Below are 68,403 nucleotides of genomic sequence, written 5' to 3' on the forward strand. Positions count from 1 at the left end.
TGTATTGACCTTTTGACTTTCTTGTTAACGCTTGAAAAAAAAAAACACTTTATGTAGACAATATTTAAGACTTGCCATAAGCTTTTTCACATTAATTGAAGGGCGTAAACAAAAAAGAGAAGGTTTCTTTTTATCTTTGTTTATTTTTAATGATTATGACCGGTTCGTGCTTTTTTTTATATTGTGCGCGCACTTAAGGGGTTATAAATACCCTTATACTGATTAAACACAGTGCGAGCAATTAGGAAAGTAGGATATGATTGGAAAGGAGAAACCGATGTACATTGGTTTCAATGTCTGCAAATTGTAATGAGTGAGAAATATTGAGTCAGGTAATGCATTCCACATTCTTGTAGTACGGCTAAAGAAAGAATCTCTGTAAGTACGTCCGAAATTTGCCTCGATGGTAAATTGATGGGCATTCCTAGCAATACGGGTATTACGGTTGAATTGTTTAATGGCATGAATGCAACTAGCTATTTCGCTAGAGCATTGTTTATAAAAATAACCATAAAACAATGACAGGCATGAGACCTTGTGGCGGTGTTCAAGAGAAGCAAATGTCTCGGTAAGAGAACGAACATTTTTAGGGCTCTTTTTTTCAATTCTATCCAGAAGACTCAGTTTAGGATAAATAAAAGCTTTGTAAATTATAGCCAGATCAGAAGGAGTAAAAACTTCTTGCATCGTCGGAGAAAACCTAAACACTTAATAGCATTTTTGGCTATGTCAACAAGTGGTTTGTGATGCACATACCTAGGACTGATAGTTTTTTAATCTCCTCGATGCAAGTATCACCCACAGATAATGGCATTGGGGGAGGGTTAAGCTTTTGTGACAGTAGATAGTATTGAGTTTTCGAAGCATTCAGCCCAATTCTTAATATTCCCGGGGAAAACAATTCCCCGGGAGACTTGTTCTCCCGAGAGTAAAATTCTCCTATTTCGAATTCCCCGGGAAGACATTTTTCCCTTCGAAATCGGGAATGGAGAATTTTGATTTTCGAATCAGCTGTTTCGTATTGTTTGACAGGAAAAATAACTCGCGAACAAAATTTTCATCATTCAAATTAAAAAAAATTTAAAATGTTTTCAATCGCGGCAAGGATTTTACGTGAAGAATATGAAGAAAGTGAACATGTAAAACCAAGGACTATTAGAAGATCTTTAAGAGATAATGCGAATCCCTTCGAGTTGCCTCAATGGTTGTAAGTATTCATTCATTCAAATATTGTCTATCATAATTTTTAAAAAATCATGTTTTTCTTAGGTTTCAAAAGCATTATAGAGTAAACAAGGTTTCCTTTAAATACTTGTTGGATGTCCTCATAATGTACAGAGTAAACCAACAAGAAAGCGTTTTGGAATCCCACCATTCATTAAATTGAGCGCATGTTTACGTTTTTTTGCTGAGGGAGGGTATCAAACCGGGTTTTTGCTGTTACACCTTCTATTGACTCTTTCATCCCAATTAAGTCGTAGACAGCCTGTTCATAGTCGGAAAGTTTTTGTTCTTTGTTTGGCCCACCGCCAGTACCATTTCTGGCCTTAAGGTTTGTAGCAGCCTTAGCTCTAACATATTTTTTCTGGTCACACCACACCTAAAATAATAACACGCACTTCTTAATAATAAATTATCGAATTTTCGTTTAAAAAAATTACCTTTTTCCATTCCGATATGTTTTTGCTTGGTGGCCCAGATGCATTTAAAGCATTTTCAGCCGCATGCCAAAACAGTAACACCTCCTCCTTGCTTCCTTTCTGGAAGCCACAAGCAATATCGCGTTGGGCTTCCATCAAACTCAACAGAATTTGAAGCTGGCACTTGTTTGTTGTTTTAGACCTAAAAAAACTCAAATTTTAACATTTATTGTTTTAAAAAATAAATAAAATCTTACAATCTCAAACTCCCCACCAAATTTATCGGGAAGAAACTCGCGCCAAATACATTTTTTAATTCCCTTCTTTTGACATTTAGAATGCCTACTTTTTTCTCGGAGTATTTGTTCCCACATTCGAAGTTAGTTTATAATAAGGGAAAAGAGAAAAGGGAACAAAATCCCCGGGAATTTTTCGTTTAGAATATGAGAGAAGGGAAAAGGGAAATATTTCCCTGGGAATTTTCATTTAGAATTGGGCTGAATCAGCCCATACATATACACGGTTTTTGATTCCCCATTGGACAATGCTGTCAAGATCAGAATTTAATGAGCTTATGAGATGAGAATCTAAAAACGAATATGAAAAGCAGAGGGTACTGTCATCAATGTAGTGGGTTAGAAGTTTCAGACAAATGATCGTTTATGAATATAAGGAAGCGAGTCGGTGACGAAACGGAGCCCTGGGGCACACCAGCGTTTATTTTGTGCATATCAGATTTGAACCAATACTACTTGAATTGAACGGTCCGAAAGGTAATTTCTAATCCAACAAAGAATTGATTTATCAATACCAAAAGCATGCATTTTCTATAAGAGAGCTTGATGCCAAACTATATCAAATGCCTTTGAAATTTTAAGGGCAATAATCTTACTTTCTCCAAAAAGATAATAAAAACAATAAAGATTTGTTCCACTGTACGGTGAGATAAACCATAAGATCAGCAGTGGACTTATTGCAACGAAAGCCGTACTGCCGGTCATTGAAAAGCTTCCGTTCTTCAAGATAATTCTTAAGCTGAAAATTGCCAACATCGAATTAACAGCTAAATGTGCTGCAAGCTAATTGGCTTTATCAATCGAGCTGACGAGGAACTGACCATGACGTAGTGTTGCGCACATTTTTTACAACTTACCAGAAATTTGTACTACATTTGGGACTGTAGTATTTTTTGCCGTAATTTCTGTCCGTTACAAGTCTTTCTAACTTGTTTGAACTTATTCCGGTTTTCCTCAGTTCGGTTGGCCTTATAGTTCCGGAAACTTACATCTTTTATCCTAATAACCTCTTTACAGCACGAATCAAACCATGAGTTTTCTTTAGGATTGATAGATTTTACCCTATTCGGGACAATATTTCTCATTCCTAAAAGAATTAAAATTGTAACCATATCTGCGCTGGAATCCACGTCACTATCAAGGAAGCATAGTGACGAGTTAAAGTTCCTGAAGAAGTCGTTGACACCGTTCCAGTTGGCTTTCTCATATTGCCAAACGGTTCTCGTAGGGTTTTTCTCTTTACCTGGTGTTTTTCGGAATGAGAAATTACCAGATATGACACAATGGTCTGATGTGCCTAGAGGTGATAATACACTAACCGCATATTTATTAGGATCAGAGGTATGAAACAAGTCTAGAGTGTTGGCGGACTGACCTGCAACGTCAGGAATCCGAGTTGGCTCGTCAACTAACTGAATCAGATGTTTTAACTCAACAAAAATCTCGACATACCTTCCTTCGGATATTCTCTGACCAGAATGTCCATTTTAAACAAAAGTAAAAATAAAATAAAGATAAGTGCTCTTTCACGAGTAAAGCTTTCTTTCAATCATTTACAAATAAAAACAATAATTTGTTTACTCTAATACATTTATTGCACATAATAAAATTTGATCCAGCGCAGTTAAGTTATTGAGCTTGTACATTTTAAAGCATAATAACAGCATATTTAAACAACATATTTATGTAATTTGGCTTTACAGCATAACAGCAAATAAAAATATATATATTTTAGTTAAAACAAAAATAAAATAAAAACAAAAACTGCTTAAAAAACGAACAAATTAAAAAAGAGGCATATTTGTATGTAGACAAAGTAAAGTAGCATTAAAATGCATATATTTGGTTATCTTATTCAACTAATCATTCAAAATGATAGATTGAAAGCCGGTATGCACTTTTTTCTTTGGTTTTCGAAATTAAGGGTGAATGGAAACATCAATTCGATGCTACTCCACTTGCTTGACCTTGATTGGGACACAGCATAAGGTTAATATTCTTGCGCGTGAGTAATCTACGAAGTGCTTGGAGCGTTTTCATGCATATTACAACGCAACAGCCATTGGCGACTCCTTCGGCTGGGGATTTGCATGTGCATGATGAATTCTTGGGAGCCTCTGCCACCTTAGTGTTAGCAGTAGCCTTGGGAACCTCTTTGGAGCAACAGTTTGAAGTAGGTTTTACAGCCGTTGGCGGAGGCATTGGAGTGCAAGTTGAAGCTCCTCCACCGCATTGCTGTTGCTGCTGTGGCGGAGTTGGTTTTGAAGAACAACAACCACCACCACCTCCACCAGTTCCCATTGAAGCGAGGTTTTGAATCAACATAGCAACATCTTCAATGTTTTGATTGACTTGGGATTTCTTATCGCCGCAGCAACCAGCAGTAACAGGCGGTGGTGTATGTGTTTCAGTGTTTTTCTCATTGCAACAGGATTTTGTCGGAGGTGGCTGTGGTTGTTTCTTTTGGCAGCAATTTGAAGGAGAAGACCGTATTTTATCTGATTGGCATTTTGTAGACTTCTTCCGATGACAAGCCTTCTCATTAGAACAACCACCCTGGCATCCTAGAGTTTGATCGCATTTGCAATTTGTGCAACTACAAATCCCCGCATCGGCTGTTATTTGTTTGAGAGTTGGTTTTTCAGGAGGACTTAACTCTTCTTCGGGTGGAAATACTTTTTGGTTACCTTCGATTGCCATCAAAATGTCATTGAGGAGTGATTCTGTTTCCAGATCTGGACCTGGGTACGATGTTTCGGTTGGTGCAGTTTCCTTCAAGAGAGACTCAAGATTGTCCGTCGAGTTTGTATATATATTTGCCTCGGCGGTGAGCGTTGCATTTGTATTATTGTTGGAATGATCAAACTGAACAAAGTAAGAGTCAATGTCCATATTGGTAGATTGGTTATCTTGGTTGTTGTTAATGGCAACATAATTTGTAGGGGAATCCATAAATGAAGACTGTCCTACTTGGGACTGCATGTTCATTTCAAAATTGGCCATTGCATTCGTTTCCATTTTAATATCTTCCATTGCATTGGACGATGATTGACATGGTAATTGTGATTCCATTCGCATGATATCTAATTTCTCCGGAGGAAGGACTTGAGAAGAACCTGTGTTCGAATTCGATATCGGTAGATCAACAAAACTGGGCAGTGCTGTTGGAAGGGCAACACATGCCGGAGTAACTCTGGCCATTGGAACTATTGGCTTGGAAGCAAGTACTCCTGTGTCAAACCATGGCATTGGAATCTCCTCCTCGGATGCATAAGCCAATTGAAGTGCTTGTGAGGTTTTCTTTGAAGCAAACATTGATTCTATTGGTTGAAGTTTAGTTAGCTTTTCTTCCTTTGAATGAGGCTGTTGAAAAATAGTCGAATCAGTTTCTAAGCTATTAAAAAATCCTTCCCTAGACTCGTTTGTGAGGCTGGGATTATCATCCACGAAGCCACTGCTCTCGTTCTCACTTTGTGAGCACGAATGAGTTAGGCTATTCGGGCTATTGCAACGCTTTGACTTGCGTTTCCTCATCTTACGTGGTTCGGACTGCCTTTGATGGGTTTTCTTGTGTGACTTCAAACTATGCGAGGTACTGAATGATTTTTGGCAACTGTTTTCCTGACAAGGATATGGTCTTTCTCCGGTGTGAGTTCGAATGTGAGTTTTCAAATGGTGCGAAGCTGTAAAGGCCTTTCCGCAGCTGTCTTCGGGACACCGATATGGACGTTCTTGAGTGTGGGTTCGCATGTGCTTCTTCAAATCACTCAGAGTAGTGAAGCACTTCTGACACTGTTCACAATTAAACGTCTTTCCATTATGAAGACGCAAGTGAGCGTGTAATCTAGAATATTAAATAAAAGCTCAATACTACGAACAGATACTTCTATTTCATAAAAATAACTTACCTGTATCTTGTATTGAATGCTTTATCACATCCTACCACTTCGCATTCGTATGGCTTGATTTTAGTATGCACACGGATGTGAATCTTTAAGCTATACGAAGTGAGAAAAGCTTTTCCACACCCTTCCTCGTTACATTTAAAACGATAGTCTCCTAAATTTATAAAAATAAAATATAAATATAAACTGAGAATTCTATTGAAAATATTTGTCAATCCACCTCGATGTGTCTTCAGATGTGTACGTAAGTTCCCGATGGTACTATAGCTCCTGGTACAATTTTCATAATTACATCTATAGCGCCCTAGAAGCTCCGATGGCTCACTATTACTCTACAAAATTAAATTATTTGTTAATATTTGTTTAAATGAGCTAATAAAAGAGTATCTAGTGTATTATTTGTTGCAAAAACTAAATTACATAACTTAAGTAATAAAAGTGTTTTAATGTTTTTAATAAAAATAGAAACTATAATTATTTTGTAAAAATTCATGCAAGACCAAACCAATTACTTTCCATGCCAAAAATTAAATTCAAAATCGTTGCGTATTAAGTATGAAGGAATTTCTTCAAACAATTATTATTTTTGAGGAATAGGTATTTAAAGTTAAAAGTGCTGATTAATTGAGTTTTAAGTTTTGTTTTTAAAGTTCCTTTGTCGAGTGTGGGTGATATTTTCAAAAAGTATTGCCTAATTTCAATGCATTGTTTATTTTGCATTAAAGGTGAATTCTACAAATTCTTTAACGTGTTAAGCAAGATCGATAGAAATCAAAATTGAAAAACGAGTAAATTTGTTTTTAGTGTGCCACAATTAGCTTAAGTTATTCAATTCAAAACAATAAGAGTTTAGAATTGTTTTGTGTTATTTGTCCAATATTTTTCAAATTCAATCCTGCTCCCATAGAAAGTATTAGTATTAATCCTCAAGATCCCAGTAATTGTATCTCCTTCAATTAAAGGTGTACCACTAATTTCTATCAATGAAGCCACATGTCTTGGTCTGATATTGGACGAAAAATTAAGTTGGAAATCTAATGTTCAGGAAAGAGTTAAAAAAGCTACAGCAACTCTTTTCCTTTGCAAGAAAGCCATAGGAAGCAAATAGGGTTTTCAACCTCGCATTACCTACTGCCTATACACATCGGTCATCCGACCAATACTTATGTACGGGGTTGTAGTATGGTGGACTGCACTGGAGAAAGTCACATACTACAACAACCTCAGCAGAGTCCAACGGACTACATGTCTCTGCATCTGTCACTCCTCGACATCTTCAGCAAACAAGTGGCAGCGAGTACAGCTAAAAGACTCAACGCCTCATCTCAATGAACCAAAAACAATGTGGGGCACTCTATCATTTTGAACCTCTTCGGTTCTATACCAACCAAAGTACATAGACTACAATATTCCAAAACCCCAATTTGGAAAAAACTTCCAGGTATACATTCCATCCAGAGATGAATTGGAAAACAAAAAACTCCTGGATGACAAACGAGGGAGTTGGTAGTGGTGTGTACTTAGAAAAGCTTAATCTAAGCATCTCATTCCGCCTCCATAATCATTGTAGCGTCATCCAAGCGGAAATTTAAGCGATCAAAGAGGCTCTCTCCTGGCTAAGAGAAAACGTGATATCAACTTCTGATATCCGCATCTTCTCTGACAGTCAGGCTGCTATTAAATCTCTTGACGGTGTCTCAACCAAATCTCAAGCGGCCCTCGATTGTCGATCGTTTCTTGTGGAGATGGCGCAACAATTTAACATTCACCTCTGTTGGGTGCCAGGCCACAGAGACATCACAGGAAATTGTTGAGCCGATGAACTCGCTATAGTAGAAAGTAATTCTAAGTGTGTGGATTCTGAATCCGCAGCCACTTTAACCTAAACTAACCTAACCATAGAAAGTTTTTCAAAAAATTCGAAGTAAATGTAAATAATTTGATTGATTGCATTAAAATTGGTTACTGAACCATTAACTTCACCATTGTTTATGAATAAGCAATTAACAAAAATATTAAATTCCAAGCCATCAAAACTAAGGGGCATTTAAAAAGCCCAGAATCGAGACAAACATCTCACAAAATTTGGAAAACTTTATTCCAAAACCTTAACGTAGAGGACATGAAAAGATGAATGAAAGTAGAATATTTAAGGTAATCATAATTAAAGGTGAGTATTAGAACAAGAGTTGAGATTAGAAAGGTACAAATATTGTACCAAAATAAATATATCAGTTTAATGAATTCGCGTTTTATTTCGCTTAGAACTTTTTAAATTTATTTTGAGACCTTGAGTCAGTTCTAAAAAAAATAACCATACTATTTGTGTGAAATTTAGTAAATGTATCTCTTGAAAGAACACTCAGAAATTAAAAGAGGCGTAAATCGAAATTTTTTAAATTTTGTAAAAATGCTTGAGATCTACTGTGGGTAAGAGCTTATATGATTCAGTGCAATTTAAAAAATTTAGAGACCAGTACCTTCGAATCTAAATAAGATATCCACTCTGTTAAAACTACATAATCATAACCGTTTTCAAAACAATTTCCCATTTTGTTTTTGAGATAAGTTTTATTGTTAGTTAAAGGAAGATTTAACCTTGCTCGAAGGAAAGCTAAGATACTCCTCGTCCTTCTTATTCTCGAGCTTTATTTGATCGTGTAGCTCGAAAAAATAAAAACAAAATTCGTCTTAGCTTCGTTATAGAAATTTTTGAACTCTGTAAATTTCCCAGACGATTCCAGTTAAATATTTTTTGGTCTTACACATGTCGTTAGCCTAATATCGAGCTCAAAATAGAAAACATCAAGCCTTACAGCAAAGTATGCTGGTGCTGGTGGTTTTTCGCCTAAATGTCAGCTACAGAAGTTGGTAATATAGATATGGCCAAACACCAAATTTCCAATAGAAATGACCTAGTACTCACATGAAATACCTATCACAGCATTAAAAAAGCCTAGATATAAGACGTAATATAGAAATATCGACTAAATTAATTGTAGATAAATCAAATTTAAAGGTAAATAAAAACTTAATTTATGAAGATAACAGTGGGCAATTTCAGACAACATAAGGGACTTCATTTTTAGTCAACTGCATTTCTTCAACGTACATTTTGACCAAGTCAACTAGTTAGTTTTTCAAGTGTCTTAAACTTTAAACTCAAAACTTTACTTCCCTAACTTCTACCTTAAGTTTAAAGAAATATTACTTATTTCTTTTCCAATTTTGAAGATAAAACCCCTTTTCACAAAATATTAAATGAAATTGGGCAAAAAATAAATAAATCGTAGAGGAATAAATTTCAACTTTCAGTTAATTAAAAAAACATGATCGATTGATCTGACATAAGTTGACTTGACTTGATAGTTAAGAAGATTTTTCTTGACTAACTTTCCAGTCAAGTTTCCAATAAAGTTGCTTTAATTGGAAGGCAATTTTTTGGCAGCTAGCCAATCAGATGCTAGAAACTTGCCTTACTTCCAAGTCCCTTATGTCGACTGAACCTGTCCAGTAGCACTTCAATGAAGGTTATCGGAAACAAAATGTCTCAGTATTTTTCTTATCGACAAATGTTGGAAATACACATAGTTTTTAAACCTTTCTTTTTTGATGCTCAATTGTAAAACATTCAAATGAGAGCTCAGATACCCCAGAAATATTTGATATAAACAATTCAACTTTCCAATTTCCGACGATAGGAAAAACTCTATGTTAAATTTTAATGATCATAGACCTACCATCACCCCCCCCCCCCCCCAATAATTAATAATAATATTTAAAAAGCTAATTAAATAATATTTACAGCATTTAACAAAATTAATGAATTTTAAAGTAAAGTTTAATTAAAATTTTAAAATATTTATTCATAATTATCGCTAGTGAAATATTAAGGATCTTTTAGTAGATTTTAATTGAAAAATATTTTAAACCTTAAACAAAATGCACACAACACCATCTACGAGTGGTTAGAAAAAGTAAAAGAGAGAGATAGAGAGAGAGAAACTCTTTTTGTGTTTTGTACCTCAATTGTAAGAGTTGCGTGAGTTGGTGGTTCCGCATTAAACTTGTGAAGTGCACCAGGGTGTATGCATAATGAAATTTCATCAGGCTGAATATCAAGTTCGATGCAACTAAAAATCATCGAAGTTTTATAAATTTCACTCATAAATAAAATAATACATTTTTAATTTTTAAACAAAATAGATACAGACGAGGCAACAACAACAAAAAAAAACAACAACAGCAGCAGCAGCAGCAAGAGCATCAAAAGCTTAAATAGCTTAAAGGGGGTTCGAATGCATCATGTACGAGTACCCCTTGAAAGCAAACTATAAAAATGTAACAGATCGCAAAACATGTTTTATTTAATTTGGCAACACACTTATTTGTTTAGAAAAAATTAATTAAAATCATTTAAGGGAAGAATTAGCAATAAAAACAAAATAAAAACCGTGAATAGGGTTAAAAATAGGATGCATTTCTTTCAATCCGCTTAAAATAGATGTATCGGATCGACCGCTTTCAAAGTATTATTAGTTTGCCTCACGAGCGGCTTGAGCAACGAAGCGAATAAATTATAATAAAAATTATATATCTTCCGATCAATTTGGACAAAAATGATAGTCGTCGATTGCCCCCTGTGTGTCTATGCTTAGGCTGAAGCGTAAGCTAGAAATTCGCTTATTAAAATTATGATGAAGCAAAAGCTAAAAAAAATGCTCTTCATTCGTTAGTAGCAAGTGGCAAGCAAACATGTTGCGTAGGCGGGACTGCGGGTTGGGTGCGGCAGCAGCAGCAGCGGCAGCGATTCCCACCTGATGGATACACATTAAACATGGCAAGCTTCTTCATCATCAAGATTATTATTAGGTGTACAATAATTTCTAAGGACAAAACGACACAATCTCTTTCGCATCATCCACTACAAAGACTTTTTAATTATAGAATCTTGTTGTTTGTGTTATTTTCTAGATATACGGTCAGCTGTAGGAGCAGGAGCAGGAGGCGGGGGAGCTTGCGCAAGCAATGCAACAAAGACAAAACTCTGGGAACAGGGAGATATTTATGCGAAATGCAAGCGCACACGGTGTGTGGTACCTGTAGTCCCAACTATCGATTCTATTATGCCTATTGACACTATCAAATCTTGCCGTCGTCGTCGACTGTGGGTCACCGCCGGTGGCGGCAGTGGAGTGGCTGTCAAGGGGGGATAAGGCGTTCGAAATCCCAGGTATTTGGCCACTGTTCGTGATGGTAGTGTTGTTGTCGTTATCGATGGTGTTGATGTTAATATTGGATGATGCTACAATAGGAGGTTGAACTTGTACCAGTTGGTGATCTTGGAACTCGTATTCGAAATTCAGGCAAATGCCACTATCGGTGTTAGTCATATATGACGATGGGGATGCTACGAATTGATAGAGGGGCTCCGTGGTTTTTCTATGATAGGTGTCTGTTGAGGAACCTAAATCATCTAAGCTAAAAATATGTGGCACCTGTGACAGTTGCTGTTGATCGTGATCGAGATCGGCAACGTTCAATACCATCAGGCTGTTGTCTGCACCGCTAAGCTGGAAACTCTCAAATGCTGAATCGCTTGAATGTACATCACTGGTGTTACTGCTGCTGATCACATCCGAATTTTCAAAATTCTCGATATTCTCCAAATTAACTTCATCGTCATTTAGAAGAAATGATAGTGAGTCTTGGGCGGAGGAGGGAGGAAGAGCTGAATCAGCGGTCGATAGGGGGACTTCTTCAGCCTTTATTCTTTCCACGAGATATGAACACGAAGTGAGTGAAGGAACCGATTCCATTACTAACTCACACTTTTCAATTTCCGTCATATTTTTGTAAATTATGGATCCGTCAGATCGAAAACACTTCAAGGAAAATTCCAAAATCCGAAATATATTTTTACTTTTCTTTTTTTTTGTGTGTGAAGAAAAACTACGATAAAAAATGACAAATAAAATCGATCAAGTACTGAGATCGTTTTACTCGCGATCGCGATGTATGATGTTGATGGAATTTTATTTTTTCTGTTTTAAGAGAGTACAGTCATAATATACTCCCACACATTTCGCTCTTAACAAATTATTTGCACTCATTGTGAATAGAATTTTGACATTAAATTTGTATTGAACATTCACAGTGAATTTTTTTTTGCATTTTAGAATAAATTAAGTCGGAGGTTACACGAGTAGATTTTTTGGATCTCAATTAGAATCCTTAAATTTTTGCAACCCTCAAAAAACTCTGGAACTTAAAGAAATAAGACCATTTTTGGGAGGTATTGGACCTCTAGGCTACCCTTTTGGTTTTTTTTGTCAAATAATAAACTTAGTTACAACTAAAAAATTTAATAATTGATGTTTTTAGCAGTGATCAAAATCCATATTTGCAGAATGCATAAAACCTTTTGTCCCGGAATTTTGATTCTAGTGGATAAGTAAACAGTTCCAGTGAATAAAAGATTACCAATGAACCATCGTATGGAATATAGGGTAGTCACTATCCAAGTTAGTAAAAACATAATTCAGTGTACACATCAAATTTTGTGAATCTTAAAAGAAAACGTCTTCGTGGAATTCGATCACAATCCGAAGTTAAAACAATTTGTGAAACTGAGCACTATCCAACATAAAACATTTACTATTGTGAACTTGTTATTATTTGACAAGTTGACATTTCTTGTGCATTTTGTAAACTGAAGAGAAAAGGGCCAAATGCCAAACGAAAACGAAATCCCACCCAAATAAAAGAAAACAGAAACGACGTTGGAAACACGTCACAGAAAAATTAAATAAAAATTCTTAAACTGCAGTCTTTTAGTTCATTCCGTGAATTCTTTATTTTTAGTATTGAAAAAAAGTTAAAAACGAAAATATAATGGAAGCTCTCTATCACCAGACGAATAGAGTTCTCCAGGAAATCGAACGAAGTTTCCAAACCCTTGCCAGCGCTCCGCCAAATGATTTTTCAACTATTGAAAATGATATTCACATGAAAATAACAACGGTTAATTCGTAAGTTTTTTGATCAGAATGTTTTGATTCCTAATTCATTGCAAAACTATTCATTTCTTAGAAATTGTGATCGATTGGATGTGCTGTTGTACAAAGTTCCAGTTACCCAAAGACCAAGTGCAAAAATGAGGATAGATCAGTTAAAATACGATATAAGGCATTTACAGGTTGATAGAATTGATCCATTGTAAGCAGAACTTGATTTATTTACAATAATTGATCTTATTTCTCCAAACAAACAGAATGCCTTGGAAGTCTACAGACAAAAGAAACAACGACGGCAAGTGGAAATAGATGAAAGGGAACAGCTCTTGAACCATAGATTCACCTCAAATCAAGAAACTTGCCTCGACATCGACTTCGCCCTTCAACAAAACACCTCACTGAATAACGCCCACACCGGAGTGGATGAAATGATTTCAACCGGAGCGAACATTCTGGGTAGTCTTATAAATCAACGCGAAACTCTGAAAGGCGCCCACCGAAGAATTCTAGCCATAGGCAGTACCCTAGGCCTTTCAAATCACACGATGAAGCTGATCGAGCGGCGATTTGTCGAGGACAAATATGTCATGATCGGAGGCATGATAATAACCTTGCTTGTAATCATGTTAGTGATATACTTTATTGTTTTTTAAAATGTTTTCTCTTAAAAATTGACACAAGTCGAAAAATGTGGCTTATTCCAACGCTAATATAATTATTTTTCCATAAATTTGAGTTTGATCTTTTGTCTTAACGATGTCTCGCCTTTTTGATGATCCTGGCAACTTTGGAAGCGGAATTTGAGTTGCTAGAGTTGAGTTTGTGTTTAGCACTCCCGCTGGGTGTGGCAGGGTCCTTGTTGTTTCCATCTCTTATCGGTGTTGTTGTCCCTCCTTCAGCTATTGAAATCACAAGAGAGTATTTGAAGAAAAAAATTGACAACTCACAGAGGTTATTGAACTTACCATCATTTTCATCTTTTCCTGCACTTTTAATGGACGTCGCACCATCGTGAGCAGTTGTGGTGTTGTGGTTTGTAATCTGATTGTCACTTGAATCTTCGTTTGTTATTGAATCTGATTCGCTTTGTCGTTGTTCAGCTGAAAGATTATTTGTGTTTTTTAAATGAGTGATTCTTCCTTCGATGTATCATCTCTACTTACGGTTGCATATGGCCAACGATGTGATGCTCGATTTTGAGAATAAGCGTTCAGCTTCCTTGAACTTTCTGTTGCGCTTATCAGCTTTTGAATTTGTTGCCTTATTTGTGACCAAATAGCGCTCCCATCCGCGAATGATGTTTCCATACAACTGAGTATCTTCAAGGTATGAACCTTCAAAAGCATAAATTTGTCTTTCCAGGTTAGCTAATTGTTCCTATTGAGTTTGATAATATTATTAGTAATTTGTTCGAATTTGTTATAATAAATAATATTTTACTGATGTTTCAGCTTTCTTTTTTATTAAATCTGCTAACTCGGCGCGGGTATCGAGATTCGATGATTTAGCAGTCATGCTGGCTTTTGATGACTTTCGCTGCTTCGTAGCACTAACATCGGCGCTGTTGTTTTTTGTTGTTGGCGAACTCATTTGAACAATAATTTAAGTATTGATAAAAAATTGTTTAATTATTTCTTTTTTGGAATTCTTTTTAGTGCTCTCTGTTTGTTTTTGCATAAACAATTCTTTTGCTTTTCCTTCGAACTCAGCGAATTTCCGTCAAAGTGACATTTGGTGATTGATGTTTTGTCAGAAAAAGTGCTGCCAGGATGAAATTTTTAGAGCGCCCCGATTTATTATTTTGTGTTTGACTTCATGTTTGCTTCGTGTGACTAAAACTATTGATAGTTAATTTTTCGGTGTTATAAATAAATCGGAGAGTTGTAATGAAGATGAAGAAGAAAATGATGATCGATCGAGACGCAAAGTAAAAGATAAATACTATACAGAAGAAGTTGTAACGAGATTTTCCGGCAGCACATTTAAAAGCAAATTCAGATGTGTTTGATATGTTGAGTCATGATATTCACGCTGTCGAGAGACATACCTAATTTCGGAGTTTAAATTTTCAATGAAAACTATTTGGCGCGTATATATAGAGAATTACTAAAGTCGTGATTTCTTGATCTATAGTTTAAGGCTTGTTGATTAAATAAACACAGCTCTTATTCATAGTAAATTTTCCTGGTGTGTTTGGTTCAACCCCAGTTTAAGGTTGTATTTTACTACAACTATACTTCAAATGACAGATTAAAGCAAAAAAATACTGTTATATTTTCAAACTCGTTAAAATATAAAACGCGAACGACAGGAACACTTATCGCAGTCAGACAAAGAACTTTGTAGCGAAAATTGCCAAAAAAAAGCTACACCAGAAGTTTAAGTGCAATTTATTTGATATGATTTACTTTTTCAATTCACAAACAAAAACCAAATATGACATTTGGCTGTGATAATAACTACTTAAAAACACAGCATTAGTTTAGCTCTAAACTCTGGACTTGCTTATTAACAACTTAGCAAGAGTTTAGCAAACATCTATGAATATGCCCCATTGTCTCTTGTTTGCATAATTAAAATCAAATAATTCCAGGAAGTTAAAGCTATTGAAGGTTCTCATATAAGGTTAAGTTCACCTACCTCCTAACTCTAACGTAAATCATAAGGGCTACCATTCAGTTCTCCTGAAAGGAGTTGGTAATCATAATCTGGAATTTTTGTATTGCTATACTGGTGAAGCAGGCTCAATAGATGTTGGTCTGTTATTGAGAAGATCGGGAATCATAAATAAAATGAACTCAATTAAGGTTTACTTAAAGTACGTGCCTATTGTTCCCAAATCTTATTTAATAACATTCAATTTTGTTAAAGGTGCCCTGCTACTAATTTTAAATTTCTAATAAGCATGCACTGAAATGTATAAATTTGGGATGAAAAGTAAAAGCTACAACGAATTCAAATGAGGAAGAAAAATATGTTTCCAATTGAAAACTTTGCAAATTTTAATCAATTAATTTTCGTATTCTCTTTTAAAAAAAGGACTATTGACCAGTTCGTTGATATTTTCAAGAGTTTTCGTAATAGTCTCAGTCAGATCAAAGCTTTTTTAGATAGTTTGGCATAACTATGTGCCCAATGACAGCATTAGGATTTTTGTTTATGTTTTCATTCAATAAATAATTTTTTATTATTTCTTTGGTTTTGTGTTATCCAAAAACATGGCTGATTCTAATAAAAAATACTTTCTTCCAAGAGTGAATCAGGTATATTTGCAAAATTGATATTATTTTCGTTTTTGGAGAACTTTATTTGTTTCCTAGTTGGATGCAATTTACCTAAACAAAGACATCAATCGCCTAATTCAAGAGAATCTCTTGGGAAATCTTCAGGCAATATCGGTAAGACGGTCTTAATAATACCGAATAAAAACCCAAAGCTTACGAATTCCCAATATTATTTATATAGCCTATATTGTTTTCTAAAATTCAACCAGAGCTAGACTTACTAGTTCAGTCAGCAATATGGCTTGGATCTGTAGGCAAACATTGCTCTTCGTTTGGTCAACAGCTTCTTGCTCTTTCATATGAGCCTGAATGTTTGACTATGACTCGCTTGGGATTGCACTTTGCATTGACTGTTCTGCCGAAGTATGCGAAGAATAATGCTGAATACCGACTCGCCAGCAGAGACTGGGTGCGCAAAGCAATCGAATGGGGAGAGAACATAGCCTTGGTACTTTCGGTTGTGAATTTCTTTCGATTTTTAAAAACTGGAAGAAAACCATCATTGATTGATTTTATGCTTGGTCTGGATTTCATCAGCATCCGAGCCAATCACAGGAGAGAAATAGGGTATAAGTACCTGACGCGTGAATTAGTTTGGGGTGGATTTATGGTAAGTCCTTATACCCTTTCTATTACCCCTTCCAGCATGATGATTTTTGTATTCGCCTAAAGGAACTTCTTGGACTTGTTTTGCCTATTATCAATTTTCAAAAACTTCAACGAATGATTCGCAAAACCTTGCATGGATCTTCGGTTCATTCTACTAAGGGCGTCCTCAAGGCACCAAAACTGGATGTAAATACAATGTGTGCCTATTGTAGCGAACGGCCAACTTTGCCGCATCATATCGGATGTGGACACATCTACTGTTTCTATTGCATTCAAGCGAATACTCTGACTGACTCGAGGTTTTGCTGTACAATCTGTGATAGAGAGTGCTCTGATGGTGTTTTTCCAGTTAGCATACCGCTTGAGGTGGTCAATGTAATAAAAGTAGACATGGTATAATATGTATAAAAATGTAGAGTTATTGGTTAATGATTGTTAATTGAAATTAAGGGTGATATTTTATATTAAAGTGGCAATATAGCTGAATACCTTTGTAGCTTAAATTTAGTAGAACGACGACCATCTAAAACTTGTATATAATTAGTTTAGTGTAGACTTTTGCAGTCCAGATTTGAAAATATAATGGCCAACTATCAAATCGTTTGAAGAAGTAAAACATATTGTTAAACAGAGTTCTAATATCGTCGAAATCCAAATTTTTAAGGTCTACTGAATTGAAGTTCTATCTCAAAAAATGAGTTAAAATCAGAGTTGTAAAAACAAGAACTTTGTCAACACATTCTCGGTAAGGCCTTTACATAGACAAGGGTAGCATACGTTTGGGATGGTGATACTACAAGATCAACGGGTTTCAAACAAGGTTGTATATTGAGTGCACTTCTATTTACCATGTACATAAACGACATTACAGATGAAACAAAAGGTGGAATTATAATGGGAGGAGTAACTATACCTCCTATCATGTATGCTGACGACATAATCTTCTTATCTGATACGGTTGATAAAATACAAATTATGGTTAATAGACTTGAGCAATATTGCGAAAGATGGAACCTGGTAATGAATCTCGAAAAATCTAAAATGATGTTTAGAGGTGGAGGTGGCAGACATGCGCAGAACGAAAAGTGGACACACAAAGGTAAGCTTATTGAAATAGTATGGGAGTAAAAATACCTAGCAGTTTTAATACCATCAAATCTGAAGATGAACAAGCATCTAGAGGGTAAATTAACAGAGGCAAAAAGAGCAATCTCTTCAATATAGGAACGATGTTTTAAAAGTAAATTTATCCAGCACAGTGCAAAAAATAAGATATTCCGCTCTACAGCAATGTCAACTTTACTGTATGGACCTCAAGCCTGGGGATACTCCTCCTTCGAAGAAATAGACAAATTTCTTCGATTTTTCATTAAAAGAATTTTCAGATTACAACGAAACTCTCCGAAGTATATGCTGTATCTAGAAACAGGAACTCCTCCTCTGATAATGGATACACTACAGATGCATTTTAACTACGTAGTCAAAGTAATGGATATGGCAGACAGCAGAATTCCAAAAATCATTCTTGAAACAGTTATCCAAGCAAAAGGATCTATGCTAGAAGAGTGGGAGAGCTTTGCTTCACTATGCGGTATTGATCTTGAAATAGTAATGAATGTACAACCCGCCCTATTAAAGTTTGAAGCTAGATCATTGATATTCAGGAACTTCTACAGTCGTTTAAATTTTAATTTGCAGAATAGATCGTATCTGATAAATAACAACACAATCGATAAAATTACCATTATTCTTAAAGCAAGGGGAGAATTACTAAACCCTAATTATGTATGTAGCCTTTGTAATATGAAAGCACGGGAAGATACCTTTCCCTTTATTGCGGTGTGCCCAGTCCTAAAAGAATTTCGGATTATCTACTTCAATAAAAGCAACATCGATGAAACTGAATTCTTCAGGTTATTAAATAGAGAAGAAAGCTGGGACTCGATGTATAATTATTCTATTGCTGCTCTTAAATGTAGAAAACTTATAATCGAAGAAGATTTTTAAAATAAAAAAATTAAGAAAAATATTTATCAATGTAACTTATTACTCCTATTTTGTTAAATAAAATGTATTTGTTTTCGAAAACGTCAGTCTGGTAGACGGCCATAAGCCATACCGATACGACTTATAAGATAATTATATTATATTATAATTTTTATATATTATATGAAAATGTTATACATACATATTATATTGAAATAAAATGAGTCAAACAACTAACTAACTAAATAGACAAGGGTAAGGTTTTTTTATTCTTTATTTTATTTAAAATACCTATGAACCCAATTTTTAAGTGCAGTTCCTTTCTAAATTTAGAGGTTTCATGGCTATAAATAGTTCAATAATTTTCTGTAAGTGCAAGAAAGAGAGAAATTTAATCAAGGTGGTTTATTTCGTTGATTACTTTTGGAGTTGCTTATGTGCGCGATGTTTGGGCAACTAACGATGGAACTATTTGCTTTCGAAAAAGTTGCATGTGCGCGCCTAGCCTTAGGGGCCGGTTATGGCCATCAGCAATTTTTTTGTTTTTAGTTTTTGAACATGTAACAGATTTATTTCTAGCAAAATATTTTTGCAATAAAATGAATCCTATATTCAAGTTGTTTTTTTTGTCAGAATTTAACAATGCATTTTAAGTTTTATTTAATTTATAAACATATTTTAATTTGTTTAATGATGAAATTCCATTTTACTGAACAGCTGACTGCCAAAAGCCAAACAAAATTCCATTTCGATTTACTGTTGGTGTTCCAATTTTGTACTGTTCCGATCACGTCATTAAAACTTTTACTGATGAAAGCAATAGTAAACAAATTGTCTGAGGTGCGAAGCTCGAAGTTAAAATCGGAAGAAAACAACATTTAATGACGTAAATTTACTGTTTGCTATAAACGCTCATCAGTAAAACATTTCATATTCCTGTTTCAAATTTTACTGGTGGATTTTATTGATAGCTATAACCGAACCCATAGCTATAACCGGCCCCTAATACTTTTATGTTCAAAAGCGAAACGAATCGTTCCACTGATTTCTTTGTATATATATTTGAAAAGTACTATCATGAAACACAACATTGTTTTACGGAAGGCGGACCATGGGGGCGCTGCCTGTACGAAAATTAGGTGAGCGACTGGGCCCTTATTATGAATTACGAAACGAACGGCAGAAAAAACGAAACTCGAAGAAACGAAAGTCATGGTGAAGAGCGATTATAAGATACGAAAATAGAAAACAAAAAAAGTTGCCAGGCAAAAACGAAAAATGATAATTTTTTAAAGGAGCGACTAACTTCACTCCTATTAACAAATGTCAAAATATAAATAAAGTCGAGGAAGTTTCAAAAATAAATGTAATTTGCATAAATTCTATAAAATGTTTTTTCACTGCGATTATTTTCTTGAAAGCGAAGATGAATCCCAAACTAACGAAGAAGAAGAAATGCGTATAAAAAGAAGAGTTTTAAGAGATTCATCGAACCCAATGAGCCTTCCAAGTTCAACGTAAGTAAAGTGAAATCGATTCAATCTAGTATTTTTTGGATTTGGCTTTGGCTTGGCTCGTCGGCAAGTAATTTTTTGCTATATTTGGATTGGTTTCCATAAAAGCTACCAGCAAATCCAACTGCTTAGCATTAGTTGTAGGCCTAGAAGGTTAGAAATAACTTATTTTTATGTTTTTCACAATTTTATTCATTATTTACTTACATTTTTTTGCTCACCAAAACAAAAACCAACCATCAACCAAACAAAAATAAAAAAATAAATGACAACGAAAGCTGAACGAGAGCTGAAGGCACTCGTAAATAAAAATACGAGTATCGTCATTTTTACGATTCTCGTTTTTCTTAATCGCAATTTGACGATTTAGTGCTACTACAATCGTTTTTCCTAATCGCAATTTAACGAATACGCGTTATTTTGAACGAGTTTCGTTTTTCATAATAACCCCCCTGGAAACAGAGAGAAAAAAAACTAAAAAAAAGAATCAACTTCGACGGTTGCCCTCTTTTTGCCTACAAGCTGTGATTTGCACACCAACTTGTGGGGAACAAATACTTATGCAAGAAGATGTGCATACTCCCAATATTTGAAAAATGGCGGATGTAATCAGCCAGAGGTGTTCAAAGAAAATTCAAAATTGTCGATAAACAACTTTTTGATACTTTCATTGTGTTCGCCATCTATCTGTAACTCAGAGAAAGAGAAGAGAAAAACAAATTCACCACGATCTACCGTTATAACGTTTACCGTAATTTATTGAAAAACGAACAATTTTTGCTAGAATTAATTTGTGAAAACCAGAGAGAAAAAGAAATGTCAAATGTCTCAATCTATGTATATGTTTTAGATTTGTTAGCAGAAGATTGTAAATTTTAGATATTCTAGGCAAAAATCCACTCACCCAATCGAAATATCAATTTTTGAATGAATCAAACTTGAGTAATACAAACGGCAAAACTTTTAGCCCTTTAGCAGACTAGAGCGATACGCTGTGAAGATCGTGATTAAAAATGGATGGGTTTTTTATTGCTCATAGATTTTTTTGAAACTCCAAAAACAATCAGTAAATCAATGTTTTTAAAAATTCAAAATGGTATTTGGCAACCCTGACCAAGCAAATAATTTCAAAATTCCAATACTCATTTCCTTTTCCTTTTTAACAGCAAAAAAAAGTATATAAGTACCTTGCCACATTATGTATGAATAAATATTTTGAACATCTCTAGTGCAATTCTCAGCAGGCGTTGCATTTTCTGTCTGAAAAAAGTCCACTTTTCACTGCTTTCTTTTTCATAGATTTAGTTTATTTCCCTTTTGGAAACGTAAATACATTCCCACATACCTATTTATTTTTTCCTTAAAGCACGTTCTTAAATTTTATAAGATTATGAATGATATAAAAGATCAACCCCGTCGTAAGTTTTATTTAAAACAAATTCCTACTCTATCATTAAAAAAAACTACTTTGTATTTCTCATAGATTGTAGTAGCACTTGTTTTTAAAACAAACAACAAAAACATTCATGATATTTTAAAATTTTCCTTTTTTGTTTTGTTTTTTGTTAAAAGCTCGCAAAATCCTTGGAATGAACAGTAAACTCTCCGCAGCAGCCAGTTCTCCTTCTAAATCTGATTTAAATTATTCCGAAAATCGTGATAAAATTCTTCAGGTTACTTCTATGGATCGTATGCGTTTTCCAAGCACAAATAGTCAGGGTAGGTTTTTGAAAAAAGTTATGTAAAAAGAAGAACCAACATTCAACTAAATGTACTGCAACTTCCTTTAGAATTGCCTTCGATTTGGCCATATGCAGCTTTTCTATCGCCAATATTGCCAGCGCCAAATATGGCTCTGCAATATGCACTCGCTCCAAACGTTCAATATGCGGCTTTACCATTTATTACTCAAGCCATTGCCAATGGACCAACTGTTGGGGCAAATGGTGGTAACCATCCTCAACAACAACAACAACAGAATATAGGCACTAGAGACCCTGAAAAGATGACTATTCAAATTGGAGTGCAATGCGTCAATCAGAATAATCCGATTAACATCAATGCAATGAATGACATGACGGCCTCTATAGGGAAGATAAATCTTCAAGTTGATCCATCGGAGTCTGGAATAAAGGGTGAGCAATTAATTCATAAGGAACCATAATTGAGTCTGGCAAACACATTTATTTAATTTTTAGAAGAATTCAATTTGCGAGGTTCGCCTTCAGTTCCAATGCGAAATCCTAACAAAGACTCGAGGTTTGTTGCTATCACAACTGATAAGAAATTAAAAAAATCATTTACTATCACTTAATTTAGAATCATCAAAGAACATTCATCGATTCTTGGCGGCGGAGGAGGAGACCCAAACGATGTAGTTATAAACACATTTGAAATATTGAAGTCACTTGCTCTCTCGGGCAGCGAAACCGCAGAGAAACTCGCCTACACCCACCGCAATCGTCCGTGTTTTAAAAAGATCGACAGTCTGTGTGCCCGTTTGAAACAAGATCTAGTCCGTCCCGATGGTGTTCTGCCGAATATCAATTCCCAAGGAATCGCTTGGGCTGTGAAGGATTTTATATTTGTATTCACTCGAGTTATGAATGCATGGATCATAATCAAGGGCTACGTGTACAATACCCCCGAGGGTTTGAATAAAGTCCGTTCGGCGTTAAGTCCAGAATTTGTTCGCAGTTTTACAGCATGGCAGGAGACAACTGTTAGTTTTATGGATAATCTTATTCAGTCTTTCATTAACTTGGATAATTTGGTGCAATCTCAAAAGAATGTCTACCAAAAAGCAAACAACTCAACTCCGATGAAGGCGAGTAATGATGATTCATTTGAATACTCCAGCTCCCCTGTGGATGAGTTTGTGGGATTGAATAAGGAACCAACCGCAACACAAAACACAAATTACACGTACACCATGGTTGAGGATTCTGATCTAACTCAACGGGAAAACGCTGTAAATGGGACGTACTTTAAGACTGGGACTTACAACTTCATCAAACGAGAGTCATTGGGCTCAACTGAAAGTCTTACCCCGACGACAACGGGTATAGAACAACTTTTCGATGAAACCTTAGCCAAGACCTTGTCCAATATTTCGTCTGTATATGATTTGTTGCCTTCGTTGAAAGCTCAAAGTGATAAGAAACTAAATTTTGATATTCGAGTGTTGGAGAATAAATTGTCTATGTTCTCGAATGACTTTGATCCGAATGTGGAGAAACCCTTGGGCAAGGATCTGGTGAACAAGTTGAACGTTCTCATTGAGCGTTTAATGAAAATGAAGAATGGAGATATCTTTTTTAAGATACAATTCTGTCAGAATTATGTAAAGTGGTGCTTATTGTTTTTATCTCATTCTAATTCGTCTTTTTTAAGTTCCCAGATTTCATAGCACAAACTCCGGAGTTCATGGACATTCGTGAGATCATTTTAAAATGCCAAACAGGCGCTTATGGACATATCTTTGAGGTTGTTCATGATATACGACTTATTATTTATCAGACCAAAGAATATTTGAAGGTAAAACAAATTTTGTTTTTAGTGTAAGGGAACTTAACTAAATTTTGATGAAATCTTTGTAGAAAAATCTCAATGGCAAACTGGTTGAAGCCGTAAATATGTTCGAAGAGGAAGTTGAAATGATCTTTGCCCAAGAACCATTTGAAAATTATAATTTTGATCACATCAAGGGAACCCCCAATGAAATTTTATACAACAGTGGAAAGTATTGAAAAAGTTAAAAATCCTATAAATGTTTATTTACTCCTACAAAATGATCTCTCAGTGGATATAAATAATAAGTTTTATTATATTGTTTATTTGTGCAATCAGCCTAATATCAATAATTTTTATATACATATGTACATAATTTTTCAATGATAGTTTTTTTTAAGGTTTGCTTTAAAAATTCCAAAAAACAAAATCTTAAATATTTAAATTAATTGTTCTTCTGTATTTTATACAAAACAAAAATATCTTACCCCAAAATGTGCCTTGAAAATTAATTTTATATCTCTAATATAAAAATAATCATATATCTATTTATTATTGAGTGTTAAAAAAAAAGAAGAAAACGAATGTAATTTGTGTATTTTTGTTTGATATCTTTGGAAAATAAAAGAAATACATTTAATGAGAAGTGTAAAATATAATTTATTGGAATTAAAACTAGAAATAAGAAACGACATGCTTCTACTTTGTTCTTGTTGGTTTGTAAAATGTAAAATAGAAAAAGGAATCGAGATGATTTTTGAATTTTGATAAAAAAACGAATTCTCGGAATTTTAAAACTGTAGACGATTAGGTTAGTTCGATTTGAAATTTCCCATTTTGCATATTAAGGTCCGTTTTGTTCACTTTGATTGTCAATGATGTCAATCTCTTGTAAAGAAAGAGCAATTGTTTGTTTGATTTAGAATTGAAATCGCTACATTTACTTTGATGGAATTCACATTGGATAATTTAGAGGTGGCTCACTTTGATTTGATAATTAAATTGAGATACATGTGTACCTATTTGCAAACATATTTTCCTATATTTATCCTTTTGGAAGCAGATAGGTCCAGAGTTTATTAACATGAACAATTACAATAGTATTTGTTTAGGCTGGCAGGTTGTTCCGTAGATAAAAATGTAAGGCAGTTTTTAGGGAATAATTTTGTTAAATTAATGTATCAAACCAAAAAAGTACTTACAATCCTCTTCCTCCTTATTTTGGTTGTTTCAAAAAAACGGACAAGTGGCTAAAGATAGTGTACTAGCTTTTTGCATTCTTAGGAAAAAGGGCATTATACAAAAAATGTATATATATTAATATTGATTTATTTTTATGGTGCAAAACATCACATCAACTTAAAAGTTTTTAAATAAGTCACCATAAAAGCTTGTTTTTTGAACACGAACACATTTTCAATATATATTTAAAAAAAAAGATGCTGGGATGCGACCCACACTGATAACTTCCCATCCCGATTAATTATTCTAAAAAATTTAAACATTAAAACAAATATTTTGCATATGATTAAACACTTTGATTTCAAAATCTGTTTTTTAAGAGAGAATTTAGTCAAAAAACAATTTTTACCAATTTCATTACTATTTGCGTACTATTTTTTGTAGATTTTAATTTTGTATGAAAAAAAACTGGCTGTTGGATTTTTATAAAAATTAGCTGAATGTCGAAAATAATATTTTCAGTGAGATTAAATTAGTTTGAAGCCAATATCTTTAATTTTAAAAAAGATATTTCGGTTTAAAGTAATTTTTACCGAGTTTTAGTGTTTTTTTTTTAGGTTTTTATATATTTTTTGTACAAAAACTGTCAATTCGTTTTCTCATAATTGTACCAGATGTCAAAAACGTTATTTTTTGTTACAATTATTTTAGAGATATAATCATTTTTTGTTCGTAAGATATTCGAGGGGACAAATATTTGTTTAAGTTTTTTTTTGTAATTTACAAAAAAACGTTTTTTTTCCACAATATATAACATAAAATTTAACTCAAGTCGTCAGCGTCATTTATTCACCTTTTTTTAATTGCTATGATAAAAAAAACCACCCACTCAATTTGTTTGAGAGTCCTTTCTGCATTATTATATGTATAACAAAATTTATTTGAAGTCAATATCTCCATTGGTTCTTGAGCTATGAACAACGAAAAAAGACCCAGACACACACACGCACAGCATATCTTATTTAGACTCTAGGGACCTTAAAACGTCGAGAAACTTCAAAATTTTTAAATCGATAAATCGGACGAATTACAATAACTTCCAATGGGAAGTTAATAACACTTACCTTAAGTCATTCTTTTTATATTATTATCCCTGAAAGAAAACTAAACAAAAAATGTTCCCGCTGTTTTTAGCATGGCTTAAAAATATTTGTCTCATTTGAAAATGATTCCAAAAAAAATAGGGAAAACTTTAATTTTTCTAATTGGCAACCACAAAAAGTTTATAGGTATTCTAATTCTTATTTTGTCTTGTGTTGTTTTTATTTTTCTTCATTGCCAATCAACCAATCAAAAAACTAAATCATACAAAAAATAAATAATTAATTATAACAAAACTGTCTTTTTATTGCCGAGCTCGAACTTTCGCTAAATTTGTATGCATTCTTCTCTATCTCCTGTTTTCTTAATAATCTGGAATTTTATTATTTCATAGTGGAATTTACGCTCATTTTTACCCCCACCCCAATACATTTTGAATGCAAAACATGTGGAACGAACTGTTTAGGAAATCGTAAAAAGATGCCAGGTCGAGCGTTCCTCTTCATGATAGTACTATTCAAATATATATACAAAGAATTAATGTTATTAATTATATTTTATTCTGTTTGTAGCTTAATGCATTTCAAATACCCATCTTAAAGACTGAACCGTAGATGGTGATAGTATAGGCAAAGAGAACCTCACATCCCACAATCTCAAATGTCAAGCAGTATTTCTAAAGCGCGGGCTTTCTACACCGTCTTAAATATAAAAACTAACTATTTAAAAGCCTAAATTAATACAACTGATCATCCATAACAATAATACAAGAATTCCTAGAAATAAGGTAAATCAAATATATCATTTAGTCTTTTATAACGCCACCACTTGCATAGGAAAAGAGCATTCATGTTAAACTTAGTCATGCATGTTATTTACTCTATTTAACTTATCAATATGAACTATTAGCAAAATAACAATTATTCTGATATTTAAGTTAAGTTAGAATCAGTTAAAAATATAAGAAATACAAAAGAAATAACTTGAAGGTGACAAAATCCAAACAAATAAAAAGGTTAAGGCAAAAATTATTAAACAACAACAAAACAAAAAACTTTTGTTTGTGGATTGCATCTGTGCAGTGGATCACATCTTGTGGAATCTGTACCGTCACCTGGCTGTCATTTGGCTCTCAAATATTCATTTCTACAGAGAAGACAAAGAAAAACAAGAAAAAGTGCAAATAATTAATATTTTTTTTGTAAACTCCAAAAATTCGCCTCCACAAATATTCCCAAAAGAAAACTTCATAAAATTCTGATTTTCCAATTAAATCAATCCAAACACAAAGTGCTATCAGAATTTAGCCAAAAACGAATAAATTCCCATCCCAAGTTTCATAAGCGCTCTCCAAAAAAGAAAACGAAAGAAAAGAAGCGAATTTGCGTCGCAGAGAATTATTATTTTGTTTTGGTTGTGGATTTGCAGTGGTTGTTTTTAAACAAAGAAATTTTCTTCTTTAACTCAGTACTCAGAGCTAAGCAGAGACAGGGGCGCTCACTGGGTAAGTCATCTTTCTTCGTCCCGTCCGTCGTCCGTTTGTCCGATTGTCCGTGTTCATCGTCTTTCATAGTCGATGATTATATTTTTCTCGTTGTGTTGTGTTGTTTTTCTTTTGTTGGTAATAATCTTGAAATATATACAATTTTCAGATAACAAACGACGAATTTTTACCTTGACTAAGACTAAATAATACTCGGCTGAAGAGAAAATGCTAGACTTGGAAGTTGTTCCCGAAAAGTCACTAGGATGTGATAGCTGGGAATTTGTCCTGGGCATGCATTTCTCTCAAGCCATTGCCATAATTCAGTCGCAGGTGGGGATAATCAAGGGCGTGCAAGTACTGTATTCGGACACAAATCCACTGGGCGTGGATATCATAATAAATTTGCCCCAAGACGGGATTCGATTGATCTTTGATCCTGTAGTGCAGCGACTGAAGACAATCGAGGTGTTTAGCATGAAGCTAGTGAAGCTAAAATACGGCGGAGTGTTCTTCAACAGCCCCGAAGTGCTTCCCTCAATCGAACAGATCGAGCATTCCTTTGGAGCCACACACCCAGGTGTGTACGATGCAGCCAAGCAGCTATTTGCCTTGCATTTCAGAGGTTTAAGCTTCTACTTTCCGGTGGACAGTAAATTGCAGGCTGGCCATGCTCACGGGATGGGCTCGTTGGTGTTTCTCAATGGTGCTTCGCCCGTGGTTTCAAAGATGTCATTGTACTCGGGCAGTAATGTGGCCGAGAATAGACCTCCGCCTCTGCCGTTGTCTTGCTACAACCGACAGCTGCACCTTGAATCGGCTTCTGTGTTGCGCAATCCACTAGGTATGACGCGTGGGCTAAAGCTTAAGCTATTCACAGAAGGCTCTGGCCGAGCTCTCGAACCCCGCAGACAATGCTTCACCAAGGAAATAATATTCGGCGATAGTTGTCAAGATGTGGCCATAAACCTGGGCGCCCCCAACAGAATTTTCTTCAAAAGCGAGGACAAAATGAAGATCCACTCGTCGAATGTGAATCGCCAAGCGCAGAGCAAACGCAGTGACATTTTCTTCAACTATTTCACACTCGGCATTGACATACTCTTCGATGCACGCACCCAGACCTGCAAGAAATTCATTCTCCACACAAACTACCCTGGCCATTTCAACTTCAACATGTACCATCGCTGTGAGTTCCAGTTCCAATTGAAGCCGGACAAAGTTTTGGATGGAGATAAACAAATGTCGTCACAATCAGTTCCCATTACAGCTTATTCGAAGTGGGACGACATCAGCTCGTCGCTGGTGCCATCGGAAAGGCCAGTTGTCTTGCATCGTGCCAGCTCAACCAACACAGCAAATCCATTTGGGTCGACCTTTTGCTATGGCTACCAAGACATCATATTCGAGGTCATGCCCAACAAACACATCGCATCGGTGACGCTGTACAACACGTCACCGTCCAAGCAAAAGGAGTACCTCTGGCAGAACAACAAAATGCAGGACATTCGGCTTACAGTAGCGTGAAATTTCAAAATTCAATTGCACTCAAAATCGAAAAGAAATTCGAACGACCCTGACGGCGACCCTAACGGTGACCGCTACCGCTACCGCGACTCCGACGACGACGATGTGACACAGTAAACATGGCCAAATATAGGCAAAACTAACTCTTATATAAAATACATTATATATATATATAAAATATTATATATATTGTTTCTACACAAACCCACATAACATACATATGATAATGATGATCTATTTTTTAAACAATTTCCTATACTTAAGTCCTTAAAAACAAAAAACAAACAAAAAAAAACAAAAAAGTAAAAAGAAAAACAATTAAAAAATAAATTTAACTGTGTTTTTGTATTTTTATTTTCCGATTTTATGTGAAGAAGTTGTGTATTAAGTAGTGTTATGTTTAGATGTTCATATAAATACAATAGAAAGTAATAATTAATAAAGTAAACTTCTGTACATATGAAAAACAACAATTTTGCCAAGCAAGTGGTGGTGTCCATTTTTGTTCTTATTTTTAGTTTTGTTTATTTATCTTTTCAATTTTCTGGGATGGTTTCTTTTGTTTAGAAAAATTTAAATCAAATAAGCTCACGACAAAATGAAGGAAACCATTGAGAATGGAGATGCCAAAGAGCTGCCTAAGTATGATCCTAGCAGCTTACCGGATATGCTTCCTGTTTATTACAAACGATTGTTTCCACACAAACCGTTTTATCGATGGCTTTCCTATGGCTTGTGTATGTGTCGAGATGAGATGTTTTCTTAGTATTGTTGTAGAAACTATTTTACTATGATTGGAATTGTTTTGTTTTTGTTTTTAGCTGAACCAGGAATTTTTTCAAATCGAGAAATTTCTTTCACTTTGGGAGATGATATTTATATACGTTATCTTTGCTATGACACAGAATCTCAGATGGAAAAGGATATTTGTGCTAGAAACCCCATGAAGATTGATATTGGAGCTGTGATGCAGAATAAGTAAGTTTCCATTGATTACATTTGGATGAACAAATTTGTGTTAAAACAAAATGGCTCCTGGTGATTTAGAAGGAACTGAAAGGGTTTAAACTTAATGTTGCATCACATTTTGTTTGTCATATATTATTTGTATGCTGTGAATCAATTGTGCTCTTAAGGAAATGGAAAGAAATTGGTAAGGTGTAGGAAAGTTAATGAGGTTTTAGGTTAAATTCGCAACTTTGAACCCTTCTGATTTTTTACTTTCATTTCCGTAAACAGCGCCCAGAGACTCAACAAAGGGTAATTGTATTGACTTCACTGAATAAAACTTATCTCCCTTTATCATTTACATTTATCAATTTTAAACACAGCAAGAAAATTGAAAATGAAAAAGTGTAGAGTGTTTGAACATAAAATATAATTTTGTTAACATAGACATATTTTAACAAAATATCATAAGAGTTTAAGACTTTATTTTAATCAGATCTAATTAAAACTAATAGAAGCTGATATAAATATATTGCAAAAGTTACATTAATTAAAAAAGGAACAACTTTAGGCTAGTGTATTTAAATTTAAAAGATCGAAGAATTCAAAATTAACTGAAATATAGGCTTTTAGTTTAGATAAAACAAAAAATAGATTGATTTTAAAAGTATTTCTGTAAGCGATAGCTTCAGTAACAAACCGGATAAGAACTTTCCAACCAGACTCACAATTGAGTAACTTGAGTAACTCTCTTCTGTATAAACGTCGAATTTCTTGGAGTATTGGACATCTTGCTAAGAAGTGATAAACGTTTTCGATTTGATTAAGGTTGCAAATATTAGAATTATGATTTATATCAGCCCTATGAGGTTTGTAATTTAGCTCTAGCATTTCAGTTCGGATCTTTAATATTAAACTCATCTCGTTTTCTTTTCGAAAATAATTAGACTCCGCAAAACAGTGATTCAGTTTGCTGTATATCGTTCTTGACATAAACTCTTAAGCACGGTTCAGAGAATTTTAAAATATTTATTCGTCAATTGCTGAGATACAGTCATAGTATTCACCAAAGTTATTCCAGGCTAAATTCAATGTCGTATTATATTTAGCAGCTAATTCTTGCCAATCTTTGAAGAGCTTTTTTTTTTGATGATTATTATCACATCTCTTTAAAACTTAGACAATATAGTCCGCATTTGCCTTAAAGTCTTCACATACTTCGTAACCATACACTTCATTAGCATAACAGAGTGAACTTTTAATTGTTGTATAAAATATTTGGATTTTACCATCGGTTCGCAATTATGATTATGAGATCTAAAAACCATAATCTTCGACTTTGAAGTATTTATTTGAAGATCCCAAGAGTTTTAATACTGGTTAAGTTTGTTTTGCAGTTGTATAGTTACCGGATTATCAGTAAGAATGACAAAATCATCCTCATATAAAAACACCTTAATAAGCAAATTTCCAATATACCCCCTGGATCACTGTCGCCAATGTCGTTAATAAAAAGTGAGAAGAGCAAAGGACTCAAAATGCAACCTTGCGGGACACTTCTGTCTTAAATTACTGCGAAGAGGTTCTACCATTAGAAACTACCGCTGTTGTATTTTAAAGAAGTTTCTCATATATTCTTGAAAATTTTGTTGATAATCCAACACCTAGTTTGAAAAGTAATAGTTTCCTATTAATAGTATCAAAGGCAGCTTTAATTAGCGACATTAGTAAGAGTAAATTTTTGATCAACTGTAAAAGGTTAGCTCGAAACCCAGCCTGAAAACAACTTATTTTGTTGTTTGTTTCAACCCAAGTTACAAGTCTAAGATACAGCATCTGAGTAAATAGTTTTGGTAATGAATTGAGAACAGAGATACCTCTGTAGTTTTCGGGGAGATTAGGATCTCCTTTTTATAGATCACTAAAATACGTTTCTTCGTTGTTGAACACTCTGTTAATTAAGAGCAATATTATGATCTAAAAATTGTGAGCTGGCATTTTTCAATCTATGTTTTTGTCTATCAAATTGTGGGAAGAAAGCTCTTTGGGTGCTTCAGAAACAGCGAGTACTTCTTTTTGAAAAATTTAATTTTAAAAGCTGAGTTGAAACAGGGGGTTCTTGAGTCCTGTGTCAACCCAACAAACTCCTTTATCTAGCTCGGTCCGTAGCTACATTGTTGCACACAATGCTGCCTAAAAAGGAAATATTTTATAAATTTTATATTTTATCAATTTTGGAAATTACAAAGTTTTGAATAGACCCAAACTTTTAATGTACGCTAAAAATGTTTGTCCTTTTTCATTTGAAAACAAACCGATATTTTGAAGATTATAGTAATATAACCTACAAATCTACGTAGTAAATCATGCAAATAAACCCTATGAACTTTGTGGCTCAGGGGCATCTGTCATTGAATGCTAGAGTTGAAAATATTGCAGTCAGACAACGATCTCCTATATTTTTAAAAACTCTTTTGAGTTCCATACAAGAGACTCAAGTGGGTTATTGAAGCACCTGTTTAAATGTATGAATATTTACGCGAAACTCATTCGGACTTTGAAAAGTGATCCGAAACGATTCTGGAGTTTTATTAATTCTAAAAGGAAGTAAATTGGCATTGCAACTACGATGAATTTTAGAGGGGATAATTCTACTGACATTAATAAAACTCTTGATCTTTTTGTTCATTTTTTTAACCAGTTTACTTAACTTCACAAGGAAACTTGGATTTTCTTTCAGATATTACCCTTAAAGAAGATATTGGCTCAATACATTTAAATTATCTGAAGTATTAAATGGTCTTCAGAATCTTAAACCCAATCACATTCCTGGTGTCGATGGCATTCCTGCTCTTGTCTTAAAAAAATGCTCTAGTTCTGTATGCTTTCCATTGCACGAATGAAAATCTTCTTTTCTAATCCCAATTTTTAAGTCTGGTATGAAAAATAATGTTGAAAATTACAGAGGCATTAGGCTAAGTTATCCACAATTCCTAAATTGCTCGAAAGTTTAGTAAGGACCAAACTGCCTTTTTTCGTAAAAGAACATGTAAGTGATGCCCAGCATGGGTTTATATCGGTTGGATCAACTGTCACTAATCTCGCATGTTTTTCCTCTTTCGTTATTAATTGTATAGAAAGTGAAAAACAAGTAGATGCTATCTACGCGGATTTAAGTAAGGCATTTGATTCTGTATGCCACAACATACTTCTTCGTAAGCTTCATAACCTTGGGATTCACTTTATTCTCCTTCAGTGGATTTCATCTTTTTTAACTGATAGGGTACAAGAAGTAAAACGTGACAACCAAACCTCGAGGTCTATTAAATATACCTTGGCCCACTTTTATTTATAATGTTTATCGATGATAGCAAAAATATAAAATTCAGCCAAATGTCTCATTTATGCTGATGATCTTAAATAATTTTTAAAAGTGAATTCCATTTATGATTGCTTTAATCTCCAAATAGTCCTCGATCATTTATCAAACTGGTGCTTGGTTAACTGTCTTAAACTTAATGTCAAGAAATGCTTCGCTATCTCTATCTCTAGGAAACTTTCAACTTATGAGTTTGCGTATTCTCTTGATCCTATAACTCTTCAGAAAACTGCTACAGTAAAGGATTTGGGTGTCTCATTTGATTCCAAGTTTACATTTTTTCCGCACATGAATGCTATTGTCGCTAAAGCCAACTCTATGATTCGTTTTATTAAAAGAAACTTATCATCTCTATACAGCTATTAGTTAGATCATTACTTGAATATGCTGATGTCATATGGAATCCTTTCCAACAAACGTTTTCGGATAGAATTGAGAAAGTTCAAAATCGTTTCGCAAAATATGTGCTTTGTGAAATGCGCTGGAATTTTTGTCCAGATTCTCAACCTCGACGAAATCTTCTGGGTCCGAAATCTCTCAAATCGCGATGAACTATCCATGATATAATATTTGTGCGAGATATTTTATGTTACTATATAAAGTGTCTTAACCTTGTATCGTTAATTTTTATTTATGCCCCGATTAGACCATAGAGAGAATGATTATTTTTCACCCCAAGCATAGGACAAATTTTGGAATGAATGAACCAGTTTCAAGGTCAATTAGGGAGTTCAACGAAGTAATTAGTCATATTGATATAGCATGGCCTAGAAACAAATTCAAAATTGATTTGTATTATCTATTTTTAAGAAATTAATCATGAATTATTGTAAATTATTTATTTTTTAAATATATGTACTTATGTATTTATACTTTTTTGCATCTGTTGAGCCTATAGCTCGTAGATTAAACAAATAAATAGGCTTATTACAGGTCCCGTCGAATTACATTTTTTCAACAATTTTTCTGAAAAGTAGCACCCCTAGTTTTGAATTTTATAAACTTCTTAAGGTAGGGCAGATATTGTTTTTGCTGTTTGTAGTACGAATTTTTTACGACGGAGCCTGTTTTTTCACATCAAACGCATTTGCTTTCCTTTCTTGAACTACTTTATATTTTCATATGTTCTTTGAAGTAGTAAACATTTTATATGAATACAAAAATATGCCAAGTGAAGTGAAGTAGGCAGATGTGCAATCTTTGCAAATTTTATAACCCGCATGTATGTTATTAATTTTAGACCAGCTGTCTTGCGAATGTCTTCAAAGTCCATGGTCCCTGTGCAACGTGAATTGGTCTTCGATATCGATATGACTGACTACGACGATGTGCGAACGTGCTGCGAAGGTGCTGCGGTGTGTCTTAAATGCTGGAAGTTCATGACTGTGGCATGTAAGATCTTGGATTTGGCACTGCGAGAAGACTTCGGCTTCGAACATATTTTATGGGTATTCTCCGGTCGTCGTGGTATTCATTGTTGGGTATGTGATCATAGTGCTCGTCATTTGGATTCGAAAGGGCGCTCTGCAGTTGCTGAGTATATGCAAATAGTTAGCCATGCCGTGAGTGGAGATAATAATAGTAGCGTCCGAGCTGTAATTGGCGAACGAATGCATCACAGTATTAAACGTGCCTTAAAAATTATTGAACCAATGTTCGAAGAGGTTGTCCTTGAAGATCAGAATCTGTTTGGGAGTGCGAAGGGTGTTGGGAAGCTTTTGCAGATGATTCCAGAAGAGAATGCTCGCAAAGAAGTCGAAGCTCATTTGAAAAAGTTCGAGGGAGCCAACTCGAAGACAATTTGGACAAACTTCATCCGATTTGTGAACTCGATGCGCAGTCAATCGACATCAACGGTTTGGACGAGAAAAATGAGAAATATCGTGGAAGAGATTCAATTGGCTGTGATGTATCCACGTTTGGACATAAATGTCACCAAAGGATTCAACCATTTGCTGAAGGCTCCTTTTTGTATTCATCCAAGCACTGGAAAGTTGTGTGTTCCATTCAATGCGAATTTGGCTTCGAAGTTTGATCCGACAGCAGTGCCGACGATAGTTTCTCTGATGGAGGAAATCAATGTCTACGATGAAAAGAACAAGGACGAAGATGCTCCTCAAGACAAAAGTCGTATCAAAGACTTTAAAAAGACTGGCATGTTCAAACCTGTGGTAGTTTTTGAAGAATTCCTGCGAAAACTTGAGAAGAGTTACAAGTCAAGGGCAATCGAAGTAAGCGATACAACTCTGGAGTTTTAAAAATTATACCTACGCAATTAAATTAAATATTTGTTATTTTAATGTGTGTTTGTTTTTTTTTTACATATTTTTGTTGAAAAAAATTGAAAATGTCAAAGGAAATAGATTCTCTTGATTTGGAATTTCAGTACTATTGGTAACGACTCTTCTATCTCTATTTTTTTTTAAACTTTGTGTATGACTTTTGCTTTCAGTTCTCTGTTGGAAGAATTAGTTCGTTTGCTTCCAAATCGATGTCAGCAATTCATAGCTAACAAATGGAATCACAAGCTCACCGATCCCATTTACAATGCAGAACCCTTGCGGGAAAAGAGGAATCACTATCTGCTGATGCTAACTATTTGTTTGAATTTGAGAGAATTGAAACACCCGTTCGATCGTCCTCCTCCAAGTGGAGTTCTAGAAGAATTGCATTCTATTCAGAATCCAAACCAAATTAAATCAAATAACAATGCTATTTGTCAAAATGAAAATCCTTCAAAAGCATGTGATATCCACGAACTCGGTTGTCCCACTGATGAAGATAACATTTCGAAGGTACAATTAAATCAATAATTGTCCTAACATTTTTCAGCATCTCCATAAATTTAGGTTTTAGATGAACAGTTCACATTTCTAATGAATTTAGCCAAGCCAAATGTTGAGAAATTGTTCAATTTATCCGACCGTCACAGAGGACGTGATTGGATTAATTTTCTTTCATCAATTGATACCAAGTGTTTTCATATGAAAGGAGTTCGTAATGACTATGCTATGCTTTTGTCTGGATATCTTTTGAATGATGAACTTTTGGGACCTTTTTTACAAGCACCTATTCAAAAACTTGTTCCTTTGGGGGATTTAGTTAAAATTGTCGATATGAATAATCACATGATAAATGATCCGTCTCATCCGAGAGCGATGAGGTTTTTGAAAGATGTCCCACATCCTACGGAAGGAGCATTCGCTTTTCTTGCTGTGACGGGTAATATTGTTGATTGAGTAAATGTAAAGCAAGCAAACTTTTAAATATAAAATGATTTACAATTTTGGTAGACGAGTGTCATTCATATTAAACATATTGATATTTTTCTTCAGGACTTATGTTTGTATTTTGCATATAAATAGTCTACCGGTTGTCTTAACTGCTGTTTTCGCATTTTTTAATTTTTTTTTAATGTAGCTTCATGTTGTTTTGTGGTGTTAAAATAAGTCTTTTGTCTACAGTGTACTTAAGGTGAGTCCCTGCACAGACCAGTAGATGTGTTAAAAAGCCACCAATGCGTGCAAATTTTCAGCATCCATCTTCTCGATGTGATTCAGGAATCCAAATCTCGAACGTACAACTTCATAGGCATGCAATCTTTCAGTAAGAGAAACTGATAGCTGGTCAATCAGTGGGATGAAGGCGGATACTTTGTATTTTTCCATGGGTGAAAGATTTACGTCCTATGCTTCGCGTAATCGAGCGAATTCAACCTCACGTTCTGGTGCGGGTGCGTGATTGTACATATTCATCAGTATAAGATATTTTTTTGGCTGCTTCGTATTTATCAAAATCATTTCGTTTGGATTCCAAGAATGATTTTAATGATTCCAAGAATGATGAATGATTTGAATGATGATTAATGGCAGTGCACGCATTGCCGATTGAAGAATCATTTTCGGGTCTTGCAACATCTTGAAACGCTTCAAGATATCAACGCGGTTTCGAGACCACTCATCTTCTGTAGAAGGTGCGTTGCTTCATTCCTCATGATGTCTTTTTGCTCTTTATTGTAAGATATGCTACATTATATATAAGAAAAAAAATTGTTGAGATACGGAATAGAATACCCAACCTCCGAGGTTGCGGGTAAGTACCACCCAACTCAGCCATTAAGCTATTTGGGTACCCGCTCAAGATGGGTAGTGAATTAGAAGTGCTTCTTATCAGGGACATTTGAGATTTTGATGTTTCACTGATTACCTGATTGGAGTGAACAAATATAGATCAAAGGAAAAGATTTTTACTATTTGGAATTTGAAACAAATATTTTTCGAAGTTGTGGGGGCCCCCTTCAATCCGGCCATGGTGCTAAGCATTAATGAACATATGTGGTTTACAGTTGAGTTTCCTTGAGGGAAACGGACTGACATTAGCTCAGTATGTCTTTTCTATTTACTTATTTAGAAAGATATTCAAATAGGAGTTCCCCAAAAACCTCTCAAAAATTGTAAAACAATGAAATGCCTCTATTAGTTTTCCATCATCTCATGATCCCCTTTTTGGAATATTGGGAGTATAACAGCTGAAACAAAACATAAAGTGGAAAAATCATTCTCGTAAAAGTTGTTGAAAAGTTTCAGTAAGTAACTGGCGAATTCTTCAGTGCAGAACCTAACCGAGAAGTCGTCTTAGCATTTTACGGTCAATGAGATTCTTCTCTTGGTGCACTAGATTCCTTCAACATTATAAAGTCAATACTGGAAGGGCAACGCTGTGCGTTATACGTCCAAGTTGGATTGGAAATGTATTTTTAGATCGGATGCTGTAATATTTATACGAATTCTAATTTATGTGTAATTCTATACCATCTATGTTCCGAACTGTCCAAAATTCTTTTATATTTCTGGTTGCTATAAGAATCTGCAATTTTTCTTCTCAACGCAAAACATCAGTTGAGTATATTAATAAAATTTGGCCAATTGTATTCACAAGTCATGGACTTACGAGAAAATACTGCCAACCTCCTTTTTTGTGTTCTTGGCATTGTAAAGTATTGAAATTACTTTCTTTCAAAAATAAAGAATAAATAAAAATCGCCGAATTCAAAACGTTTACCAAACTCCTATTTATACTTACATCTTCCCAACCTCTTATTCTGTTCATCCTAAAGAACTCCCAATGCCAGTGCCAATTTTATTTTTTGATAAATATAAACAAATAAAATTCAATTTCTAATCAACTAAATTTTAAATACATTTATTTAAATCTTAAACAAAAAAAAGTTATGTGAAACGTATTTACAAACATTTAAGCTTTATTGAACTCGTCACACCGTCCTCATTTAGGTCTACGTTAGCTTCGATTTTGAAAAGTCCCTCGGGAGTGGCAGCAGCTTTCAAACTGAAATCCAATATGGTATCCCCGCATTTAACATGGAAAATCTCTGTTTGTTCGCCTTCCTCGTTGTTGGCTTCCTTCTTTGATTTCTCAACTTCCACAACAACAACCCTTGGCAGAAGGGAACCTTTCTTAAGGAAAACTTTCAATTTGTCTTCGGCGTCATTGTGCCAGATGTGCAAATCGCTCGGAGTGAAGAGACAGACTTCTTTGTCAGTTAAATCTTGTCCCTCAGCATCGAGCAAGAACGTCGCCTGCCGAGCGCATCCAATGGCAACAACTTCATCGGCTGCATAACTTGAGTGGATCTTTGCTTCGGGGAAGCGGCTAGTGATGGCCGATTGGATCTTGGGAATCTTCATGGTAGCGCCGAGAAGAACAATCTCGTCGATTTTCGTAACCGTGTTCTGGTTGTCGGCAAAGAGTTTCTCCACGGCTTCATTGAGGACGGCCATGAATTTGTTTATGACTGGCTGGATGAGACTCTCAAAGCGAGCACGAGACATCTGCATGCTGAAGTCCACGCCATCCATAAGAGAGTCAATGTATATTTGTGTCGTCGGCAAGGAGGTGAGGATGTGCTTGGAGTTGGTCGCAGCTGTGTATATCTTGGCTATTGAACGGCGACTCTCCTTTGGATCCAGACGATACTTTTTGAAGAATTCCTGGCAGACAAACTCCACCAAAGCCTCCGTATATTGGTTGCCTCCGATTGTGAATGGACCGACTTCCTCTATCAGTGTATACAGTCCCCCAGTGACCTCATACAAGGTGAAGTGGCTGTAGATGCCGCCACTCTTAATACAGAGAACGACCTTGCGCTCTGAGTCATCAGCTTGGGCCTCTCCGATGCCGTATGCGAGAGCGGCAGCCGTCATCTCAGAGACAACCTGCGCCACATGGAAACCAGCTTCTTCTGCTGCAGCAGCGAGGCTTGGCCAAGATTCGAGTGGGTAGTAGTTTGGTATCGAGAGCACCACGGACGGCTTCGGGATTTCCTGCAAGTACGATTGGCGCGCCAACTCGAACTCTGCTTGGAAGAATTTCACACATACTGCGTGCGGCGATATTTTCGTTACGATTTCCTTGTCTCCCTCACCCTTTGACTTCAACTCAAACTCCTTAGTGCTGTCGTTATAGTAGCAAGTGATGTACTTACATGCGTCCTTGATTTTTTCCGGGGTCAGGGTTGATTGTGAAAGGAAAAATTGCAAACTGTTTGAGACACAAGAGGCCGGTTTCGAGGACATTTTCTGCTTGGCAGTCAAGCCGCACTCTATTTCGTTGCCTTCGGCAAGAAGGCAAGCTTGCGAGACGCGGTCACCCTGCTTGTTGGCTATCACTTCGGGATTTCCATCCGCTTTTACGGTGGCAATGCAAAGTGTGCTGTTGCCGATTTTAATTCCAAATCTTGGCCACATATTTGATGATTGTTTTTTCTTTGTCTATTTTATAATTGCTGGAATATTTAAGCAAGCAGAGAAAATGTTTATAACCTCACACGCGATACCTATGCCAATTCAATTCACAAATTTCTAGTTTCTACCTGCAAATCAAATTTTCCGTGCGGCTGACATTTGTGTATTAAAATAAAAATTGTTCGTTTTTTCTTGATGACAGTTTGGGTTAAATACGATCCACAACGTGCATGTGGAAAATGTTACGTTAAGTAATGTAATGATCTACACGTAAGGTGTTGTGTACACATCGCAACAAAAGAGAATGGTGAGTTTGAAAATTTGAAATTTCTTGAAGTTATTCAGCCTAAAATTCAGAAAAAAATTAAAAAAGTGAATGTAATTAATGCCACGAGTTAATTTTGACGTTTGAATAAAATATAATCGAATTTAGCTTTTTGCTGTGTGAATTATATTAACATAAAATTCGACTTGAAATGCGAGAAATTCGGAATAATAATTAGTGATTGTTTTCCTATTTTATTTTTGGCAACACTTGTTATGACAGCTCACATACGATTCGCGTTTTGTCTCATTGTCAGACATCTTAAGTCTAATTTAATTTAACTATGAACCATTTTACAAATGAGCAATGCTTGCAAATTATTGAATTTTATTATCAAAACACGTGGGTTCATCACTTGCTTCTTCCATTTTATGGTCAGTTTATTGGGCTTACTGAGGCGGCTATTCGGGCTAGTGTGACTTACCCTGAGGCTCCACAAGAGTTAAATCCAAACCAGCTTCTCTTCCGCAATCCATTTTTTTTTGACTGGGCATATTATGTCTTGCCATGAGCAACTTCAAATGTCACATTTGGCATTAGAAACGGTTAATCTGTTGATTAATTTTTTGTTATCTTTAGTGTCGGCAGTTAATTGTTTTGGGTGAATCCATTTCTCGAAGTAAGGGAACTTCATGATTTGGAGGCGCACCTACTCAAGGACTTAATATAAGAGGACGGTGTAGACTAAGATAATTTGTGTAGAATGTCGGTTGACAGCTTTGAAGTTGTTCTGTGCCTATAGTAAAGATAAGATTAAACTAATGAATTTAGGCACTCGACGACAATTTAAACGAAATGAAATATTAATTTAAAAAAGACTGTGGAAAATGGACTCTCACTACTACATACACCACAAACGACAAATTTGATGACAGGATTTTGATCCACTCGAAAAATCCAAACTTCGATGACAGGATCATGAACTGGATGTTGGACATTTACGATGACAGGACTATCGGCCTGTCATCAGATAATCCAATAGAGACTCCAAGTATAAGTTATCGATTAGGCACCGTTCGCATTAATTGGGTATCTTTTACTCCATTACGTTGAAAATTTTGCGGAAGAATTTAGGTGCGAAGCCTCTTAAAATACAGGTAATTTCACATGCAACATACAATCAAGTAATAAATTTTAATCTTATTCCAAGCCCGATGAGAGAAAACTTAATCTGTGGCTGTCAATCCAGCAATTTAGTTTGAAAAGACCTATGGTCAACCCGATGATGGCTGACCGAAAACATTTAAGCCATTCTTAAGGAACATCTACTCCAGATTGAGGGAAGGAACTAAATCGATTTGCAATTTGAAAACAAAGTATAAAATCTTATTAAACCGTCTTTAATATATTTTACACCCATTCATGCATATATCAATATTATTTATTAAAATAAACGATTTACTTAAAAAATATATATAAACACTATATAATTCCCTTATTACGCATAAAATCTACCTACATTTATACTATCCGAATGGCTGTTTTTATTAACATTGTACATTCTTAAATAAGACTAGACTGCCATTTTAATTTTTGTTGTTGAAGAAGAAATACAATATGACTAAAAAAAAATTATAGAAATTTATATTACGTAAATTCTTGAACGTTCCTTTTTCGGCGTTAAACGCTGCAGCAGCAAATCTGCCGATGAAGTTCTTCTTAGTCGTGTTGACCTCTTTCGACTGCCAGCATCGTTCGTAAATGATTTACTACGAACGTGACGTCTAAAGTGGGTATTTCGCTTTTTATTATTGCTTACTCGGAATGGATTGTTAACATTTCCAAAACATGATGCTGAAGCTGAATTTTCCAAGATGTCCATTTCACTTTGCTTAATTGGTTCCAATTCAAAGTCATAACAAATACTTCCGCTGCTATGCGTCGGGCGATGTTTGTAATGACTGCAAGATGGTTTTTCTGTTCTCTCAGAGCCGCCATGGGCAGAGGAATGCGAATCGAAATTGACATCTCGTTCTGAATCCGATTGAGTGTGGGAGCTGCTTCTTGACTTGATGACTTGGTTGAACATATCTAGTGGATTTGATGGAGTAGATAGAATTTGACGATGATCAGTTATTGGCGAGGGATCTCTGGAAAGTTCAGAACCGAAAATACTGGCATTGCTAATGTATGAGTTTCTTAAAAAAGAATAGAAGAAGATATTAAAATGTTTTACATGATTACGTGTCAGGGAAAGGATATTAATTCATGAAAGTAACTACTTACCTGTCGATTGGCAAATTGGTGCCATAATTCAAGGACTCCGGTGGAAGAAAATCATTCAAAAATGTTTCAGGAGACGAAAACGTATGCCTTAGTCGTTGAACTCTAAAATTTTGATTACCATTGTTGAAAACAACCCATGAACGCTTTAGATAAGTATTTTCAGTACAAATATTGCTCTTGGGACGTTGTGATTCTATAATAGTAAATAAAATAAAATGTAAGTTGTTTTTAAATGGCGCCCAACACAGGCGAATAAAATAAATGTCAGTTTATTTTGTACAACTTACTTGTATCACTTCCCGTTAATGTTTGTGGTATGGCTAAGGTAAAGGAAATGTTAAGGGATTCGTCTCTAAACTCATTAGAGCATTCCTCAAACTGCGTTGGCGAGCCCGAAGAGCTTGGTTGTGGCTGGCGTTGCTGATTGGAAACCTGGAGCTCCGAACAGGTTGTGGGTAATTCACCCCCAATGGAAATCGATGTTGCGCTCGTTGCATTCCCCATGGGTTGACTGCTCGTCGAGCACCTGATGCATTGCCTCTCTGTGCCCGGTTCTGCAAGGTCTGCAAATGGTAATCTTATTTAAAATTAATTAAAATGCGATTGTGAAAGTAATCATGCATTCTGCTAGTGCTTACCACAAGCCGCAGTTGCCTGCAATACACGCGAGGCTAGCTCTTGTATGGGATTTTCCATTGGATTCAATGTTGATGCTGCTGGTGTTGAAGCTGACGTTGCTGCTGAAGAAGTTGAAGGACCGTACACATGTACAGCCGGCTGGGGAAGGTTGCTGCTAGTTCTGCCTCGACTTCGTGATCTGTAAATAATAATTGTTCAGTTATGCAAAAACCTTTGACAATATTCAATAAACCTTGATTGGTCATGGTGATGCCTTCGATGTCTTCTCTGCCTTTGGCGTGATTCATGACTTATCTCCTGCTCCATCCCGATTTTAATAACTTCTTCATAGTCTGGCGGCGCCTCATAATCTGGTGGCTCATCTGTCGTCAGTTCTTCTTGTCGATCTTTTTTTTTAAAACGAACAGAAAAAAAACATTAATTCCTTGGGGTGACTGATGCGAGAGTTTTACCTAACAGCTCACTGATTGTTTGCAAATGATTCTGCAACTCTCGCTGATGTCTCGCCCGCACACCCATTCTATACAGAATCACCATCCATCCAGAAAGGACTGCAAAAATTCCCAAAGTGCTCATCACGAATATTCCTGTTGCGGTCTTGAGATCTGGGTATTGCTCCATTTTGGGAAAATAGTAATTGGGCTTGTGGGAATACCATCGCCGATCGCTCTGCAGATGAGCCCAGTCCTCTTCACACGATTCGGGCTCATCACTCCCATCTCCACAATGATCAAATCCATCACAATGTAGACGAATTGATATACAGTGATTGTTGTTGCACAAGAACTCGGATCCAATATAGCAATCTACAAAGAGTACATCGATTTAAAGTTTAAGGTTTGTTATTATATGGAGACTTTAACTTACTTAGATAATTGAAGACACTGTAAACTATTGCAAGCTTGGAAGACATTCCAAAGACTCCCCTCAACCGGATGTAATAGCCAGTTAAAATTGGAACAATATGGTTTTCCTTGCTCATTCCATTATTTGGCCAAACAACACTCTCAATGGCCGAAGCATCTGAAGTGGTCCCTTGGCGAATTGTGAGCTCCGATCGTGATGCCATTCCGAAGAATGATTCCAATCTCAACGATATATGCGTCTTCATCATCATGTAGTTATTTCCGGGCTTAATTATCCAAATGCAATCATACAGTCGTACGTCCGTGGAATTATCAATCATATTCATCATTGTTATTGCACCTCCTGGTCCAGAAACCATTCCACCGCAATCTAGAAGGCATACAATTGGTAAGTATTCCATGAAAGTTTTGTTTCCTAAACTGATCAAATCTCACCAGTATTAGGTATCAACTGTTGATCCTTGAGCTGTTTAGCTGAGACAAATGAGACTTCCGCTCTGAAACCGGATCCTGTAACACCATTACCACGAAATTGCAGCAGCAACGATTTCCCACTGCTTATGATGATCGGCGGACGAAAATGCTCACCAGCATATGAGTCTAGCATTTGGCCATTTGAGTCGAAAACCTTCAAATGTCATAATACAACAAATCAAGGTATAATCTGAATAAGGCATCATATAAAACCATTAGTTATTGACCTCTAGAGTCGACGATAATCCCAGTTGGAAGTCTGTGAACTCCAAACGAACTTGACAGTTGTCTGCTTCACATGTTAGAATATGCTCAATTCCATAGTCACGTGGATATGACATAGGGAAGTAGGGTGTTGAAATGATTTGTGGCATGAACTGTGAATAGTTACTGACGATGGATTGTGTTGGCGAACCACTTATTATCTTAACGTTTCCTTTAAATAGATTTTAAAACAAAAAACAAACAACATATAATAAAAACTCAAATAAAAATAGAATAGTAAAACAACAAAATTGTTTTTATAATATTTTCCAATTAAGACAAATAATTCTTTTGTTTGTTCTTGAACTTTTAAAATAGGATTACAGAGAATAAACATATCGATTGCTTGATGGTGCAACAGAATTAGGAAAATAGGGTATTCATTTCAAGCACCAACCTAGGTGGTCTGTTTTTTGTACAAAACAAAGACTAACTAATCTAATTTTTCAAATATCAATTCTTATGCGTGGTGCATTTTCAGAAATAAAAGACCTTTAACGTCTTTGGTGTTCTTGACAACAATTATAACCCTTTTATATTCTTGATGTATTTTAATTTTTAACGTATTCATGTATTTGAGCTTGAAGTTGCTGTTAAGAATTTCTATACGTTTATATTTATTAAAAAGAAATTGAAGATGATTAATGAGCCAAAAACACAAAGGGAATTTCCACTGATTTTTCATTGGTCTTTTTAGATAGTTTACAGTAAAATTATACTTTTTCTATAAGGTTTTTGGTTGCTTTAGTTCGCATTCGAACTAAAAATCAATCTAACACGTCAGGTTTTTGAGGTTCAATCTTTTATAATTGGAAAAAAACTTATTAAAAATCGTGATGATTTTCCAACCTTGAATTCCTTATTTCGATATTCCTTTTGGAAGTTTTTAGTATCTTACTTATTCAGAAGTTGTAGGTCTTAAAATTAACCTTAAAAAAACGCTGAAGCATTTATACCAAAACGGTTCTTATTAGAAAACCCAAAACGGTATACAGGTATTTTTGGTGTTGACCACATAAAGTTAAAATCATATCTAAAAATTAACTCTAAACTATTCCAAAATATAAAAGAATCATGTTCAGATTTTTCAAAACTTAAGATAAGGACTCTCATAACTAATGGGTAGGTTCAGACAACACAAGGGACTTCAGTGCAGTTAACTTCATTTTTTAAATGTACATTTTGACCAAGGCAACTAGTTAGTTTTTCAAGCGTCATAAGTTTCAAAACTTTACTTCGCAAATCTTTACTTTAAGTTCATAGTACAAAAAGTACCAACAAATTATTGTCTTAAAAACACTCTTCAGGCAAGCTACAAGTCCACCACGATTTGTATTTTGTATTGCAAATCAATATTAGTTATTTCTTTACCAAATTGACAAAAAACCCTTTTACAAAAGTTGTGCAGAAAATAAATAAATCATAGAGTATAATAAAGTTCAGCTTTCAGTTGAATAAAAAAACATTATCAACTGTCCTTTTGATAGAAGTAGACTTGACTTGATAGTTAGGAAGATTTTTCTTGACTAACTTACCAGTCAGATTTCCATCAAAGTTGCCTTAATTCGAAGGTAATTTTTTGGCAGCTGGCCAATCAGATACTAGAAACTTGCCTAACTTTCAAGTCCCTTATGTCGTCTGAACGTGGCCATTGAAAAATTACGAAAGCTAAGTGAGATACTTAAATGATTTAAACTATATCTAAAAGATGAAGATTTATACTTTCCAAAATGATCAATTTATTGTTAAGAGAAATGTTTTGTTCAAACTTAGCCTAAAAATAACCTTTTTTGGTTGTCGTAAGCATTTTAAGAATGCCATATTTTAAAAACCGTATGTGGTAGAAAAATTTAAAGATGTGATTCGAATTCAGAACATTTTAATCCCTTGAAAAAGTATTGTTTTGTTTGTGCACCACAAAAAAAACTTAATTTTGTAGACCAGTGTCGATATCGACAACCATAAATGCTGTTTTGCTTCCCAAAGTGCTCTGTCGCTGAGTTGGTCTTATACTGGAAACATATGTTTCGACATCGCACCAAAAAGGTTTTCAATCGTGTTGACGTCTGAAGACCGTATGGGATATTCCAAAACATCAATCCTTTTTGCATGGATCCACTGCTTCGCAATTTCACTTGCGTCCTTTGGATTGTTGCCTCGCTCAAAACCCCAATTTAGCGGCATTTTATTTTCAGCATGGGGCAAAATATTCAATTCCCAGATTTTTACATACAGATAATGGTCAGGTACAAAATGCCTTCAATTCGATATAATGACCCAACATGTAAAATGAATTTTCAGTGAAAGTGACGAGACCCTTTTCCACCAGTCAATACAATCATAAACTCGCCTAATTACAGAATGTTTCCCCACTTTGATACAGGCCAGTCAAGGTGTCCTTTTGAAAATACCAATCTTTGGTCAACATGGTTTTTGGGATTAAGAGAACCTTTCGTGGTATGTGGGCCATCATGTTCTCTTAAACGTCTGCGAATTGTCTCATCATTAGCCCCAATGGAAAACATGTCCTTCTTTTCCGTTGTGAGCGAAAAAGGATTAATTTTCAAATGCTTTAAAACCCGTTGTATGTTCTACCTTTTGAGAACTAACTGGCTTCCGCCCACGAGTTTCTTTCTCTGGTAAGTATTTTACGGCATTTCTTCCGTTGTTGGAGGTCATCCGATTGAATTTTCAACCTTCGAATAAGTCTTGCTCTCTAAAATTAGTCTTCTGATGATTGCACGCTGTTCAGAATTGCATTACTTGTCTTTTCCCGTTGCTGTTGAATATCTAACTATTTTTAAAATTTAATTGATGTGACTTAAATGGATGCACTTAAATCAATCGTGTACAAACACTTTAAATTCCTGATCGATGTGCTGCTATCTTTTCTACCAGAAGAACTCAACACACATTAGCAACACAAATATTTAACTAAGTCTTCGTTGAAAAGTTATTATTTTGTCAAAATATTATAATTTTTGGCTATCAAGGCAGTAAGGAAATGGTATAAAATAGGAGCTTAACAACAACTTTACCCATCCTTCCTACAAAATTCTGAAGCTACACTAAATTCTTGAGCTTACACTAAATTTACAAACTATTATACAAAATTTCTAAAACTTACTTTCTGAAAAATATTGCAGTGTGAAGATATGACTGTTAGTGGCACGATAGAAGAACTTTAATAGAAGAGTTCGAGTCTTGCTGCGAAACACCTTGCCATCACCACAGAACTCCTGTCCCGATATGGTTGCATCATAAGGTGGTTCCGAAAATTGAATATGCTCGCAAGGACACATTGTGGGCGATTTTCCACCTACGCCATTATTGGTGATTCTTTCACATACCTTGGAAAAGTTCACGTACGTAAATGTTATGCGAATTACACATTCCGCACAAGTAACCAATTCTAAATTACATTGGTACCAGATGTCGTTTGTGCGATTCCTTATATTAAGAGGTGTATATAGTGTACTCTAAAATACATATATATTTTTTTAAAAACTTTTTTTTTCATAATTTTTTTACAGTTTTCACACACCCGATATGCTGAAGTAGTAACATTACGGGCATGTAAATCGCCCCTTTCTCCAAGTTCGAGAAAATGTCTCCGGCCATTCCAATGACTGCAAATATCCAATTCTCGATGACTGTTTCCCGAGTAAGCTGAGCTAGCGTCCTTAAAGACTGCTACAAACACGATCCCGATAAACACAACTATCTCTAGTGAGTAAGTACTAACATTACTAGAAAACTGTTTCATATTTAAAAAATTGGCTTTAAAATAAAGGGTCTAGGATCTACTAAATATAGCTGAATGATATGTTTGCGAAAGGATACCATAAGTCCAACTGTTCGCGACTCTGTATGAATTTCAACTAAACCGATAGTTCTGGCCCCACGAGTAAAATTGCAATTCTTCAGAAAAACTAAACCAACCCCAAAATACAAGAAAAGCGTAAGAAGGTACGAGTACGTACGTTAAACCTTATTATATTTACCTGCTGCTACCTGTTTTGTTATTTTGCTTTTTTCTTTTGACGAAGCCATAGAATTTTTAGCAAAACAAAAAATGTGTCGTAACTCATACTGGTAGTGTATGAAAAACATTCAGAATGGGGAGACCTTTTCATTGGAAAATGGTCAGGCTACAGGCTGACTTTTCTCTATATACACTAAGAAAAATGTAGTCTTCTTAAAAAAACAAGAATACACAAGTTTCGTTAACAAAAAATTAAAAAAGAAACATGAACTTTTAACCTTCGATACTAAAAGTTTGAGTTTAAGCAAATACTGAATGGATACTATTGACCTTTGACCTTTTATTATTTTCAATTTGTATCTAAACATAAACTTACCATTTCATAGATTAATATTTTCCACGTTTTTGATCAGTGTAGATATCTCGCCCCAATTTGGTGGTTCTTCTAGTTCTACACAGCTAAAATAAAATACACCTTAGAAGATGATGGTATACTTTGTTATTTTGAGTAGGTAGATCATGTCAAACGGTAATGCACACTTCCAGGGATTCATTGACACGTTTGCGGTTTTTGCATTCATTAATGTGTACGATTTTCTTTCCGTATAATATTAAATGTATGTAGGTAAATTTAGTTTCATATCAAGTCTCCCTAACGAATATATTTACCCCAAAAAGACTTAAATAAAACGAAAAGTCAAGCAATTACTACTACGAAGATTTTGTGGTTCAGGAGACAAGTTCTTGACAATGCCAAGGAATAAGTTTGAACCCATTTAATAGTCCACCGGATAAAAATGTATGAATGTTACATCGTCATTCTGGACGATTCTGCTGAACAAACCTTTTATGAATCACCAATACTGAGCCAAAAATAAACGCTTATAAACTATAAACTATTTACAAACTGTAAACTTTATCGAAATTCTAAAAACTGCATCGTTAGTCCTTTGTGAGTACCTGTGCAGAGTTATAAGAATAACTTAGAAGAAAAATAGTGCATCATTTTTTATCATTTATTTTGTAGAATGGTAAAAAAGTCGTTGCACGTAGACTTTTGTCGGCCACTGTAGTTAGTAAAATGCACTCTGGGAATAGAAAATTTAATTGAGTATTTTTTTTAAACTAGCTTGTTCCGGCAGACGTTTTTCTGCCCTTTCTCCGAAAGGTTGCGTGATGACATTCATAGTTCTTATGCATAATAGCCTCTCCTACTTATTGCATTTACAGACCTTGTTTTGCTTTTTTGATAACGCCATTACTTTGATTTCTTGAAGAGATAAGCTCATCTATATTTTCTAAACACGCAGTTTATTTCACATTTACTTTTCCTTATTTTTTAAACTCAAATTTCAAATTGTAATTGACTGTGAAATTTTCACACCGTTTTCTTCACTTGTTCCGTTAAAGCAATTTCAAAACGAAAAAGCTCCCATCCTTAGCTGTACTTAAACTTTGATTTGTTTTTAGTATTATATCTTATCTCTCTATATTGAATATGTGTTTTACGCATCTAATTCACTTTGACGCCAGTCATCGTTATCTTCAACGTCGGTCGTCATGATCAGCTCGAAACGTTTACATGATTTGTCCGAGAACTACATTTTATTCAATGACACTGAATCGATGAAAAGCCTATAGAATAGAATTCATTATGTCTTTACTCACCTTCGCTTTTCCATTTACTGGCTTCAATTAAAAACTAACAACCTTCAAATAAGATTTATAAAATAACGTTTTATTGTTTGTTTGTTTTGTTTTTCTTGCACAAAAATATTTCTCTGATTGGTATAGGTATAAAAAAAGTGAAGAGTTACCTTCGAGCAGTCTAATAAAATACTAACATCGTAGAGAACTTCTTCGCGCTACTGCCGCCTTACAAATGGGATTTAATATTTTCACTCGATACGAGTTATTGATTGAGAGCATCATTCAAATTTTCAGCCAACTTGTCCATGAACTCAAATGTTTCCATGTAGTCCTCGCGTTTAACGTTGTTTAAGCCCTTAATGCAAGTGGCCAAATCTTTGGTCATGAATCCACATTCGATGGTGTCGATGCAGACCTTTTCAAGAGTTTCAGCGAATTCTTTTAGTTCGGTGTTGTTGTCTAACTTGGCACGATGGAGAAGACCGCGAGTCCAGGCAAAGATCGAAGCAATTGGATTGGTTGAGGTTTCCTTGCCTTCTTGGTACATTCTGTAGTGACGAGTGACAGTTCCGTGAGCAGCTTCTGATTCTACAGTCTTGCCGTCTGGACAGAGGAGCACCGATGTCATCATACCGAGGGAACCAAAACCTTGAGCCACGGAGTCGGATTGCACATCACCATCGTAGTTCTTGCAGGCCCAGACAAATCCTCCGTCCGATTTCATGCTATAGGCAACCATGTCGTCAATAAGGCGATGTTCGTACGAGATGCCAGCTTCCTCGTATTGCTTCTTGTAATCCTTTTCGTAGATTTCCTCGAAGATGTTCTTGAAACGTCCATCGTACATCTTCAGAATGGTGTTCTTGGTGCTGAGATACAATGGTAACTTTTTGGCCAGGGCAAATTTCATTGATGAGTGTGCAAAGTCAACGATTGATTCATCAGTGTTGTACATAGCTAGAGCAACTCCGGGGGATTTGTATTCATGTACGACTTTCTTGATTCCTTTACTATCGGCGTTGGTAGGGGTGAACACCAGTGTCACGGTTCCAGCTTCGGGCACAACGAAATCTGTGGCCTTGTACTGATCGGCATGAGCATGACGACCAATGATGATAGGTTTTTCCCAACCCTTCACCAGACGTGGAATGTTCTTACAGATAATAGCCTCACGGAAAACAGTGCCTCCCAGAATGTTACGAATGGTTCCATTGGGGGACTTCCACATTTTCTTCAAATTAAACTCCTCGACACGCTTCTCGTCGGGGGTAATTGTTGCGCACTTGATGCCAACGTTGTACTTTTTGATTGCTTCAGCACAATCAATGGTCACTTGGTCGTTGGTCAGATCACGATTTTCCATTCCCAAATCGTAGGTATGCAAATCGATGCTCACGTAAGGCAAAATCAGTTTCTCCTTGATTGAACTCCAAATGATGCGAGTCATCTCATCGCCCAGCATATCAACAACGGGACCACTCTTGATCTTGCACGCCATCTGAAATGTTGACAAGAATTTCGACATTACGAAAACTGTTTAACTAACTATCTATTAAATTTATTATAAAAATTTATTAAAATGCACGTTCCGCCGGTCGTGAACGTTTAAATGCTTCTAAAGTCTGAACAATGGATTATGGAATTACTCCGGAATTTGTTGTTATCAAATCAAACTACACACAGCACAATCATCTGTGCTGTCATTCTTTATCAGTTTCAGTAATTTTGTATTATGTAAGGCAATAAATAAATTAAAGTATTTTCTCTTTCTATCTTATTTAATTTAAAGGGCAGTTATATAGTGTGCTCTTTGTTTTGCTTATTTTTTCGATAAAATATAAAATTAAGCTTTTGAAAAGCCTTCTTTGAGATAATAAAACAGTGTGTTGTGGAAGTATAGTATTCGTATACATTTTTTAGATTGCATTAAAATTCAATATTTAGTCTAGATTTGGGCATTTGGCTAATGGCTGAATGAGAGTTCTTCTTATAATTTATTATTGACATAAAGTTGCTTGGCATTTTTTATTTATGCAAAAAATACTACATAGTAAATTGATTTATTAACAGTTTTAAATCGGATTTGGGGATTTATATTTTTTCAAGGGGATTACAGATGTAAAAATTATGATTGTAGATGATTTGTATTAAAGAAATAATTTTGATTTCAATAAAGAATCTCTTTGACGTTAATTAATTTAAAGGTCAGAATCTTTTATTTTTGTAGGGGCCAGTTATAGCCATCATTGACAGATTTAGACGACATAAAGGGCTCAAAGAAGGTAAGGCAAGTTGCTGGTATAAGATTGGCCAGCTGCCAATATATTTCCCTTCAATTGAGGAAACTTTATTGGAAAGCTGACTGGAAAGTTAGTCAAGAAAAATCTCCCTTACCATCAAGTTAAGTCTGCTTTTGTCAAAATGTCACTTAATATCACTTAATTTTAATTTAAGATTTGTGTATTATTAGTCATATTGGAAAACAATTTACATATGTATGATAGGCTTGTAGCTTTTGTAAGGAGTTTTGTTTTTAAATAATAATGTTGTAAGTACTTTCTGCAAGTAAAATATTAAATTTCTAAGTTTGAAATCAATGACATCTGTCTTGCTTATGTTCAAAGAATGCCAGTTAAAGGCAAATTAAGACCTTAATGTTTTCTGAACATACCCATTGATTTTAATCATTGAAACCAAACATTTAAGGAGGTTCAAAAAATCGATTTTTTCATAAATTGCTAGTTTAATATGTCTAGAATTCGGTAGTAAAGGGATTTTTCAAAATTCGAAGTCGTTTTAAAGATACGACTTCGGACTGTTAAAAAAGATAAAACAAATAAATTAATCGATGGAAAGGGATTAGGTAAACTTAATTATAAAGTTATTTAGGAAATCTTTAATGAAGGTTTTGAAGGTAATTTGAAAGTAATGTCGGTTATGGGATACCCCATAGGCCGCGAAGCCCCTACCTATTTTGAGAAACGTGAAAGGAAAACGAATCTCTTGTTCTAAACGGCACGCAAGTGTACCGTTAAACAAGCCAGAATTGATTCAAGAGCTGAAAAATCTACTTTAAAAGAGTTTTAAGAAGAAGTGAAAGGAATACTTTATTGACCAGGCATCGCCGATTAAAAGGTAAGTTGATATTTTCATAGTTAATAGGACTTAGAGCTTTTAACGAGTTTTTCTCAAAACAGTGTTTTTCCTTAAAATACAGGCCGTCACATGGGATGACCTCCTCAAAGTTTTTTTGATGAATCGGTTATATCAATAATTGAAAATGTCTGTCCTTGAAAAACAAAACAACTAAAAACAAATTAAGAAAAATGTTGTGAGTTAAAAAAAAGTATGTATTTTCATTTTAAAACCAAACTTTCTTAAGCGGTAATATTTGATATTGCACAATATTATTGGAAGTCTGGGGCTCATATTGTGCAATATATTGTAAAAAACCAAATTCTTTTGATATTTATTGTGCAACCAAATTTATTGTATAATCTGTGGATTGGATGTGTTTGCACAATATTTTGCCATTTGTTTTGAACTTTCATAGTGATAACATCTCCATGATTAAAATTTGTTTTTATTGTTGTTGTTTGCCATCAATAACAATAAAAAAAGAGGAACGCAAAATCGTTTTTTGTACCAGTCCTTAATCCATCTGCATTTGTTTTTTCCATTTTTTTAAAATGAAATAGTAATAATCCATGTCATCGAGCATGATATTGAAGCACAAATAAAGAACTGTCCACTAGTACCAGTCAATAATATTGTGAAATATATTGTTCAATAATATTGATAGTATAGGAACCGCTTTAATTGTTGTTAAACCTCAAAACAATGATTTCAATTTTAGATTTTTAAGCACGTACAAAATCCACTTTAAGAAAATGAAGTGGAGTTTTATCAGGGAAAATAAATGCGAATCTACATAAAACTTTGATCCTATATTTTCATTCAAAAATTCGACAAAATAAATTGATATACATATGTATGTACGTATTGTTGATCTAAAATCAAATTTCGTGACATAAAGTTCACAAGGAATTTTCAATAACAATTGTTAAAGGTCAGTTTAATTAATGTGATTTTGAAAATTGTGTTTACTGAAAATTTTTGTTCCTGAAATAATTTTGATTCAAACATGGAAATACTTTGAAATGAATCCACTGAAATATCAATCTCGCTGATTCTTCTAAGGGGAATAAACCTTAAATAAATGTTTAAATGAATAATTGCCAAGAACGTTCTACAATTAGGATCACCAACAGAGTAGCAAAACAATATCAATTCAATTAGGTATCGGATTTTGAATGAAAGTGAATTGATGTTTGCCTATGAACTATGGTTTATTACGAATATAAGTATATTAAAAAAAAAGAATATGAAATTAATAATGCTATTATTATAGGAAGAATTTACTATAAGGATTTATGTACAATTGTGATAACAAATGACGTGTTTTTCATCTAAATCCTGATAACAAAACACCCACAATTTTGACAATGTACGTTTAATGAATCGCAGTGCTAAACAGACAAATAGATAATCAAAATTAGAGAATATGTTTTGAGATAAGCTCTTCAGCTTAAAGCAGACGAAATAAAATTAATAGAATGCTACAATTTATTTATTATTTTCTGTTGCTATATGTACATATGTATGTATGTATGTATAAATGCATATAAAATAAATGGTTCGGTGAGCGGCGGGAAAATATCAGTACAAGAGCAAATTGAAATTAATTTGACAATAAACTTGAAGAACTTAATATTTCAGCAGAAAAAGATTTAAGATACTAAATGAAATAAGCACTTTTTTAAGACTTTTTGCAAACAAAATTTCAGATAGAGCGTTTTGCATCAAAAAAGAATGTAATAATGTTTTCAAATTAAACGAAATAATGAATTAGAAAAAAATATTTATTTTACAAGCTATCTCAAAAATTGGCTGTAATTCATACACGATTTTAAATGCCACCTAGCTTCTTATCAAAATCATTTGGATGCAACCAATCAGCTTTTATCTTATGTACATACCTATGCCTTTATTTAAACAGGTGTAGAATAATCTTGAGGCCTTAAATCTGCTTCATCAAAAACAATTTAATTGCAAATTAATATAAAAAATTAGCTAAAATTACAAACAAAAAATAATACGTATACGCCCCATTGAACGAAAATAAGAAAAAAACTATTTCTTTCACTCAGAATTGTTTTTTAATTCAGTTATTTGCTAAAAACCTATTATTTTATCTTATATTCATTTCTCAATTATTAAGAAAACAAAATTGTACCTGACTAGCAAGTATTTCGTCCCCTAAATTACAAAGTCCAATTATTATATATTTTTATAACAAATGATAAAAGCAGTAACATTTTATTAATTTTGTTCTCTTTAGTTTTTATCTTATCAAGCAAATCTTTGAAGTGTTTAGACAAAAGGTATACATTTGTGTTTTATTAGATATTGTTCATTATGTACCTACACTTATTCCATATGCATGTACATCTATTAAAAAAGATTAATAATATTTTTGCCAAACCGATGTTACTTGAATTTCTGTTCAACTTTAAAGAGCTTTTAATTACGATATTCCATTTTTATCGACTGGAATATTTAACATTGCGCACGATATAAATGACATACGTACATAAATGCAATTCAAAGCTCAGTGAAAAATAATATGAGATGATAAAACTAACTACAATACTACCTGTTTGACAACCCCACCTCTTCATCTTACCAAACCCTAGTCTTCTTTATTTATAAAAATGTTATGAACTAGTTATTGTTATTATGAAACAAGTTCTTTCTTCATAACCCAAACCCAGTCGGAGAAGTGATTTCTTAAGCAGCTTAAATAAAAACAGTAAACACAAACACAATAAAAATTCCAAGAGAGAGAATGGAACGAACGAACTTTGACTGTTAAGTCAAACTAAAATAATCAAGTCAAGTCCAAAGACCAACAAAAATAACTTAAAAAATTATTCCACGAAAATCGAAAACCAAAAAAAGCAAATAAGAATTTTCAGTATTTACAAATTCATGACTTCGATATAAATCAAAGAAAAATCAAAAAGCCAAAACCATTTTTGCATATATGTACATATGTACTTAGGTGCTATACGTCTTGTAGGTATACTGAACAGCGAAGGTAAAGCTAGAGTTCATAGCGAAAGTCAATTTTCCTGCATAAATTTTAACCAAGCGTATAGGTATGCAAAGCAATGCAGTCCCAGTCGCTGACCAGAATTGAGAATATCGCTTAGCGCTTACGCTACGCTTTCGATGTAATCATTGGTGAAATCCTAAAGGCTAAGATATCTATTTTACGAGTATTGACGTTTCTCGTTGATTGGCTGACAATTTAACTTACCTTGTTTTTTTATTATGTTATGAATTTCTCTTAAATAACAATAAAATGCAAATACCGGTAGTTTAGTAAACAAAATGGTATTTGGATGAGTTTCAAAAATTATACACACTTTCGACGAGCACGCAAAGAATAACCAACCACTCCCAAACGAACAAAACGACACACTGAATGAACTGACAAATTAAAAAAATGCTGAAACTGAGTGAGACTGAAATAAAATTAAAATAGAAATTTCATATTCAAGTCAACTAGTATAAGCTCTTAGCTGGGTAATTTCTGGTGGTGTAGGGCAGGGGGCTGGACTGGGTAAGCCCAGTGAAGTGAGGTGAAGAAGAGGATTACGATTTGTTTTTGTTTTGCTTTAGGTGCCGGTATTTTTCGTTGAAAAGAAAATAGGTATTTTGTTTTTTATTTGAAAGCCTTCCCGTATTCCAGTGCATCATAAAAGGCTTGATGTCTAAGATTCTTTCAAGAATTTTGAGCTTTCGTAGTATGGTTTGTGTCTTTAGTTTTTAGTGTGTGCCATTTTACGATACAAATCACAAGCATATGTTGAGGAGGAATAAAACTTCAAATACTCATATTCTCTGAGGGCGGTATTTATCGAGCTTTTAAAAGGTTTATTTTGAAAACAAAAAGAGGCTGGGATGCGACCCACACTGATAACTTCCCATCCTACCTGTCGATTTGTCTTGCTTAGAAGTTTCTAGGTTTGGGTTAAAAAAGTTGACAGAAATATTTTTTAAAATATAAAAGTAGTTTAAAGCCAATATCTTAAAGTTTTGAAAAAATATTTGAGTCGAAAATCAATTTTTACCAACTTTTATTAATTTTTTTTTCAGGTTTTTATTTTTTGTAAAAAAACTGACAATTAGATTTTTCTCAAAATTTTACCGAATGTTGGAAACAATCTTTCTTATAAGATAAAATTAGTTGGAAGTAATAATCTCAAATTTTTGAAAAGATATTTGAGTCGAAATTCAATTTTTACCAACTTTGAGTTATATTTTTTTTTTAGGTTTTTATTTTTTACAAAAGATAAATGTTAATTTTTCAAAATCTTACCAGATGTTAATAACGTTATTTTTCGTTGCACAAAATTGTTTTGGAGATAAAATCATTTTGTATTTGTAAAATTTTCGAGGTGACAAATTTTTGTTTCCAGTTTTTTTGATTTATAAAAAAACCGTTAATTAGATTTCTTTTCAAAAATATACTTGTTTGGTATCACGTTACAATATATTATATAAAATTTAATTCAAGTCTCTAGCGTTTTTTGTTTATGAGATATTTAGTGTTAACCAAAATGTTCACCTTTTTTTAAACTGCTATGGCAAAAAAATCACCCACGCAATTTTCTTGAGAGCCCTTTCTGCATTATTATCTGTAAAATTTCAAAATGTATTTGGAGTCGATATCTCTACTGGTTCTTGAGCTATGGACAAGGAAAAATGTCGCGAACGTACGTACACACGCACGCACAGACATCTTTCTAAAAATCTTTTATTTCGACTTGAAACGTCGAGACATGTCAAAATTTTCAATTTGACAAATCGGATCCATTACAATAACTTCCTATGTGAAGCTAAAAATAATTGCGCAATGTTAATAAATTAATGGTGGCTGTCATCTACCTTAATATTTTGAATCTCACTTCCACTGGAGGTAGCTTCTGTTTGAACAAGAGTTAAATATATTTGAGGGTGTTCGGTGGCGTATACGTAATTTTGTTTAAATTAAAAAATAAGCAAGAATATTTTTTACTTTAAAAAAGCTATAACCAGGATAGTATTCATAGAAATACAAACAGTATCCTACCTAAGCTTATTGCTTACGCTTTTTCATCTACGCTAGTTTTCAGGACTCGTTCCGGGTAGATAGAAAATTGCATTTGTCCATCCGATATCCAATGTAGGTGAATCATCCTCTGCCTCGAATTATCTACCGGACGCACTTACGTCTCTTTTTTCCAAGGTAATAGAAAGGCTGATCAATTATTATAAACTCAAGAAATATCGCAAAAATCAAAATGTCCGTTACTACAACTTTTATAGCAAAAGGCCCACTGCTGGTGTTGTCACGCAGCCCTATTCTGTTATTCACGTGAATCGTATATTTGATTTACCCATTCGATTCCCTTTCACACTGCCTTTGCATTCTGCTATCCATCGGGTGAACTACATTATCCCAAACCAATTTGACATTAAAATAAACAGCTGTTCATGTAAAAATCTTGGGAATGCTGGATAAATTGTTTTGATTCATACAAAAATTAAGTTTAATCAATCCACCAAAACAGAATAATTTGTGTAATTTTTGGAAATGAACAGTATTGGATTTTGTATTCCAATTGTAAGCAGAGGCATAAAAGGATCCTTAGACAGAGAGCTTCGGAGAAATGTTAAAAAGTTCCTTCCTTCCCCTAAAAATGTTAATATTCTTTTATTTATAAAACAAATATTCTAAATTTAGCAATAAATTAATTTTCACTTACATTTTGCTTACACAAATTAACAAACCAGACATCCGCTGCATTTTATATGCGGATCTAAATTGTATAAAATGAATGCTTTCACGTGAATAGAAGAATACCGCGCAGTATTACCGACGTTACCGACATACAGTGATTCACTTCGAATGAATAGCAGAATAATGATTAATGAATAGACCCGATGGTTTAATTCACCGACAAATGGAAGACATCTTTACATCTTTTGGAAGAAAGTAAGATAAGTGCACTTGATATTTCAAAACAGTTTGGCATCAGACCTTCGTCGAAAATGCGTGCCTTCGTTTTTGACAAATACCTCCTTCTTTGGATTCAAATCAAATGGGGTGGCGCAACAGTCCGTTGTGAACCAGGGCCTAGTGACTTACAACTCTCAACCATTCCTGTGTGCGAGTACTGTTTTTCCATGAATGGAAGGGACCTACAATTTTAGGCCGAATCCGAACGGCTAGTTTGAGAAAGCACTTTTTCATGACAAGAATTACTCTTGAAGGATTTGTCAATTCCTCGCAAGAGGCAGTACCCGCGAAAATTATTTTTTTTTTTTTAAATTAAGGTGGCACAGGTAGGGATTGAACCCAAGACCCCTTGCATGACAGTCCAACGCACTAACCATCATGCTACGGGTACTACCCTTCTTTGGATTAGAACCTCGAAATTCTTGACATGCGTATCTCTAATCACATCTTGTGGAAGAATCACATATGTGATATCCCGTTGCGGGTATTTGCAAAGGAAGAGATAGCGAAAGGCACTGAGGATGAAGTGTGGTGAAGCATTTCCGTCAAAAGAACGAATATCGGTACTTGACAGTATAATGATAACCATTCCTGAAGGTGTGTGTATTACGGTTGAATTCCTGAGGGGAGGAATGCAACTGACATTTTTTCTGGAGCATAAATCGTTTAAACAGACGTGAGATAAGAAACTTTACTACAGTTTTTACTTACTTAATTAAGGTGGATGGCGTTACAGTCCGGGGTGGATCTGGACCTCAACTAACATGCGTCTCCAGCCAGTTCGGTCCCTAGCTAGCTGTCTCAAGTTTCGCATGCAAAGTTGGTTGAGGTCTTCACCCACCTGCGTGCGCCACCTGAGTAGCGGTCTTCCTCTACTGCGCCATCCATCGGAATTGGATTCAAAGACCTTCCGAGCTGGATCGTTGATGTCCATTCGCTCTACATAACCTAGCCATCTAAGTCGTTCAACTTTAATTCTGTTAACTAGGTCAGTGTCACTGTACATCCCGTACAGTTCGTTGTTATATCTTCTCTTCCAGTCTGCATCTATGCATACTGAACCAAAAGTCACCCTCTCTCGAAGCATCCGAAGACGCTCTCATCTTTCTTTGACAGGGTTCATGCCATAAATGAGATGATTTTAGATGCTGAAGAGATGACTTTACTACTCAATTGCATTCTAAGTTTAAAGAAGGAGCAATTTGCAAGAGTTGTTTTTCGTTTGATTTCAGCGCTGGTGTAGTTGTGTGAGTTTATAGCGGTACCTAGGTAGACAAAGTACTCAACTACCTCAACGTTATAGCTGTACATGGTGACGTTTTGTTCAATGTCCTTTTTTGATGACAGCATAAACTTGGTCTTGCCCTGATTGACCACTTAACCCAGAGTTTAACGACAGTGTTTAAGCTACGTTAATAATTCAGCGATGATATTATCACCAATAAAAAAAGAACTTGTTCAAGAAATTACGCCTAATTTGGATGTACATATGTATAATAAGAATTCAGCGTGATGTCAATGGGGCTTTTATGAGTATTGAGGCAGAGGTGGCAAAAATGGGTTTAACGGTTAATGAAGCAAAACAAAGTACATACTGCCGTCAAGAAAGGACCTACAACACCGACATCTTGGTCACAAATTCACTATCGCCAGACGTAACTTTAAAGTAGTCAAGGACTTCGTCTACCTAGGCTCCTAGGTTCGGCTATAAACGCAGGAACCAACACTAGCGCTGTGGTCAAACAAAGAATAACTCTTGCTAACCGCTGTTTCTTTGGGCTAAGAAATCAATCGAGTGGTATGGGCTGTATAGCGACGTAGACATAACCAGAAGGGTAAAAGTCCAACGACTAAGATGGCTGGGTTACGTAGAGCGCATGGAAACCAATGCTCCGGCCCGTGAAGTCTTCGAATCCACACCCACAGGACAGCGCAGTAGAGGAAGACCGGTGATCAGGTGGCGCGCACAAGTGGAAAGTGACCTCACCCAACTTGGAGCGCGAAACTGGAGACATCTAGCTAGGGACATTACGTAACAATCGAAATCGACTAATATTTTGAAGACTCCTAACATGTGCGTCTATAAACGAAATACTCTCACTATTCCCGATATTATTAGGAAATAAATCAGACTAGCAAATTCAAATCTTACAATCTAACATTTCGAGATGTTTTCTTTTTTTTTTAAATAAAAGCTTTCTTTCAATTTGTTTCTGCTCATCGCCAAAACTCGAAAAACTAACAAAAGTTAAATTTATTACCAGTCATATAAATCGAAATGATTGTCATTTTTAAAAACCACCACACGAAACGTCAATCAATTTCTAAAATTGTAAAAGTGGTATAAGCTCATCTTACATGACATGACAAAGAATCACAAATAGATTTAGTTCATCTATTGAGCGATTGGGACTTCGTCATTTGTCAACCAAAAATTTCACATAATTGATTTTTTGTTTGTTAATAAGAAAGAACAACCTTTTACGTCCCGCATTCTCTATATTATCTATCCTACATATCAAAAATCACATGAAATAAATCTTCATCAGGTGGATAACTAAACCAAAGCAAACTTAAACCATTATAAGTTAAGGAATCCAAAACCATGAGAACGAAGAGAACATAGTGAAAAGAATTAAATTGAGCACTTTACACAACTCCCACTTGACTTAGGTATCGTCGTCGTCGTCGGTCGTCGCGTCGGTCGGTCATTGGGATTGGGACGGGATTTAGGTTAGGTTGAGATCCAAACAATGAGTGTGTACCTTTTACTAACTATAATGCCTTTCTAATTTGTTTCACCACCAAATAGCGAAAAAATGCCCAGAGGTGCCAAATTGATCCTAAAATGGCAAAGAATGGGCAAACAAACTAAAGTCGTAGTTGTAAGCTTAGATCTTGTATTGTCGGGGCTCGGGCCTGCCTGCACGCATCCCACTTGTACACACTTTTATTTTCATTTTTTGCCCCAGAGAGCTGGATAATTGTGAAAAGAAAGTAAATTTCTGTGGTTTGGTGGCTTACAATTATTTTCCTTTTCTATTTTTTGGGTTTGTTAAGTTTAAGATTTTACATGTTTTCTGCGAAGTTCCAGTTGAGATTCTATTTTGGCGAATTTAAATATTTTTGAATAGAAAAACCATGAAACTTGTTTTCTGAACCCATTCATATAATTTTTTTTTTTAATTTGTTTGTGTTTTGATGTATGTTGTGTTTGGGAGAAAGTTAATCATTATTTTTTAAGTGCTGGGAAGAACTATTCAATTTTGCTAAATTATGTTGTTTGAGACTTGACATCACTTGTGCAAATATTTTGGCAGCTTTGCTCTTAAGCGCATTTTTGTTTATTGATACAAATGTTTACACTAAAGAATTTACCTTCAGGGGATATACGATTTCCCCAGATCCGCTTTACTTGACATGCGATCTTAGATTTCTGAAGGGTGTTTTTTCGGCTGGTTTTTAAGATGAAATAGGAAGCCACGACATGAGACGATGCACTCACCAAAAGTTTTCTTCAATAAATAAATTGTTTCATTATTTTGGTAATAAATTTGATAGATTTCAAAAGGTTGTTCAGGAGAAAACCCCTTCATTATAAAATGGCAAACAAAACGGAGTGTAAATCAAGTAACAGCTGTCAAAGAGAACAACTTCGAAAAAAGTACTGCCAAATTGAAAGCAGCACGTCTAAGAAAACACCTTTTACCATTCGGATTCGGCTTAAAATAGTAGGTCCCTTCCATCCCTGAAAACATTACTCGCACACTGGAATGGTAGATGGTTGTAAGTGCCTAGTTTTTAACGGACTGTTGCGACCCCTAATTTTTGTATGTATTTAGTAGTCACGTCCGATAGTATTCAATACCGAAGCCTTTCACACAATTTTGACATCTTGACATCTACTATTTTCTCTAGTCTTCCAATTACTGTTTTCTCATAAAAACAAAATCGACTTAAGGACAAAAAGAAGACGAATTTTACTTTAATATTTAAGCTCCTCTTAACCCACATCGTTCCTTAATTCAAAAAGTGTAAAATTGGCCAATACTTTCACATTTTTGATACGAATTTAAACAGTTTATATTTATGACATATTATATGTTTCTGCATTCACATACAAAAAATAAAAATATTCTCATATAAACCGTTCGTTTTTGATGTCAAAACTCTGAAATAGAGTTTTTCTGATTCGATATTTTTTATTTTTGACAGTTGTCTCTATAACAATTACTTTAATTTGCGATTTATTTTGCATTTTCTTTCTTTTTTTCAACTATATTCTACACTTCCTTACAATTTGTGACACGAAATAGCCATCTACCCACCAAAAGAAAAACTAACTAAGATCGCAAACTGTTGTTGTACTCGTATTACATGTTAAAAAAGTACCGAAATCCCGATTCGAAAACCCATACAGTTTATTTTCTTTGATAAAAAGATACTCATTTAACATTCCTACAAATGACAAACTAGAATTAGTTTTTAGTTTAAAGTTAAAGAACAGAACACTGACAAGGGCAAAACCAAATGTGAACACTGTCTTAAAGTACGTTTGTTTACTAATTTAATTTCAATTATTTGACTTTGACATAGCTTTGGTCTAAAATTGACAGAAGTTAGCAATTAATGAAATACAACTTTAAATGAAAGCAAAACAGAGAGATTATTCCAAGAACGAAAACACTTACCTACTTATTTTATTTCATTCCATGATCTTATTCTCCCAAAGACAAAAAAGGAAATGCGTCGATTACTTTAACTTAATTTTGAAAAAAAAAATAATAACAATAATAAGAATTCCTCACATTACCCCACACACACACTCTGGCTCGAGAAATTTCTGCACAATAATCTTGTTCCGGTGGCCTGGTTTCAAAAATAGCCTTGCTATTATACATTATATATTTTTTTTTCTTTGTGTGACAGACCTTTTACTTCAAAGTTCAATCTCGTTTATAATGCTAGTCGCAAAAAAGCAGAACAAAAATATATTCCTTTAGCGGATTCCCAAATAGAGTCAAAATTTGAAATGCAACGCAGTTAGGGAAGGCGTATTTAGCCACCACTTGTTGTCTATATCAAACGATTGACCCATAAAGAAGAAGTTGAAACTGTAACGGCTACAGCCATAAACGAAAGTCGTGCAATATACATAATATAATGTACCTAAAAACAGTACAGACATCAGACACCAGGCGGAAGGCACGCATGGCGCTGCGCTGCGCGCTGGCGCTGATGGCTGACATTTACTTGACAACAAAGTGACTGGACTGTTAAATTAACAAAACAAAAAACTATGTTTGGCAAATTTTTAGCATAAGAACTTTGTCCAATAAGTGGTAGGTTGAGAAATGACGTTCAAGTATAAGATGGAAAAACTATCTGCCTTTCACCGAATTCAAACCCCGATAAATAAAGAACACAATCACCGCACATAAGACATAACCCCACTCACTACGTTTACCTTACCGTCAGCTCCAGTTTCAGCTTCAATGAGGCAGTTTAGATAAGAAAAAGTAGTGGGCCGTTTGCAGAATTAACACTTTCATCAAATCATCATTTCTTTTATTTTTTTAATTAATCCGATTTCGAAAAAATAAAACAAATAAAATTTGCATTCCTTGCATTATTTAGTTGGTGGTTGACAAAAGGCACAAAAGCAAAAAGAAAATTTTAAATTCGAAAGTAAAATCTGCTTAACAAGAGTTTGTGCTTTCAAAATTAAGTTAAATCTACGTTAAGTAGAAGGCTTATCATAAATTTTGCATCGCGCACATGTCCATGTCGCACTTTTGGATTTAGCTTAACTTTTCGCTGGATTTTAATACACCTACAGTGGGGGAGTTCCAAACTAAAACAGAGAGAAAACTTCTCTCCTTCTTATATTTTCTCTGAATTAATATAAAAACCCTATACTAAATATGAGCTATCTGGTTAGAAGTTCTTCAAAACAAGTTTTTAAAACACTAAAATCTTAAACAATATTGTTTATTATTTAAATAGATGAATAATTTAGAAAAAAAAACATGCATGGAACCCACTGTCAAAAACCTGCAAGCGCATATTTTCAAGTCACTTTCTTGTGAAATATTTGATTCCCTATACTCATAGATACTTAGATACAGGCGGAAATTCTCTTTTTCATACTTATTTAAATCGCTCTGAAGCCCATGTAGCTTGAGTAGCCAAAGGCGAGGCGGTGTTGATTGTGATGGTCATAAAGTTGTTATAGAGATAGTCTCTAGCTAAAGTTATACGTAAACCTACTTCGTTTGTCCATCCATTGCCTTACGCTTTGACCTTCTTCGAAGCTATGATGGGCAACTCTTGAACTTGCCCTGCATTATATCGTGCTGTGGAACAGTACTTCACCATCATCGCCATAGCCAGCACAATTTTTAGTCTGTATCTGAAGCAGTAGTATAAGGTATGGCATGGTTTTGTGACTGCCTACTTTGTCTATGGAGCATGATCTACATTTGCCTCTCTCTATATTGTAGATCAGCAGACAGAAGAATATTGTAACGAACTTTATCTGAAGACTATAAACCTAGACTAGATATACAGGTGCTAGCTTTTTTTTCCCGTTCTACAAAGTGTCTTTCAAATTAGATACGTTTTCATAAGCAAGGGCGTTTCTCGGATAAAATGAGAAAGGGGTAAAAAGAAGCTTTGAGAATTTAAGTTTTAGTGGTCTGAACGGTGCCCAAAATCGTTGTAGAATTCACTGCTACAGTTGCCTGAACGGCAGCAGTATTTTAACACTTCGGCCAACCCTTTGTCTCACTGGCACGGCAAGATCATAGAGCGAATAAGGGAACGACAATTGTCAATTATGGCCGGAGTTATGGATGAAACACAAACACGCTTCAGCTTCGGCTTTGCCTGACGTTTACGAGCTCAGCCATAGGAATTCAATGCATTATATCACAATGAAGCTTCGACCTCACGTTTCATTTGACAATCGTAAGGAAATAACGTAATGTTACATAATGTGACTCAAACGGAAGCTCTAGAAAAATCAACAAACAAAATACATTTGCTTTTGGAGGGATTCCAATTGGTTATTATAGGCTGTGTAAGGTATTTCTGCGATAAATTTATTTTTTTCGATTTCAAAACTCATATTTTTTTATTTTGAGAAAAAATTCAATTCAATTAAATTCAATTTTTTCGATTTAAAAATTCATAACTTTTAACGCACGAAAAATCAAAACAAGCTTTTGAGAAAAATAACAGCTGCTAAAGACTGAAATGTTATTTTAGAAATGTCATTCAAAGCAACCTCGAAGCAGACCCATCGTAACGCAGACGAAGCTGAAGCGTGTTTGTGTTTCAGCCATTAACGCTCGTAAAGTTGCGTTCACCGACTCAGAATTTCGGTAGAAAATTTACAAAATACAAAATTTTATAATCATAAATTACATTCTAGCGGATATTACGTCTAGAATAATTACTGTAAATATGTGGTTCAAAAACTTCAACCAGCTGGATTAACTCCGGTTCAATATCCCCCAAGTAACGGCCCTGTTTTACTTTCTAATGGGACATAGCCCTATGACATTTTTTACAGCTCTATTCTTAGGTACCTATGCAATTGTGATAAGATTTCCTAGATACACGATTCTAGGCAATGAAAAGTGAAGTTTTTCTGAATTACAATGATCAATAATGATCATTAACTTTTAACTAATGTCAGTTGAGCTATGTTCAAAAACTTTTGATGGTCCACAAAAGTGATATTATGATATTATCAACACTTTAATGTAGCTTTATAGCTTTTTTTTTTAACGACTTATTTTAGAGGATTATTAACAAAAATAAAAGTGATAAGTTGGTATAAAAATGATGACAATTAATAAAATAAAAGTTAACCATCAATTTGCGGAACGTTTTCAAAGGAAAGTGAGAAGAAGCTTTGATAAAATGCTGATGTAGAAGCTATATCTACAGGTATTTGAATATATGGTATTGTAATTTTTATTTCCATTTATTTCCTATTCTAAGAGAAAAACAAGATGTTGATGGATGGACAATGATAAATTGCTTTGAGCAAAAGTGAAAATTTAAATGTAGACTATTGGGTAGGGTATATAAAAGTATCTGATTATGTTTATGATAATAACGGAGAAGAGAAATTTTTACTGTCGTCTTCTTGGTCGCGTCGCGTCGGTCGTCTATACATAGTCATAGAGTTTTTTGTATTGTTATCTTCTTGAATCGATAAAAAAAACTTTAATTGTTAGAAAATCAGCAGACTTAGTTTTTACATTATAAATAAATTCCAGTCGATATTTAAGTTTAGGTTATGAGGATTTTTGTATTCAGTAAGTGTTGGAGTGTGTCTAAGTCGTAATAGTACGTGTTACTATTTGCGTCTCTTAATTTTATTACCAGATTTTTTTTTTACAACAGAAGCAATTCTAGGCCCTTTAATTATTTTTGAAAGCAAAAGTTTTTTGGTAGGTATGTACATACATATGTATGTATATAAGCAGCGAATTTTGATTTCTCGAAAAGTGGAAGTATCAATCTATGAATCTTGAGATGTTCACATTTAACTCTCTCCCATAACACAGTCGCAAAAACAAACAAACACAGGTGGGTAAAAGGTTTAACAAAATGAATTCTTTTTGAATAATTTTATTAAGTGAATGCTTTATTTGATTCAAATCTCGTAATAAGTATGTCTTACACAAA

General features: G+C 34.7%; 12 protein-coding genes and 1 long non-coding RNA gene across 16 annotated transcripts; 6 read left to right on the forward strand and 7 right to left on the reverse strand.

Moving 5' to 3' along the window:
• Window positions 1–1,016: 1,016 nt before the first annotated feature.
• Window positions 1,017–1,887, reverse strand: LOC129947766 (uncharacterized). The gene is made up of 2 exons (XM_056058448.1): window positions 1,662–1,887; window positions 1,017–1,600 (listed from the first exon to the last, which is right to left on the reverse strand). Exons 1-2 carry the CDS (start codon window positions 1,794–1,796, stop codon window positions 1,379–1,381), a joined length of 357 nt encoding a protein of 118 aa, XP_055914423.1. The 5' UTR covers window positions 1,797–1,887; the 3' UTR covers window positions 1,017–1,378.
• Window positions 1,888–3,517: 1,630 nt separating this feature from the next.
• Window positions 3,518–11,878, reverse strand: LOC129945940 (protein hunchback). Of its 2 annotated transcripts, XM_056055922.1 has the most exons (5): window positions 10,942–11,333; window positions 9,866–9,974; window positions 6,062–6,173; window positions 5,845–5,995; window positions 3,518–5,780 (listed from the first exon to the last, which is right to left on the reverse strand). In XM_056055922.1, the coding sequence occupies exons 1-5, from the start codon at window positions 11,232–11,234 to the stop codon at window positions 3,875–3,877; spliced, it is 2,571 nt and encodes an 856-aa protein (XP_055911897.1). In that variant the 5' UTR covers window positions 11,235–11,333; the 3' UTR covers window positions 3,518–3,874. The 2 variants fall into 2 exon arrangements, with proteins under 2 accessions (XP_055911897.1, XP_055911898.1); XM_056055923.1 differs by lacking the exons at window positions 9,866–9,974; window positions 10,942–11,333 and adding an exon at window positions 11,340–11,878.
• A 680-nt stretch (window positions 11,879–12,558) lies between these two features.
• LOC129945502 (probable Golgi SNAP receptor complex member 2) lies at window positions 12,559–13,592 on the forward strand. The gene is made up of 3 exons (XM_056055287.1): window positions 12,559–12,872; window positions 12,934–13,039; window positions 13,115–13,592. Exons 1-3 carry the CDS (start codon window positions 12,736–12,738, stop codon window positions 13,508–13,510), a joined length of 639 nt encoding a protein of 212 aa, XP_055911262.1. The 5' UTR covers window positions 12,559–12,735; the 3' UTR covers window positions 13,511–13,592.
• Window positions 13,473–14,549, reverse strand: LOC129945501 (chromatin modification-related protein MEAF6). Its single transcript, XM_056055286.1, has 4 exons — window positions 14,298–14,549; window positions 14,021–14,234; window positions 13,823–13,957; window positions 13,473–13,756 (listed from the first exon to the last, which is right to left on the reverse strand). The coding sequence occupies exons 1-4, from the start codon at window positions 14,445–14,447 to the stop codon at window positions 13,608–13,610; spliced, it is 648 nt and encodes a 215-aa protein (XP_055911261.1). The 5' UTR covers window positions 14,448–14,549; the 3' UTR covers window positions 13,473–13,607.
• Window positions 14,550–15,982: 1,433 nt separating this feature from the next.
• Window positions 15,983–17,236, forward strand: LOC129945613 (peroxisome biogenesis factor 2). The gene is made up of 4 exons (XM_056055451.1): window positions 15,983–16,120; window positions 16,178–16,255; window positions 16,323–16,751; window positions 16,814–17,236. The coding sequence occupies exons 1-4, from the start codon at window positions 16,076–16,078 to the stop codon at window positions 17,147–17,149; spliced, it is 888 nt and encodes a 295-aa protein (XP_055911426.1). The 5' UTR covers window positions 15,983–16,075; the 3' UTR covers window positions 17,150–17,236.
• Window positions 17,237–20,084: 2,848 nt separating this feature from the next.
• Window positions 20,085–20,698, reverse strand: LOC129947717 (uncharacterized). The gene is made up of 2 exons (XR_008781750.1): window positions 20,458–20,698; window positions 20,085–20,396 (listed from the first exon to the last, which is right to left on the reverse strand). It is a non-coding gene; the product is annotated as an uncharacterized LOC129947717 (long non-coding RNA).
• An 863-nt stretch (window positions 20,699–21,561) lies between these two features.
• LOC129946748 (protein mitoshell-like) lies at window positions 21,562–24,217 on the forward strand. The gene is made up of 7 exons (XM_056057064.1): window positions 21,562–21,668; window positions 21,823–21,969; window positions 22,041–22,385; window positions 22,449–22,509; window positions 22,570–23,593; window positions 23,644–23,787; window positions 23,850–24,217. Exons 1-7 carry the CDS (start codon window positions 21,641–21,643, stop codon window positions 23,997–23,999), a joined length of 1,899 nt encoding a protein of 632 aa, XP_055913039.1. The 5' UTR covers window positions 21,562–21,640; the 3' UTR covers window positions 24,000–24,217.
• A 2,474-nt stretch (window positions 24,218–26,691) lies between these two features.
• On the forward strand, window positions 26,692–35,680 carry LOC129944743 (DNA primase small subunit). The gene is made up of 4 exons (XM_056054408.1): window positions 26,692–26,830; window positions 29,621–29,790; window positions 29,875–30,031; window positions 34,621–35,680. The coding sequence occupies exons 2-4, from the start codon at window positions 29,652–29,654 to the stop codon at window positions 35,636–35,638; spliced, it is 1,314 nt and encodes a 437-aa protein (XP_055910383.1). The 5' UTR covers window positions 26,692–26,830; window positions 29,621–29,651; the 3' UTR covers window positions 35,639–35,680.
• Window positions 27,157–29,526, forward strand: LOC129944744 (PHAF1 protein CG7083). Its single transcript, XM_056054409.1, has 2 exons — window positions 27,157–27,547; window positions 27,696–29,526. The coding sequence occupies exon 2, from the start codon at window positions 27,755–27,757 to the stop codon at window positions 29,051–29,053; it is 1,299 nt and encodes a 432-aa protein (XP_055910384.1). The 5' UTR covers window positions 27,157–27,547; window positions 27,696–27,754; the 3' UTR covers window positions 29,054–29,526.
• On the forward strand, window positions 35,637–36,717 carry LOC129944745 (uncharacterized). The gene is made up of 3 exons (XM_056054410.1): window positions 35,637–35,774; window positions 35,833–36,175; window positions 36,230–36,717. Exons 1-3 carry the CDS (start codon window positions 35,728–35,730, stop codon window positions 36,617–36,619), a joined length of 780 nt encoding a protein of 259 aa, XP_055910385.1. The 5' UTR covers window positions 35,637–35,727; the 3' UTR covers window positions 36,620–36,717.
• Window positions 36,718–38,549: 1,832 nt separating this feature from the next.
• Window positions 38,550–40,314, reverse strand: LOC129947113 (heat shock 70 kDa protein 14). The gene has a single exon (XM_056057548.1). The coding sequence runs from the start codon at window positions 40,142–40,144 to the stop codon at window positions 38,624–38,626; it is 1,521 nt and encodes a 506-aa protein (XP_055913523.1). The 5' UTR covers window positions 40,145–40,314; the 3' UTR covers window positions 38,550–38,623.
• Window positions 40,315–41,790: 1,476 nt separating this feature from the next.
• Window positions 41,791–48,823, reverse strand: LOC129948234 (uncharacterized). Of its 3 annotated transcripts, none has more exons than XM_056059150.1 (11): window positions 48,480–48,823; window positions 48,063–48,414; window positions 44,899–45,107; window positions 44,633–44,825; window positions 44,199–44,567; window positions 43,784–44,137; window positions 43,564–43,717; window positions 43,331–43,509; window positions 42,980–43,255; window positions 42,693–42,885; window positions 41,791–42,556 (listed from the first exon to the last, which is right to left on the reverse strand). In XM_056059150.1, the coding sequence occupies exons 1-11, from the start codon at window positions 48,699–48,701 to the stop codon at window positions 42,049–42,051; spliced, it is 3,009 nt and encodes a 1,002-aa protein (XP_055915125.1). In that variant the 5' UTR covers window positions 48,702–48,823; the 3' UTR covers window positions 41,791–42,048. The 3 variants fall into 3 exon arrangements, with proteins under 3 accessions (XP_055915125.1, XP_055915124.1, XP_055915126.1); XM_056059149.1 differs by having other exon boundaries at window positions 41,791–42,604; window positions 48,480–48,822; XM_056059151.1 differs by lacking the exon at window positions 41,791–42,556 and having other exon boundaries at window positions 42,745–42,885; window positions 42,980–43,269.
• Window positions 48,824–50,637: 1,814 nt separating this feature from the next.
• LOC129945336 (isocitrate dehydrogenase [NADP] cytoplasmic) lies at window positions 50,638–52,254 on the reverse strand. The gene has a single exon (XM_056055010.1). It carries the CDS (start codon window positions 52,093–52,095, stop codon window positions 50,833–50,835), a length of 1,263 nt encoding a protein of 420 aa, XP_055910985.1. The 5' UTR covers window positions 52,096–52,254; the 3' UTR covers window positions 50,638–50,832.
• Window positions 52,255–68,403: the final 16,149 nt, after the last annotated feature.

The sequence above is a fragment of the Eupeodes corollae genome, chromosome 2 (assembly GCF_945859685.1).
Source record: "Eupeodes corollae chromosome 2, idEupCoro1.1, whole genome shotgun sequence".
NCBI lineage: Eukaryota > Metazoa > Arthropoda > Insecta > Diptera > Syrphidae > Eupeodes > Eupeodes corollae.

Coding starts and splice junctions, on each gene's coding strand:
- LOC129947766 (XM_056058448.1), bottom strand. CDS start 1,796: ATGGAAGCCCAACGCGATATTGCTTGTGGCTTCCAGAAAGGAAGCAAG. Junction 1,601..1,661: donor ACATATCGGAATGGAAAAAG/GTAATTTTTTTA, acceptor TTATTATTTTAG/GTGTGGTGTGACCAGAAAAA.
- LOC129945940 (XM_056055922.1), bottom strand. CDS start 11,234: ATGACTAACACCGATAGTGGCATTTGCCTGAATTTCGAATACGAGTTC. Junction 9,975..10,941: donor ATCGATAGTTGGGACTACAG/GTACCACACACC, acceptor GATGATTTTTAG/TTGCATCGAACTTGATATTC. Junction 6,174..9,865: donor ACGCAACTCTTACAATTGAG/GTACAAAACACA, acceptor TTAATTTTGTAG/AGTAATAGTGAGCCATCGGA.
- LOC129945502 (XM_056055287.1), top strand. CDS start 12,736: ATGGAAGCTCTCTATCACCAGACGAATAGAGTTCTCCAGGAAATCGAA. Junction 12,873..12,933: donor AAAATAACAACGGTTAATTC/GTAAGTTTTTTG, acceptor TTCATTTCTTAG/AAATTGTGATCGATTGGATG. Junction 13,040..13,114: donor ACGATATAAGGCATTTACAG/GTTGATAGAATT, acceptor CCAAACAAACAG/AATGCCTTGGAAGTCTACAG.
- LOC129945501 (XM_056055286.1), bottom strand. CDS start 14,447: ATGAGTTCGCCAACAACAAAAAACAACAGCGCCGATGTTAGTGCTACG. Junction 14,235..14,297: donor AAAAGAAAGCTGAAACATCA/GTAAAATATTAT, acceptor CAAACTCAATAG/GAACAATTAGCTAACCTGGA. Junction 13,958..14,020: donor ATCGTTGGCCATATGCAACC/GTAAGTAGAGAT, acceptor ATAATCTTTCAG/CTGAACAACGACAAAGCGAA.
- LOC129945613 (XM_056055451.1), top strand. CDS start 16,076: ATGGCTGATTCTAATAAAAAATACTTTCTTCCAAGAGTGAATCAG. Junction 16,256..16,322: donor GAAATCTTCAGGCAATATCG/GTAAGACGGTCT, acceptor TTATTTATATAG/CCTATATTGTTTTCTAAAAT. Junction 16,752..16,813: donor TAGTTTGGGGTGGATTTATG/GTAAGTCCTTAT, acceptor ATTCGCCTAAAG/GAACTTCTTGGACTTGTTTT.
- LOC129946748 (XM_056057064.1), top strand. CDS start 21,641: ATGAATGATATAAAAGATCAACCCCGTC. Junction 21,669..21,822: donor TATAAAAGATCAACCCCGTC/GTAAGTTTTATT, acceptor TTTTGTTAAAAG/CTCGCAAAATCCTTGGAATG. Junction 23,788..23,849: donor AGACCAAAGAATATTTGAAG/GTAAAACAAATT, acceptor AAATCTTTGTAG/AAAAATCTCAATGGCAAACT.
- LOC129944744 (XM_056054409.1), top strand. CDS start 27,755: ATGCTAGACTTGGAAGTTGTTCCCGAAAAGTCACTAGGATGTGATAGC.
- LOC129944743 (XM_056054408.1), top strand. CDS start 29,652: ATGAAGGAAACCATTGAGAATGGAGATGCCAAAGAGCTGCCTAAGTAT. Junction 29,791..29,874: donor ATGGCTTTCCTATGGCTTGT/GTATGTGTCGAG, acceptor TTTTGTTTTTAG/CTGAACCAGGAATTTTTTCA. Junction 30,032..34,620: donor GGAGCTGTGATGCAGAATAA/GTAAGTTTCCAT, acceptor TATTAATTTTAG/ACCAGCTGTCTTGCGAATGT.
- LOC129944745 (XM_056054410.1), top strand. CDS start 35,728: ATGTCAAAGGAAATAGATTCTCTTGATTTGGAATTTCAGTACTATTG. Junction 35,775..35,832: donor TTGGAATTTCAGTACTATTG/GTAACGACTCTT, acceptor TTTTGCTTTCAG/TTCTCTGTTGGAAGAATTAG. Junction 36,176..36,229: donor ATGAAGATAACATTTCGAAG/GTACAATTAAAT, acceptor CCATAAATTTAG/GTTTTAGATGAACAGTTCAC.
- LOC129947113 (XM_056057548.1), bottom strand. CDS start 40,144: ATGTGGCCAAGATTTGGAATTAAAATCGGCAACAGCACACTTTGCATT.
- LOC129948234 (XM_056059149.1), bottom strand. CDS start 48,701: ATGAAACAGTTTTCTAGTAATGTTAGTACTTACTCACTAGAGATAGTT. Junction 48,415..48,479: donor TTACTACTTCAGCATATCGG/GTGTGTGAAAAC, acceptor TATGTATTTTAG/AGTACACTATATACACCTCT. Junction 44,568..44,632: donor ACAGTTGATACCTAATACTG/GTGAGATTTGAT, acceptor TATGCCTTCTAG/ATTGCGGTGGAATGGTTTCT.
- LOC129945336 (XM_056055010.1), bottom strand. CDS start 52,095: ATGTCGAAATTCTTGTCAACATTTCAGATGGCGTGCAAGATCAAGAGT.